At 43.8% G+C, this 72,089-nt stretch overlaps 1 protein-coding gene across 1 annotated transcript; it reads left to right on the top strand.

Annotated features, from left to right (window-relative positions):
• The first annotated feature begins 18,664 nt into the window (after nt 1–18,664).
• Nucleotides 18,665–40,307, top strand: COPS8 (COP9 signalosome subunit 8). The gene is made up of 8 exons (XM_048869751.2): nt 18,665–18,807; nt 22,084–22,154; nt 24,261–24,309; nt 26,892–27,024; nt 31,932–32,039; nt 33,646–33,708; nt 36,527–36,568; nt 38,634–40,307. The coding sequence occupies exons 1-8, from the start codon at nt 18,730–18,732 to the stop codon at nt 38,711–38,713; spliced, it is 624 nt and encodes a 207-aa protein (XP_048725708.1). The 5' UTR covers nt 18,665–18,729; the 3' UTR covers nt 38,714–40,307.
• Nucleotides 40,308–72,089: the final 31,782 nt, after the last annotated feature.

Below are 72,089 nucleotides of genomic sequence, written 5' to 3'. Positions count from 1 at the left end.
TCATCATAGAAGCGGCATGTTTGGGGCTCTGACCCAGAGCGGCTGTTCGCCTCTCTGGTTTTCTGGTAGGCTTGCCTCAGCTCCTTCAGTTTCACGCGGCACTGCTTCGGGTCCCTGTTATGGCCTCTGTCCTTCATGCCCTGGGAGATTTTCAGAAAGGTTTTGGCATTTCGAAAACTGGAACGGAGTTCTGATAGCACGGATTCCTCTCCCCAAACAGCGATCAGATCCCGTACCTCCCGTTCAGTCCATGCTGGAGCTCTTTTGCGATTCTGGGACTCCATCATGGTCACCTCTGCTGATGAGCTCTGCATGGTCACCTGCAGCTTGCCACGCTGGCCAAACAGGAAATGAGATTCAAAAGTTCGCGGTTCTTTTCCCGTCTACCTGGCCAGTGCATCTGAGTTGAGAGCGCTGTCCAGAGCGGTCAGAATGGAGCACTCTGGGATAGCTCCCGGAGGCCAATACCATCGAATTGTGTCCACAGTACCCCAAATTCGAGCCGGCAACGTCGATTTAAGCGCTAATCCACTTGTCAGGGGTGGAGTAAGGAAATCGATTTTAAGAGCCCTTTAAGTCGAAATAAAGGGCTTCATTGTGTGGACGGGTGCAGGTTTAAATCGATTTAACGCTGCTAAATTCGATCTAAAGTCCTAGTGTAGACCAGGGCTTAGGAGCCTATATACCTGCCTTGGGATCACCTGGGTGGGTCCTCACCTGTGGATTGGCTGAATCCTAGTTGAATGGCATGGAGCCTTTTATGAGACCTACAGGGAATTGCCTCTGATGCCTCATCACACTCTCTGGCTCTGTGAGAGCTCATCAGGTTTAAGCAGGCTCAGGCTCATAGGTAACTCAGGCAGGCTCAGCAGTATCCCAGGTCTTCTGACTCTCCCCACAGCACCCAATCCACTGGACCACACTGCCCCTCCTGACTGGCAAAGAGAGGTCAGAATCAAATCTGGTGTCAGTGGCTCTGACTCTGTGGAATTACCTTCTTACCTCAGGTCTGAGTCTGGTCAAAGATCTTCCATGCTACAACTTCCACTTCAGCATTCCTGCCTCTTTTACTCCTCCTTCTCCTTCTACTGACTAAAACCAAGCCAGTTAACTGCAACCTGCCTTGGTGGATTATCACGGTGGTGGAACCCTTCACACAGATTCACTCCTTGGCTCCTAGAAGCCACTACTGTGATGTGTCTTTCACAAGGTTATCCAGAATTCTGGATGGAAATAATGGTCTATGCCCAGCACTCTGCCAAATCCAGGCCTGACAGCAGACTTCAGATAAATAGAGGGCATATTTAGACAAAACGAGCTAGCAGTTCTGATCTCTGCTATTCAAGATGGCATATGAGGAGGCACGAACATCTACACAGAAATGCCTGATAAGGGTGTGTGATTGGATATACAAACCCCACACTGGGCAATATGAGCTAATGTGGGCTCAGGTGGCTCTGCCCCACCACACCTGTGAGAAGCGTGAGGATTGGAGGGAGAGGAACTTAAGAAGGAGATCCCCAGTTCAGTTAATGGTAGCGCAGGGAGGAAAGCAGGCTTTCAGTGCTTGGCTGCTGCTCCTGACTCCTTCCTGAGGAAAGGGAGTACCGGATACTGATGGACCTCAAGCAGGAACCATTCTCCTCTATTACCTGTGAACTCAGATTATTTGTGTTAATTCCCCTTGTCTCCATCCATTGACGACTCTGGAAATGGAGAGACTGTAAGGCAACCTAGCTCGAGGACCAAATCACAAGGAGAGGCAGAATATTCTTACAATAATATGATCTCCTGTACTTCAAATGCATTCGTAATAGAGCTGTTCAAAAGTGTTCAGTCAAGCATTTTTTAATTAGAACAAGCTTTGTCAAAACTGAGAGGGGCGGGGTGAAATCCTGGTGAAATTCTACTTGTTGAAAATGTTTGGGGTTTTATTGAAAAAAAATCCAAACCAAAGTTCTCATTTGTGGATTTTGTTTATTTTTTTAAAAAATGGAATTTTTTCAAAGAAATCCTTCCATGAAAAAATGTTCATGTTTGCAAAACATAACCTCCCAACCACCTCTAATTTCAAAGTCTACCTTGTGCGTTTCTATAGTGCGGCTACATAATGACAGACAAGATACCTGAGCACATGCCTAAACCTTTAAGCAGACGAGTCACCTATTTGTAGTCAATTGAACAACTCACATGCTTAATATAAGGCTCATAGTTAAGTACGTTGCTGCACCCAGGGCCTAACTCTTGTTGATTTGGATACTGAGGGTCTGACTAATGAACTTAAGCTCTTTGTATAACATCACAATAGTACTGGCAAAGGAAATCCATTACATTCCACAGCTTACTTCAAACCCTTGGGAAAGGATAGGCAGGAAGATAGTTGTTTTTCTTTGTTTTGCTTGTACTGCATTCATGTTAGAGTCACATCGTTTCTTTTTCTGTTGTATACAACCAATAAAAAAAAATTGGCATTTGTCCACTTTGATTGCAGTGGCTTATGTGAAACAAGCTTTGATGCAGTGGAAGGAAATCATGTATTTTTACCTTTGATGCAGGACAGACACAACTAATATAAAACAGGATACCCAGGAGATATGACAGGGTGTGGGGAGCCTTAACCTTGGCTTAAAAGCAACAGTCTGTTTAATTTTTATGTTAAGTTAACTTCCCCACTATTATCATTGAACTAAATCATTTTTTCCTCTGTATTGATTTTAGTTCCCTTTAGAAAGAGATGAAAGTGAAAAACTTCTTGTAATCAACTTTCCAGAAAATAAATTCAAATCCTGGACAGTGCACTAAAACAGAACACCTCCCCACCCCCTTGGCAATCTTTCCCAAGAACAATGATTTGATATGACTTTGAAAACAAAGAACGGGATGTCTTATTTGTTCACTATTGCAGTGGTAGATTCCATTTCTATTGTTATAGTAAAATATAATACACACATGGCATAACTGAGTTTGCAAGATTCTCATATGGTGACTGCCCTAACGGAAGTCAGCACTTAATATGAATAGAATAAATGCCACATAAAATATGTCATCTGCAAGTGTTTCGCAAGCATTATGGACCAAAGGTATAATCCTGGCTCCATTCAAGTCAATGGGAATTTTGCTGTTGATTTTGGATTTTGGGGCCTATTTTCATGAGCTCAGCGCCATAGAGAGCACTGCATTTTCCAAAGCGCTCAGCAGAGAATGTGCTCGGCTCTTTGAAAGTCTGGCTACTAATCTTGGTGCCTAAATGGGAACTGAGCTTTTTAGAGAATCTAACCCTAAAAGTTGCAGGGAGCCACTAAAACAGTTGGTATTAAAGAATCTACATTTGCCAACAGATACCACAGTGTTACCTGAGACTGTTTCCTCAAGGTCCATACCAGGAGGGGATGCCTCATGGAAGGCTTGTTGTGGGTCCAGGAATCCACACTGGGTAAGTCCTGGGCAGCTGTTTGGCCTGGGAAGAGAGGCCTGCTAAATTCCTCCCTAAACACAACCCCCCAAGTTACATCATCTTTTTGCAGCTCTCTGTATGTGGTTGAGGAAGCAGAGAGCCTGCTAGGAAAGGACATAAAGGCACAAGCCTCAACACAGGTGCCCTGGTGTCCCTCAGAGTTCTCTCAGGACAGCCAAACATTTTGTAAGCCAATCCCACAATCTGCTCTGCAGGGAAGCAAATCCCACCCTTCTGATGGGACGGTTGGAAAGAGCGCTTCACAAAGAAACTCTCACAGGTGTCTCCTCCCTTGAGCCCTTTCTCCTGCTTTTTCCAATGTGGGGGAGGCTGCGATATGGCCTACAGTTATGTGACATTTTATCAAATCTGGCCTTGTGTCAGGTGGAATTTGTAACCCTTCCCGGCCATACTATCCTTCAGTCTCAATGGCATTAAGGGGTAACTCATAAGGATCAGCTAGAAACTGACTTATTTTGCCACCTTCTGTCCCCCCGCTACAGCATGGGCAGGAAGGGGTTAAGCCCTAAGGATGCATTGTGCCTCTGGGCCCAGGGAACCTGACTGCAGGGGCTTCAGCAAACCCGGCCAGAGAGGTGGCTCAGCAGGGAGGGGGGATGAAGCAGCCCCACACTCCCTAGGGGCAGGACCCAGGGCAGGGAGGAGAGTGCTAAGACCCTGCCTGGGGGGCTGCTGTGGAGCCTGCAGGTTTGGGGCATGAACAGGCTGGAAATCACTTCCCCACCACCACTGCAGAGCTTAGCTGAGGGGTGGAGAGGCTTCCCCATGCCAGCACTGTGTGGGGCTTTGGCCCACGCAGGGCTCGGCTCCTCCTGGCCAGCACCCTGGGCCAGAGGGCCTTGGGCTTTCCCAGGGTGCTGGCGGGGGAAGGAAGGCATCTCTGTAGCCTTTGTCTATGACTTGGAGGCCAGGTCACATCACCTCAGTCCTTTCTCCCCTCGGCAGGGATAGGTCAGCCATCTTTCCCATGCTACCATCCCTCCCATCATGAGGGAAGAGGCAGCTTATATGCTGCTCTTTCCCAGAACTTATCCTGGTTGGCTAAGAGAGAAGGGACCCTAGTCTCATCCTACAATACAAGGTTCCTGATCCCAGGCCCTTAAAGAAAGAGTAGCCTGTTTTTTTTTCCAGACACCCACTAGCATTCTGGAAGCATTCCTGCCACCCAGCACTGCTTTTGCCATTCCTTAAGCCCTCATCTACTCTACAGTTCCTGGAATGGAGTAACCTAGTCTCCCTGACTTCCCCTTCTGGTCATAGGGGGCCAATATAACTCTTACATTCAGGATGTACACTTGATAAAGAAAGGACATATTCTTCATCCCACGTAAAAGCCAACAGTTAAAAGTGGGGAAGGATCTAAACAAGTGCCCCGAATAGAGACATCCCCAAACTTGGGGGAAATTTGCCTCTGGATGCTGCTCCAAACATAGGCTGGGGGGAAAAAAACAAAATAAACTGATCCGATCACCCCTTAAACTTTGCACCTTGGGCTAAAACTGAAAAAGAGCCTGATCCAAAACACATAGAAGTCAATGGAAAGACATCCATAGACTCCTAGAATCATTGGATCAAGCCAAAAGCTAGCAAATGAATATGAGTCAGAAGTGATGCATGACACATAAGGACAAAAAGGAAAGGCCATTGGACTCATTAAACTGAATGACGCTGAGACTCTGGCAAGGTAACTGCTCAACTACGTATTCCTAACCAGTGCCAGGTATCCCATCCATCCCAGGATGTACTGTCCTTTCTGGAATACAGCTGGATGTGGGATACATTTAAATTGTTTGTACAACAAACGTCAGTCCCCATTATTTTTTTATTTTCTAAGCTGACAAAAATAATCACACCAACATTTAATACGATAGTACATTATGGGTCAAATCCTCAGCTGGTGACTTCAATGAATTACATCAATTTGCACCAGCTGAAGCTCTGGCCCTTTATCGACATCCAAAATACAAGCTCTCAAAAGCACTGTCACAAACACATAGGCCAGATGCTCAGCTGGTCTGACTCAGAGCTCCACTGAAGTCAATGGCGTTGTCTTGGCATACAGAAGTGGAACATCTGGCCCCTTACTGACCTATGGTATTACTTTATAGAATGCACAGTTCCTGAAACTTTTTTGCATTTTCATTTGGTTAGAATGCAGTTTTCCTTAATAAGCTCATTTATCAGCTCATCGTTCCACAACATTCAGACCAATCCAGTCCGGCAGTCCCTATTTGGGCAAAATGCCTCATTCACTGCATAGATCATAACAGAGCTGGTGAAAAAATTAAATTTATTTTTTTTAAATAAACTTCCAACTAGCTGTATTTCAGAATGAAAAAGGATTGCAAGATTAGGATCTCTTGTTTCTGGTTTCCATTTGTGCAGCATCATTTGTCTGTTCACTGAATTTAGCCTTTAGCAACAAAAGACAGACTGGGGCTATTGGGCCAAACCCCTGTAACTTTATTAACATCAGTGGAGTTATGCCAAATTACACCAGAGGAGGATCTGGCCCATTGTCATTCTATTAGCCATGATTATGGGACACTCTCCACCCCGCCCTTATGTGCCCTAGGAACCTCCCAGGCTCACTTCAACAAACAACCAGTGAGGCCACTGCATGATTGAGGTGCTAAGGGAGCACTCATGGAAGAGAAGGACATTGCAGAGAAGCTAAATGCATTCTTTGCATTGGTCTGTAGTGCAAAGGATGTGAGGGAGATTCCCACACCTGAGCCATTCTTTTTAGGTGACAGATCTGAGGAACTGTCCCAGAATGAGGTGTCAACAGAACAAGTTGATAAATTAAACAGTACAAATACCAGACGGTATTCACCCAAGAGTTCTGAAGGAACTCAAATATGAAATTGCAGAAATATTAACAGTGGTATGTAACCTATTGCTAAAATCTGCCTTTGTACCAGATGACTGGAGGACAGCTAATGTAATGCGGACCTTTAAAAAAAGGTTCCAGAGGCAATCTGGGCAATTACAGGCTGGTAAGCCTAACTTCACTATCAGGCAAACTGGTTGAAATACAGTAAAGAACAGAATTATCAGACACATAGATGAACATAATATATTGGAAAAGAGTCAACGCAGTTTATGTAAATGGAAATAATGCCTCACCAATATATTAGTATTCTTTGAGGGTGTCAATCAGCATGTGGACAAGGGGGATCCAGTTGATATAGTGTAGTTGGACTTCCAGAAAGCCTTTGACGAGGTCCTATGCCAAAGGCTCTTAAGCAAAATAAACCGTCATGGGATCAGAGAGAAGGTCCTGTCATGGATCAGTAACTGGTTAAAAGATAGGATACAAATAGGAATAAATGGTCAGTTTTCACAGTGGAGAGAAATATATAGCAGGGTCTCCAAGTATCTGTACTGGGACCTGTGCTGTTCAAGATATTGATAAACGATTTGGAAAAGGGGTAAATGGTGAAAAGCCAAACCTTGCAGATAATACAAAATTATTCAGGATAGATATGACCAAAGTTGACTGCAAAGAGTTACAAAGAGCTCTCAGCAAACTGGATTTCTGGGCAACAAAATGGCAGAGGAAATTCAATGTTGATAAAGTAATGCACATTGGAAAACAAAATGCCAACTATACAAACAAAGTGATGGGATCTAAATTAGCCCTTATGACTCAGGAAAAAAATCTTGGAGTCATCATGGATAGTTCTCCAAAAATATCCACTTAATATATAGTGGCATTCAAAAAAGCTAACGGAATATTAGGAACCATTAGGAAAGGGTTAGGTAATAAGACAGAAAATATCATAACACAAGTATATAAATCCATGACACACCCTTGTATACTGTGTGCCATTCTTGTTGCCCCATCTCAAAATAGATATATTTGAATTGGAAACAGTACAGAGTAGGGCAATGATTACGGGTATGGAACAGTTACACACAAGGAGAGATTCAAAAGACTGGGGCTGTTCAGCTGAGAAAAGAGACTGCTCAAGGGGATATGATCTCGGTCTATAAAATCAGGAATGATATGGTGAAAGAGAATGGGGAAGTGTTATTTACCCCTTCACATAACACAAGAACCAGGGGTCATCCAATGAAATTAAAGGCATCAGGTTTAAAACAAACATAAGGAACTACTTCTTCACACAACACACAGTTGTTGCCAGAGGATGTTGCCAGGGGAACTCATTGCCAGGGGATGTTGTGAAGGCCAGAAGTGTAACTGGGTTCATAAAAGAATTAGATAAGTTCATGGAGGATAGTTCCGTCAATGGCTATTAGCCAAGATGGTCAGGGACACAACGCCATGCTCTGGGTGTCCCTAAACCTCTGACTTCCAGTAGCTGGGACTGGATGATGGGATGGATCACTTGAAAATTGCTCCATTCTGTTCATTCCCTCTGAAGCATCTGGTACTGGCCACTGTTGGCAAACAGGACACGGGGTTAGATGGACCGTTGGTCTTACCCAATATGATGAGTGGGAACTTTATGTGATTTATCTACATTCCCATCACCAGCACCAACACAGTCCCATGCAGCAGTATTATATACAGGGCTTCTCTTCCTTTAGCCCTTTCCCACAGGGCTGGGGACAAACAGAGATAAGCACAAACTGGGCTCAACTAGCTCCGAGTTCCCCATTGGTGCTTCCTTTCTGTCCTCCTTATACCCTTCAGCTGATGGACCAATTGGCTCATACCTCAATTAGCTTGAACATTCCCACTCAGCCTTCTCCAGGAGAGCTGATTGATTCCTAAGGGCACATCTGCACTGGAACAAAAGGCCCGTCGGCCAGCTGGGAGCTAGGGCTGCAGAGCTAAAAATTGCTGTGCAGACATTCAGGCACCGACTGGAGCCTGGGATCTGAGACCCACCCCCCCCCCCCCCCCCCCAGGGTCCCAGCACTTGGAGTCAAGCCTGAGCCCACGAGACCAAGGCAGCTGACCTGGGCCAGCTGTGGGTGTTTAATTGCTATGTGGACGTACCCTAAGTGACCAGAAAGCTGGTTCACCTGCCAGCTCCCAGCATTGTCCCGCTCCCCCAAACTAAATATTTTGGATCCTTTGTAATATCATTATTTTAATGTCTCATTCTAACAGAACATGGTTTTATCTACCACCAAGAGCCACAGTCCCTACCCAAAGGCTGAATAAAATCATACTGGAAACAGTGTGGAAATAGTTGTTGATTAAGACAGGGAGGTAGCAATGGCCTTTAGTGCAGATTTCAATGAACTCTGCAAATTTCCATCCTAAAGGAATATAGAATCATAGAAATGTAGGGCTAGAAGAGACCTCAAGAAGTCATCAAGTCCAACCCTCTGTGCAGAGACAGGACATATAGACCATCCCTGCCAATCAGTTCTCAAAAGCCTCCAATTCCGCAACTGCCTTAATAGTTAGTAAGTCTTTCCTAATATCTTACCTATATTTCCCTTGCTGCAGATTAAGCCCATTACTTTTAGTCCTACTAGTCCACTACCTTGAGTGGACATGGGAAACAATTGATCCCTGTCCTCTTTATAACAGCCCTTCACATATTTAAAGGTCTTTATCAGGTCCCCCTTTGGTCTTCTTTTCTCAAGTCCAAACATGCCCAGTTTTTAATACCTTTCCTCATAGGTCAGGTTTTCTAAACCCTTTTCTCATTTTTGTTGCTGTGCTTGGACTCTCTTCAATTTGTCCACGTCTTTTCTAAAGTGTGGCACCCAGAACTGGACACAGTGCTCCATCGGAGGCCCTGCCAGTGCCAAATAGAGCAGGACAGTTACCTCCCGTGTCTTATAGATCACATTCCTGTTAATACAGCCTTTTTTGAAACTGCATCCCATTGTTGATTCATTATCCATTTGTGACCCACTATCACCCCCAGAGCCTTTTCAGCAGTGCTACCGCCTCGCCGGCTAGTTCCCATTTTGTAGTTGTGCATTTGATGGTTCCTTCTGAAGCATAGTAATTTGCACTTGTCTTCATTGAATTTCATCTTGTTATTTCAGACCAATTCTCCAATCTGTCCAGGTCACTTTGAATTCTAATCCTGTCCTCCAAAGTGCTAGTGACCCCTCCCAGTTTGGTGACATCTGCAAATTTGGTCAGCGCACTGTCCATTCCATTATCTAAGTCGTTAATGAAAATATTGAATAGTACTGGACCCAGAACCTGCCCCTGCAGGACTCCACTAGATACACCCTCCAGTTTGACAGCAAACCATTGCTAACTACTCCTTGAGTTTTGTCTTTCAACCAGTTGTGTACCCACCCACCTTATAGTAGTTTCATTTAGACCACGCTTCCCTAGTTTTCTTACGAGACGGTTATGTGCGATTGTGTCAAAAGCCTTACTACAATCAAGATATACGATGAGACTACTCCAAATCATATGGACTTCCAACTTCCATTCGCTTTTCCATAGTTCCAACATTTTATATCCTTTTTTATTCCTATATTTTCTGGCTCTATCTAGCAGGAATGAGTGCCCATACCACCTGACTCTAATAAGGTCAGTGACCTTCATGAGCTGTGGGGTGGCACAAGCTAGTTTAGGTTCCATGGGGGAAGTGCCACATTAGACATTCATTGACTCCCTTTTGCTGAGTTTTCTAGCTCAGGTACCAGATAGGAATGACATTTGTGAGACTGAGATGTCCTATCAGTCCTCGATGTCCTACAGGGGAGCAGATTTTTCTCCAGCTGACTGACTGACAGTCAGCCAGGAAAGAAATTTGAAGGAGGTATCGCCCAAAGCAGGCTCTCTTTGGCTGAGAGTTCCATTCTGGTGCTGTGATTACTTCCTTAGCCCTTGATGCAAACGGTATTGCAAGAGTGCCACCAGTATGGAAAAATCTTCCTCAGAAATGAGTGGTAAGGGACTGTCAACCCTCTCAATAAAAACATGATCATAGCCAGAGCAGTTCATCCATCTCCTCACTGGGTGTAACATAGGGTGTTCCCACTGCCCTAAGTTTGCTATGCCCCCACGGGCTGCAAGTCATGAGTGAAGAGACATGCAATCCCAACAGCCAGGAGTTGCACAAAGGCAGGGAAGCAGTGAGATCATTTGCTTAAACTCCCTTCCCCTGACCAGTTCAGTTTGGGAACTCCCTGCTATGGAACTGCGGTATGCTTGTTTAGTTTTGGTTTATGTGGTTTGCTGATCTTTCCCCTGGGTAGGTGGTTATGTTGCAGAGCCAGCATCAATGGCCTTCTGAGCTATTGCATTGCTGATTTGTTAATATTATTGCACACTTTGTTCCATAATCAGTTTCTAAGTTCTATTTTAAAGCTGGATTCCATAACTGACATAATCAGGTGGACATTTAATTACCAATATGATCAATATCATCTAATTCCATATAGGTTGGAGATGGGCCTAGACCAAAACCCCAGGCCCAAAGGCTCCTAGTCTTTGAAGTTTAGATCCATAGTTACCAGGTTGCCTCTTCTATCTGTAAGCAGTGTCAGGATGAGCTTCACCCTGATATCTGGTGGTGAGGTGTGGCAAGTTGTGGAAAAGAACTTCAGGGGCCAATCACATTTGCATAGGCACACCCACCCCGCCTAGAATGAGGCCATAGCTGCCCAAATGGTCACTTTGGCTGCTGTGGGATCCCCAGTGTCTCTGTTATTGGGGCAGAAAGAATAAGTTGTTATTACCCTGATTATGGGAACTGTGCTTGGAACTGTACTTGGCCTTTTGTTATGATGGAGGGACTCACCATCAACTAAGTGGCACTCGCTAGGCAAGGGTCATGGGTTCCAAAACTCTGTGAATTGAAAGAGGCTAGGGACAAGTATTAATACTTGGTGGCATGGGCCCCTTGGTGAGGGCCTTCCATGCTAATTGCACTTCCTCCTCTCTCCACTGTGGAATATCAGAGCTAATTTTGATTTCGTTAGAAGTCTAGTTACAGGCTGCTGAGCTCACTTCGGGCTAACAGTGCACCAGCACTGAGGCTCCCCCTACTACAAACTGAATTCACCAAAGAGCTGAACTGACTAAGAGCTGAAATCACTGAGCATTGTGTTAAGTAGTGGGGGAGCCTGAAGATATATTGTGGAGCAGTTTGCGGGACGGCTGGAGTGCCTTGTGGACAGGCTGGTGGAGCAGTTTGTAGGACGGCGGGAGCTGCTGGTGGGACAGTTCGTGGGATGGCAGGAGCTGCTTGTGGGCCGCGGAGCTGAGCTGAGCGAAGGAGTTCGTGGGGCGGCTGGCGGAGTGGAGCGAAGGCCTATGGAGCTGTGGGGCGGTCAGCTTCAGATCATGTAAGGTGCCTCTTACCCCCATCCCATCTCCACCCAGGTTGGGAGGTAAAGCTCCGCAGATAAACTTTCGAACTCTGGGGCTGCCCTGACCAGGGACAGAGACTTTTGGGTCATTGGACTTTTGGGACTTTGGGTGATTTGGGGTTGCTGGACTCAAGAACCAAAGGGAAAGGGGCATGCCCCAATTTGCTTGGGGTGGGTTTTTTTGCTCATGGGTTGTGTTATGAATCCTGTTGGTGGTGTTTCCCCAACATAATGCCACATTGTTTCTCTCTGTTATTAAAAGGCTTTTTGCTACACTCAGACTATGTGCTTGTGAGAGGGGAAGTATTGCCTCTTGGAGGCGCCCAGCGGGGGTGGTATATATTTGTCCCAGGTCACTGGGTGGGGGCTCGAGCCGGTTTGCATTGTGTTATTGGAATGGATCCCCTAGATACTGAACCCGGCCCTTGTTGCTGCCAACTCTGACGGGCAGAAGGGTTACATATCTGTAAAATAAGCAGAACCCAAATCCTAGAACCAAACACACCTAAACTCTGGGGAGGTTCAGATCTAGACCCAAACGAGGCAGCTCAGGACCATTATTAACAGAGAGGATTGGTAGCTTTCCAGTGAGTTAGACAGGGCCTTTTTCTCATTATTTGGAATGACCAGAGCCAGTATTCAGCCAATGCCTTGGAAATGAACCCATCCAAAGACAGATCCCTACTTTCCAGGGTACTCTGAAAAAAGGACAATGCATGAGAGAGAGAGAGAGACAGAGAACCTCTTTCTTCAAGCATTGCAGGGGCAATACAAATTTAATATTAGGTTCCAATAAGGACACAAAGTAGCCCTTGGGCTTGATTCTCCTTTCACAGTAGTGTAGAGGAGGACCAACTCAAGCGAGTTATGCTCGTGTAAATCTGGCATACATCAGATGAGAATCAGATCCCTTATTTTTTTAAATCTACTTTGTAAAATTCTCTTGCAACCACTACCCTCTTGTGGTGAGTTTTCATCACTGCTCCAAGTTAATTTTGTCCACTTTCTTATTTTAAAGTGAATAACAGAGATAAATACAGCATAAATACATGCTACAGACACCCAGGAACTCGTTCTGACCTTTATTGTTCCAATTGAGAAAGGAATTACTGGTATTTTATTGATTTTTTAAAAGGATATATGGTCCCCTTCTCTTTGTATGAACAGGTGCCCAGTATGAGAAGGTATTCCCCCTAACCTCCACGACTTAATTCACAGCTGGTATAAGAAGGCAGAATTCTTACCCCATTTGGTGATACGTGCTGTTCAGAACCCAGGGCCTGATCCAAACCCCACAGAAGTCAATGAAAAGACTCTCTTTGACTTCAGTGGGCTTTGGGTCAGGCTCATAAGGCATTGTGGTTTGATATGTCTCCCAAAAGAACCAGCTCTGGGGAAACACACTAGTCAGCAGAGTTAATACGGTGCTGTAAGGAAACCATGTGGATGTGAATGCACTGGAGGACTGTTAGCTACATGTGCAAAGCATGCTATGAGAAATCTTGTGGACATCTCTGTTGACTGATTTTGGAGATTCAACAGTAGCAGCTGGTAAGCCTCCCTGCCTATATTAACACTGTGTACAGAGCAGAGCACACTGTCTGCATTTGGCTAATAGTCAACTAACACCAAACTCCACTTGAAGTCAGTGAGCAGTATGGGTGCTCAAGCTCAGCCCCTCCAAAACTCAGGGCCATAATGGAAGATCACTTGTGCAACCAGTGTGTTGAGTGAATCCTTCCCAATCTGGGAAAGATCATCTTTATGGACAAATGAGTCATGCAGAGCCCAAGGCAGAATGGGTGACACTTGTTCACAATGCTTTGCGTCAATATTTATAGAAGTGCCCATCTATTTTGGGTGTCCCCCATCAGACATCCTCAGCCCAAGAGCTGAGCACCTGCTGTTCCAATTGACTGCAACTGGAGTGGGGGGTGCTGCAGTACCTCTGAAACCAAGCTCCAAAGTATCTGAAGCTGGGCACGCAAAACCAGTGGACAGTTTGAAAATGTGGGTCTCATTCCCTCCATTCATTTTATGCAGTGAGAATTTTAAAGACTAGCAACATGACGACTCCCCAACGGGTGCTGCTCATAATTCCCCCAAGTCTCTCCATCACTCGACACAGCAAACTCTCTAGCAAACTTTATTGCTCCATAATATAATACATGAATCAACATTTATGGTGAAAAGTGATCATGTTCTGCACTTCTCTGACTTCCACAATTACAGTGGGTTTAGAGATGTGTATGACAAGTGGTGAGTTTAAATGAGCAGATATAGCTGCTGTACAGTAGATCTCCTCATACAGTGACATGCACTTGGGTAAATGAGAAACCTTGCATGCAGTAGACTCATATATTTCAATTCTGTATCCAGAAAGAGGATTTCACAGATGAGCAAAAATATCATCACCCAATAATGTGGTGTGCATAATTCCACCATGGTCTGTGGCCTTCCCTAAGCAATTGGGTCCATTTAAACCACATGGCAGCAATCAAGGGGCATGGTCATATAGCATTATGGATCAACTGTCTCATATTGACTAGTTTATCAACCACCCTGACATTCAAAAACGTTACCCCTGGTATATAAATGTATTGTGGAGAGTCAGTCTATTCTAACACAGTTACGGAGAAACTGCCTCATATGGCTACCCTAGCTGCTCTTTAATAATACTTGGTCAGACCACACCCTCCCACGGTGGGTGGAGGGGTAAAGAGGAAGAAGTTGCCATGAAGTGTTCATTGCGGAGATTTAGCACTGATCATTCTGCTGGAGGGATGGTAGGGGTGTGGCCAGCTGGACATCAGTTAGGGAGGGATAACTCAGTGGTTTGAGCATTGGCCTGCTAAACCCAGGGTTGTCAGTTCAATCCTTGAGGGGGCCATTTAGGGTTCTGGGGCAGAAATTGGGGATTGGTTCTGCTTTGAGCTGCGGATTGGACTAGATGACCTCCTGAGGTCCCCTGTGATTCTAGGCCAAACTTTTCCATGTGAGGACATTAGGCATCTAGTGGTTCTAAAACTCCAAGCACCACACTGGTGATTAGGCTCCAACAAAGCCATGGTGGTAGGGTCCCTGCAGCCAGCGGATACCCTGAGGACCACCTTAACACAGAATCCCCCTGAGGAGGGCAGCTATGGAAATGTAATACAGTTTATAGCTGCAGGTGGCCTATTTATTCCTCTGCTGGACCAACCGCTGCCTATCTCATCCAGACACACAGATCTCATCTAATTTGCGCTGATATAAAAGGCGCTGTGTTGATTTACACCAACAGAGAATTCATAATCTATCCTGGTGAAATAATAGCATATTGTCAGAGTCCCTGCTTCAGTAAATTCAGGAAAGCATTTAAGCACATGAAATCAATGGGATCCAAGCATATGCTTATATGCTTTCCAGAATCAGGGCGAGAAGGAACAGTTTAGGAGTCATGAGGCAGAAAGTAAGCCTCTGATCCACGCTGCACTGACGTTAACAGAAAGATTCCCACTGACTTAAACGGGAATGAGATCAGGCTCTAGATAAGCTGACCTGACAAACTGGTGCATTACTGGAAATTTAACAAGAGATACAAGAAGAACTTGTGTCCATATGTTTGAATTTCAAAGCAGCTTCTGTAGGGGTGGCACTAAGTGCACTGAGCTGAAGAAAACAAAGAGAAAGCCAGATCAATATGGATGCTGGGGATGCAGAGCATGAAGGCAAGGTCAGCATTTATTTAGGAATACTGTGGAGTGGTACACAAGCCGGGACAGATGGTAATACACAGAGCACAGCGCCACCACCTGAAGGAAAGATGAGAAGGAGAAGCCAGTCAATTAAAATTCTAAGCAGAAATCCCAGTGTAGGTTCTAATTTTCTCACTAAGCAAATGCAGCAACTGATGGGTAGAAATTCAAATAACCCTCCAATGCAGACAGCTCTCCTAAAGAAAATTGCCCCCTCGACTGTTCTTCATTCCTAATATTGCATAGAGACTACTGATGTAAAAGTATTATGCATAATATATTAAAGACACGGACAAAGCAGCAGCCATAAATCACCTCTCTCCAGTGTTTTATATTCTATTACTGTTCTTTAAACAGCACTACAGTGCTGCATGGTGCTTTGACACAGGACGTTGAGGGGAGGGATAGCTCAGTGGTTTGAGCATTGGCCTGCTAAACTCAGGGTTATAAATTCAATCCTTGAGAGGGCCATTTAGGGATCTGGGGCAAAAATTAGGGATTGGTCCTACTTTGAGCAGGGGGTTGTACTAGATGACCTCCTGAGGTCCCTTCCAACCCTGATATTCTAGGTGTAACCCCTGCAAAAGTTACAGTCATAAGCTCCAATCTTGCAAACATGCCTATGTCTTGGTAGGATCAGGATCTAAGGACCCAGGGCCATACCATGTGGAAACTGATGAGAATTCAGAACACAGTACCTCTCAGTATCAAGCCCAAAGTTAGTGACTTTGGTGAGGCCTCATCTGGAGTACTGTGTCCAGTTTTGGGCCCCACACTACAAGAAGGATGTGGATAAATTGGAGAGAGTCCAGCAAAGGGCAACCAAAATGATTAGGGGTCTGGAACACATGACTTATAGGAGAGGCTGAGGGAACTGGGATTGTTTAGTCTGCAGAAGAGAAGAATGAGGGGGGATTTGATAGCTGCTTTCAACTACTTGAGAGGTGGTTCCAGAGAGGATGGTTCTAGACTATTCTCAGTGGTAGAAGAGGACAGGACAAGGAGTAATGGTCTGAAGTTGCAGTGGGGGAGGTTTAGGTTGGATATTAGGAAAAACTTTTTCACTAGGAGGGTGGTGAAACACTGGAATGCGTTACCTAGGGAGGTGGTAGAATCTCCTTCCTTAGAAGTTTTTAAGGTCAGGCTTGACAAAGCCGTGGCTGGGATGATTTAATTGGGGATTGGTCCTGCTTTGAGCAGGGGGTTGGACTAGATGACCTCCTGAGGTCCCTTCCAACCCTGATATTCTATGATTCTATGACTTGGGTGCATTGTATTTTATATTTGTTTCCTTGGCAATGGATCAGGAGAGAAGTGAACAGTAGTTGAAAGAAGCAAGACATTAGGAAGGACAGGAAGGAGGTGAGCAAGTAAGCCTGGCACAATGGAGCTGTGAATATACTCCCAGCAGACGGTGGTAGTATGAAACACAGTGGAATATGGTTCCTAGCATCTTATGACCCATCTTCTCCTATCCAGAAATCTGATCCAGGCAGGTTCCTGTGCAGGATGGAGCCCCAGTGACTTCATTAGGACTATGTACGGTGTAAGGTCTATCTGTGTGAGGCAGACTGTGGAGTTAGCACAAGCCCTTAATACAAGGGAGTGTAAAGATAAAGCTTTCAGTCTCTCGAGATGTCGTAATGTCACTCATTCTTGTTGCTGAAAGAGTCCCAGGGTAGACAAGACATGAATTTCCAACATGATTACAAACAAGACGGCGTGTGGGGGTGGGAGGAACCCTTAACAAAATGCAGGCCTTTTCTTTATAAATCATAAAGGAACAAATCAGAATAAAAATATACATGCTGTGGTGGAATTAGCCGATAGAGCTATGGGGTGATAGGGACTCTAGGGTGGAGTGGGAGGCATTTAGTGAGAGGATCTCGACTTTGCATATTGAGTTTTTCAGTATAGAAAAATGGAGATCTGGGTGCTAGAGACTTTAGTGATAAATATGTTTGTGAAATGCTGGGATTGTCTAAGTATAGCATTGTATCCTTCCACCAAAACATCCCTTCTGCCCCTCCCCCACAGTACCCCCACCACCCGGCCTCCCCCAATCCCTTCAACATCCCCTCCCCCCATGGCAACCCCCCAATATCCCCCTCCTGCAACATCCTCCTCCCCCCACAGCAACCCCCAATATCCCCCCGCAACATCCCCTTCCCCCCACAGCAACCACCCAATATTCCCCCACAGCAACCCCCAATATCCCCCTCCTGCAACATCCCTTTCCCCCCACAGCAACCCCAATATCCCCCTCCCCCACAGCAACCCCCCAATATCCCCCTCCTGCAACATCTCCCTCCCCCCACAGCAACCCCCCAATATCCCCCTCCTGCAACATCCCCCTCCCCCCACAGCAACCCCCCAATATCCCCCTCCCCCACAGCAACCCCCAATAAGCCCCCACAGCAACCCCCAATATCCCCCTCCTGCAACATCCCCCTCCCCCCACAGCAACCCCCCAATATCCCCCTCCCCCACAGCAACCCCCAAAATCCCCCCGCAACATCCCCCTCCCCCACAGCAACCCCCAATATCCCCCCGCAACATCCCCTTCCCCCCACAGCAACCACCCAATATTCCCCCACAGCAACCCCCAATATCCCCCTCCTGCAACATCCCTTTCCCCCCACAGCAACCTCAATATCCCCCTCCCCCACAGCAACCCCCCAATATCCCCCTCCTGCAACATCCCTTTCCCCCCACAGCAACCCCAATATCCCCCTCCCCCACAGCAACCCCCCAATATCCCCCTCCTGCAACATCTCCCTCCCCCCACAGCAACCCCCCAATATCCCCCTCCTGCAACATCCCCCTCCCCCCACAGCAACCCCCCAATATCCCCCTCCTGCAACATCCCCCTCCCCCCACAGCAACCCCCCAATATCCCCCTCCCCCACAGCAACCCCCAATATCCCCCCGCAACATCCCCCTCCCCCACAGCAACCCCCAATATCCCCCTCCTGCAACATCCGCCTCCCCCACAGCAACCCCCAATAATACACCTCTCCCACACAGCAACGTCCCCAAACACCTCCCACCGCGCCCCGCCCAGCAGTCCCCCGAGTCCTCCAGTGCATACGAGACGGGCGAGACAGAGCGGCTACAGCTCCGGCCCGCGGCAGCGGGCGGAAGTGCGTAGCCCGCCGAGCCGGACCCGGAAGTGGTGGGTGGCGCGCGCGGAGGGGCCGCTGCGGGCACCGAGCGGAGCGGGGCGGCTCGGGGCCGGGGGGGAAGATGCCAGTGGCGGTGATGGCGGACACCTCCTTCAGCTTCAAGAAGCTGCTGGAGCAGTGCGAGACCCAGGAGCTGGAGGTAGCGGGGCGGGCGCCGGGGCTCGCCGCACGCGGGCAGGGGCAGGGGCGCCGCGAGAGACCGGTGGCCGCAGGGGCGGGCAGAGGGCGCGGCGGGGTGACGGTGACCAGTGGCCGCCTGCAGAGGTCGGCGCTGCTGCTGCGGCTGCTGGTGAACCCCCCCCCCCCCGCCGCCCCCGCGGCTCAGCCCGGGGGCCACCGCCTCCCGGGGAGCCGCTCAGCCCGCTTCTGCCCGCGCTGGGACTCGGGGGAGCGGGGGCTGCCGCCGGCCCGCTGAGGGACCTCGCGCGACTCGCGTTCCCTCCCTGCCGTTCCCTCCTGGTGCCCCCCGTCTCGCCTCTTTAGTGTGGACCTTTTCAGCGGAGTGCCCCAAGGGTCGGTCCTGGGGCCGGTTTTGTTCAATATCTTCATAAATGATCTGGAGGATGGTGTGGATTGCACTCTCAGCAAATTTGCGGATGATACTAAACTGGGAGGAGTGGTAGATACGCTGGAGGGGAGGGATAGGATACAGAAGGACCTAGACAAATTGGAGGATTGGGCCAAAAGAAATCTGATGAGGTTCAGTAAGGATAAGTGCAGGGTCCTGCACTTAGGACGGAAGAACCCAATGCACAGCTACAGACTAGGGGCCGAATGGCTAGGCAGCAGTTCTGCGGAAAAGGACCTAGGGGTGACAGTGGACGAGAAGCTGGATATGAGTCAGCAGTGTGCCCTTGTTGCCAAGAAGGCCAATGGCATTTTGGGATGTATAAGTAGGGGCATAGCGAGCAGATCGAGGGACGTGATCGTCCCCCTCTATTCGACATTGGTGAGGCCTCATCTGGAGTACTGTGTCCAGTTTTGGGCCCCACACTTCAAGAAGGATGTGGATAAATTGGAGAGAGTCCAGCGAAGGGCAACAAAAATGATGAGGGGTCTGGAACACATGAGTTATGAGGAGAGGCTGAGGGAGCTGGGATTGTTTAGCCTGCAGAAGAGAAGAATGAGGGGGGATTTGATAGCTGCTTTCAACTACCTGAAAGGGGGTTCCAAAGAGGATGGCTTTAGACTGTTCTCAATGGTATCAGATGACAGAACGAGGAGTAATGGTCTCAAGTTGCAGTGGGGGAGGTTTAGATTGGATATTAGGAAAAACTTTTTCACTAAGAGGGTGGTGAAACACTGGAATGCGTTACCTAGGGAGGTGGTAGAATCTCCTTCCTTAGAGGTTTTTAAGGTCAGGCTTGACAAAGCCCTGGCTGGGATGATTTAACTGGGAATTGGTCCTGCTTTGAGCAGGGGGTTGGACTAGATGACCTTCTGGGGTCCCTTCCAACCCTGATATTCTATGATTCTATGATTCAGAGCCCCGACTGTCCCTGGCTACGCGCGCGTGTGTGTGCGCACCCACGTTGGTGCCCCATCATCCTCGGCACTATCTCAGCTGGGCCTTCTCTCCATTACCATAATCCTGCGAACAATAGTAGTTCCTCCCAGGGTTTAATACCTGGGCCCTTAGAGGAGAAATCTTCTGTAGCTTTCTGCTAGAAAGCCTCTAATAAACTTGAAGCTTTCTCCTAAACTGGCTGCTTAGAAGAAGGAATATTCTTTTCTTTTTCCTCACATCCCAGAGCCCACTGGCTACAGCAAAGTGGTCTCCACTAATATACCCCCCCCCCGCCTGTTTTTTGGGGTCCTACTCAGTACCTGTTTTTTGCTTGTCTGCAACCATGTGAGTATCTTGTCAGTTTCACTTCTGCACAGTAACCTTCTGAATAGCAGCAGTGGAGGCTGGAGAAGGCTGGCCAACTTAGTTCTACTGCACCTTGAGAAAGCTCTGTGGCATCTCCTCCAAGGTCCCTGATGTTGGGAGCAGGGAGTTGCTGGAGCTTAGTGAGCTCTTGGGAGCTGTTACAAGCCAGCATAAATTTTAGAGGAACCTCAAGGCAGCTGTAAGTTATCCTAGCATCAGATCTAGGGACATACCACTTTCCTCCTGCACTTTGAGCAGAACACTGCAACTAGTTCTCAGTCTCAGTGTATTTCAGTAGATGAGTTTGTTAAAGCCCTTTAACCAAATCAAGTAGCTGTGCAACTATCTGCGTACATGTGCTTGCTGCATTGTCCTTATATGCACAGCACAACTGAAAGTCTAACAGAATTTTCATGTGTAATGAGTTCTATATTTTCAAATTTGTAACTTAGTTTTAAAACCTTTTTCTTTTTTTCAAACTCAGCAGAGTGTATGCTGCTTATATAGTACGTGTCAAGTTTGAAGTTGCAAAGCTTGACTGGTGTGGAGTCAGTAAATAAGGAAGTGTTATTTTCTCTTCATAACACAAGAAGTGGGGTCACCAAATGAAATTAATAGGCAGCAGGTTTAAAACAAATAAAAGGAAGTATTTGTCACACAATGCACAGACAGCCTCTGGAACTCCTTACCAGAGGATGTTGTGAAGGCCAAGACTGTAACAAGGTTCAAAAAAGAACTAGATAAATTCATGGAGGATAAGTCCATCAATGGCTATTAGCCAGGATGGGTAGGCATGGTGTCCCGAGCCTCTGTTTGTCAGAAGCTTGGAATGGGTGACAGGCGATGGATCACTGGATGTTTACCTGTTCTGTTCATTCCCTCTGAGGCACCTGGCATTGGCCACTGTTGGAAGATAGGCTACTGGGCTAGATGGACCTTTGGTCTGATTCAGTATGGCTGTTTTTATGTTCTTGTTCTCAGCTGGTAATCGGGGGGGGGGGGGGGGGGGGGAATGTACATTCATCTCCAAAATGGCCAAAGGAATTTTGCTTAGCCTTTGTTTAAAAAGAAACAAAACTTTCATGCAGAGACCAAGTATAGTAAGGTTCTGCCTAGAAACTAAAGGACTTGGAATGTCATGAATGAACACCTGGAGATGGGGCTTGGGTGGGAACTGTCTGGATCCTGAAGTATAGTGGCTGCTGCTAATGTCAGTGTTCTAATTGATGCTCATGTAACGAAAGACCTTATTGTAATATACCCATGCTGGGGAACAGGATTAAGGTTTCTGACTTGTTGGAATTAAAATGTTGACCTTAATATTGATGTAATCTTTTATATAATTTATAACAAAGCCAAACTGGCTGTGAACAGATGTGCGCACTCTCTGATGTGGAAACTAGCTAATCTTATGTGAAATGTTAAATTATGGATTCTCTCCTGTTGGAATCAGAGATATTTAGTAAAAAAATTACTTCAATTTCCCTTCTTAACTGTTTAAGATGTATAATCCAATTAAGTGACTTGGATTTGTTTTTTAAGGCCCCTGGAGGAATTGCAACACCCCCAGTTTATGGTCAGCTTCTAGCGCTATACCTGCTGCACAATGACATGTAAGTAGCTGTTACTGTCACCCTAAAAATTTAAAATACGTACAGGAATTCAGTATCATAATTAGAACTTGACCTAAACTTGACAGAACTGTTTAAAAACTGTTGTGTGTTAATTATCCAGTGCACTGGGCACAAGTATTTGAAAACAGCAGCAAATGTACAGATAAACTAATGATCTTATGATTCTCTTCTTCCTTTCCAGCTTGTCAAGAATAATAAATGCTATTTCCCTGTAAAGTTTTTTTTTCTTCTCTCACCTGCCCCTTCTTGAAAGCCTGGGAAAACAGATGGGTCTTACAGTGTTCAGCTTACTCAGCTCTGGTGGCTCATGGCTGGTAGCTTTCCAGAGTCAGTGGCCACGTCTCTGCTGAAATGTCTTGTCTTCATATTCTTTGCAATTAAACCAGAGGGCTTATCTTCTCAAGTACCATAGCCATGGTTTCATGCAAGGAGAGTGTCAGTTTTTCAAGCAGACATTATCCAATCCAGTTACTTTGCCAGCTGGTGCAGATCAGGAAGCACAGCTTGTAATTTACCTCCTTCTGGGAGAGACTGTATTCAGCACTAGCTGAAGCTTCCAAATAGTCTTCCAGCGTAGCCCAATGTAGTGTGAATACTGTGATCTGTTCTGGAGATGACGGTGGGAAACTGGCACGGTCCACGTAATGAAGAAAAGGTCTCAACCTTCTAGACCAGCGCTACTCAAAGTGGTGGTCCGTGGACTGGTGCCGGTCCACGAGCCATCAGCTGCCAGTCCGTGCACACACTGGGAAAAAAAAATTGCCGGTCCCCCACATCGGATAGCTTGAGAAGCACTGTTCTAGACAACCATGGATGGAAAAAACATTTTTGGCCACTATTGGCTACCTAAATATTAGAGGCCATTGAAGCAAATGAGATTCCCCCACAGACTGCAAAGCTGTATTGCAACTGGTAGACAATCATAGAAGCTGAAAACCTCTAACTAGTTCTTCTGATTGGGCATCAAAACAATCATCAGTTACTTTTAATCTTGTCTGTAATGCCAACCAGCTCTCCCTAATTCAAGTCTCAATCTGGTAAACACCGGGTAAATTGCTTAATCGTAGTCTGAAATTTAAAAGACCATATTGAGATTGGACCTATTGAGATTGGTTACATTTCAATCATATTTAACACTTTCTTACTGCTGCTGTAAAATCCTGTAAGCTTTTTCAAATGAGCCACAATATAGATAAAATCCATAAGTCTTTGCTTCTCAGCCTTACAGTATGTGCATATGCTGTGTCACTATATTGATATGCATTGTTCTTGAGGGTGTATAAGAACTATCAGGAATAATTCTGCTTTCAGGCTTCTGAAAGCATGGGTCACATATGCAGTTTTTAGCGTTTTAAGAAGTCAGTATCTACCCATGGATACCACAGAGTGATAACAGAAATTGCAATATTTCTCTTTACTTACAATGGAAGGTCAGAGAAATATCCAGCCATTGTGTTTACTGTGTGGCTAAATGGTGATATTGGTATTTTGGCTGCTCATAGGAGAGGAGGGATCGGCACAAACTTTCCGGTTAATGGGCTTGTCAGTTTTAAGTGGGCACTCTAAAGATAAGGAACAACCTTTCCCTATATTACTAAATAGCATCTTGGATTATTTAGGCTGAGCATTTTACCTCTTATTTACTTCTTGCTACTTGCATTTCACTAGGCTGAATAATGAACATAGACTTCAGTTTCTCTTTGGTGTTATCACGTGCTGCTGTTTGTGTTCACAATATTGCAGGGGAATGTTTTCATTAAACTTCAATGTCACGACGTTCTGAACACAGGCTTGCAATATGTCCTCTTATTGCATCTATTTCAAAATTACTTGCATAGTTGAATTTTTGTATCTCCCTTGATATAAAGCCATTTTACTGCAGATTTTTAAGCATTAAGATGACGTGTATAGCATAAATCAGTGTGTGATGCTATTAAATGCTTGATTTGTTCACCCCATTAAGTGTAGCACTTACATCAGAAGACATCTTTAATATCACTGTCTTTTCGTAGGTTTCTAGCAGTAATTATCTGATGAATATAATTGTTAAAAATATTTTTAACTGATCTTTATTTTGTTTATTAGGAATAATGCACGATATCTTTGGAAAAGAATTCCTCCTGCTATTAAATCTGTAAGTACTCCCTTCAGTACAGTTTAAGACTGGAGATGGTACTGTGCTCTATTCTACATGTTTAGAGATAAGGGTTTTTCCAATATGTGGCATTTAAAATAAATCTTCACTTTTAGTCGGAGCTATGTGGTTGATGACTGGTCCAGGTTCAAAGTTTTGAGCTCTTCAACCCCTTTGCCAGCAGATGGCACTGACCAGGCATGCCAGCCTGTTCCCTTTACTGATAGGTATCATCTGCATCTGTCTGCTCCTGCAAAATGCTCTCTTATTCTGTCTCTTTTGCTACCAAAATAATGAGCCTTTCAGGCCACCTCCTCAAAATACATTGGAGTTCAGCAAATCAGCAATAGTTGTTGCTGGAAACCTAGTTCCTCACGACAAAAATGGCCATCAGCAGAAAGAAGGCAAAGGACCCATTCTGAGTACTTCCAGATACCCAAAATCAGGCAGATACATCCTGCAGTTGATTCACAACCTCAGCCAACTTTTCAAAAGGTCAAAATGGTGTCTGGGAACACTTCTGTCACTGTTGGAAAGAGGAGGCTGATAACGTCACTGGATCTTATTTATAGTTATATTTACATGTGAATGTATCCCCTTATTGGCATGAATTTCAGAAGGTTCTGTCTGACTCTCCACCTGGGCTTTAGGAGACACTACAGTGTTCAGTGTAAATTACTATTCTCCCTATGATACACTGGAATGCAGTAGAATCCTAAAAGACGCATCTCAGAAGAAAGCTTTTTTTCTTCCTCCTTGCACCTCTTGGTATAATGGATAGAGGACTGAAAATAAAAGAGCCAGCAGGTATAGCAGGAACCAGACTCCACATTTTGCGTCTCATAGCTACAGTGATGTCTAACTACCAGAAACAATAGAATGCTTCCATATGAGGCACTCTCCAAGATATCTGAGATATGTGGCCACAAGCCAGACTAATCCATCATTCCAAAGTATGATTTAATGAATTCCAGTGGCTGGGTTTCCAGATTACAAGTGAATACTGAAAGCTTTGTGTTGAACTACTGAATCCATAACAAGAACAGGAGGACTTGTGGCACCCTAGAGACTAACAAATTTATTAGAGCATAAGCTTTCGTGGGCGACAGCCAACTTCCTCGGAGGCATAGAATGGAACATACAGTAAGATATATATATATATATATATATATATATATATATATATACACACACACACAGAGAAGGTGTTCACCACCTTCTGTGTGTGTGTGTGTGTGTGTATATATATATATATCTTCTTACTATATGTTCCATTCTATGCCTCCGATGAAGTGGGCTGTAGCCATGAAAGCTTATGCTCTAATAAATTTGTTAGTCTCTAGGGTGCCACAAGCACTCCTGTTCTTTTTGCGGATACAGACTAACACGGCTGCCACACTGAATCCATAGTGTAGGTTTACTGTAATGCCCTGCTTGAATTAGAACCACCTTTTGAGAAGTCAGGTCTCTAATACCAAAAGTGCTTGCCTGTTTGTAGGATTTTTCTTTAGGATTTGGGTTTCTAAAGAGACAGTTGGGGACAGAAAGCTTTACATGAGGAAGTAGCACTGCAGTCCTCTGCCAAGAAGTCCTTGAGGTCTGAGACTGGGTAATAAATCCTTAGATACCTCTGAAAACCAATTTCCTAGTAGTGAAGGAAAGGTCAGTCAGGCTCAGCCATTTGATAATAAAAGTCAACTAGTGGTCTCAGTAATATTGCTGGGTCAAACCTTTTTTTGTATCACACTTGCGACATAACTTGCCACACTTAGTAACTCCTCATTAACAGTAATTGTCACAGCAGCTTTTGCATCCTCTGACAAAACTCATAGGAGGTGATTTCCATGATCCTCATGCCCTTTTGTGGTTTGAAACAGAATTGACCTGTCCAACAGGAATGAGAATCAGATTCACCTTTCATGCTGGAGGTCTTTCCTCTTCTTATCACCCAGACTGCTGCCTATTTCTATTCTAATATGTAATTATTAGTGACATGTTGCTCTGGAGACTAGTTAGCAAGATCCACTTTCTTGGCTACGTAGAAGAATCTCTATTAATTGCTTCTTGTATTTATACAGCTGGTTTCTAACTTGTCCACCTGATTGCTTTCTGTCTATATTTGTTAGCATATTTATCTGTTTGTACCCTTAATCATCCAAAATTAGTCCACTTTTAAAAAGTGTGGTATAATTGTGATGTGTGTGTTTCTTGCTCCCTTCTGCACCACATTTTTTGGATGGTGACGGGGGTGTAGAAAGATGGAATAAGCAAATAACACACTTTACTGTGTGGTGCTTGTCTTTTGAAGCGTTACCTGCTTTGTCAGTGTAAAAAAAAAATTGGAATTGTTTGAACTGGATCATCACTCTTATACCGGTATCAGTGACATATGTGGTACCATACTGTCTGACTCTTAATATCAGGATTATTGTGGTATTTCATTCTAATTGTTGTTGTGATGCCTACTTATTCAGAGAGGGAAAAAATATACTTCCAGCAAAATGCAATTAGTAGTGGAGTGGTCATGGCAGAGAATAATACATATGTTCTGTTTTGATTGCTTGGTTGCTTTGTCACTGTAGGCAAATTCTGAACTTGGTGGAATTTGGTCAGTAGGACAAAGAATTTGGCAGAGAGACTTTCCAGGAATCTACACAACAATCGGCGCACATCAGTGGTCTGAGACTATTCAGCCAATCATGGAAGCACTTAGAGGTACAAAAATACTTGTTAATTTTTTAAACACAGATTAAGGGCAGAGAAGTTTAATTTGAATTTGTTTTGTTGGCCATATTGGACTATATGCTACCATTAACCCTTGCTCAAGACTCACTGTGCAGTTCTAGGAGGTTGTATTTTGGCTTGGATTTTTAGTGTATGCTAACTTGCTGTCAGAACAATTTTGCTTAGATTGTGTATTCCTTGGCGCAAGGACATTCAGCCAGGCACTTTGACAGTTCTTGATAAATAGAAATATGCTTTCTGGAGTAACTGAGCAAATACCCAGGTGTTTTTGTTTTTGTTTAAATAGAGCAGTAAATATTGAAAAATCTGAATTTTGAAGAAATTTCTTTACCCATATAAGTTATTTATGAAACCAATATGTTTTGTACTCTCAAAATATTCTATCAATCTGTTTATACTACTGATTTAAAATTTCATTCGAAAACAAAATTAGGCCCTGATCCTGCAGTGTGTGCTGTGCAAGTAAAACCTTTGCTCATGTAGAACTCATTGCAGTGCTGGGCCAAATTGTGTTTACAAATGAAATATTAATTAGTACTGTAAACAGATGAATAAAATATTTTGAGTGTACAAAAGCTACTGGTTTCATAAATAACTCACTTGTGGAAAGAAATGTCTTCAAAATGTTCAAGATTCAATAAGTCTGTGGGCTTCATTGTTTTGGGAATATACTATTCTTGACAGGTTTCAGAGTAGCAGCCGTGTTAGTCTGTATTCCCAAAAAGAAAAGGAGTACTTGTGGCACCTTAGAGACCTGCATGAAAAACCCCCAAGCTTATTTTTACCGGCTTAGGTTAAAACTTCCCCAAGGTACAAACTATTTTACCTTTTGCCCCTGGATTTATTGCTGCCACTACCAAGTGTCTAACAAATATATAACGGAAAGAGCCCTCTTGGAGACGTTTTTCCCCCCAAAATCCTCCCAAACCCTACATCCCCTTTCCTGGGGAAGGCTTGATAAAAATCCTCACCAATTTGCATAGGTGAACACAGACCCAAACCCTTGGATCTTAAGAACAATGAAAAAGTAATCCGGTTCTTAGAAGAAGAATTTTAATAGAAGAAAAAGTAAATGAATCACCTCTGTAAAATCAGGATGGTAAATACCTTACAGGGTAATTAGATTCAAAACATAGAGACTCCCTCTAGGAAAAACCTTAGGTTGCAAAAAGACACAAAAACAGGAATATACATTCCATTCAGCACAACTTATTTTATCAGCCATTTAAACAAAACAGAATCTAACGCATATCTAACTAGATTGCTTATTAGCCCTTTACAGGAGTTCTGACCTGCATTCCTGCTCTGGTCCCGGCAAAAGCAACACATAGACAGAGAGAACCCTTTGTTTCCAGGCAAATAGACAGAAAACCCCTCTAGTTGCTCTCAGGTTAAAAAAAAAAAAAACCTTCTTCAGGTCTATGAAGACCAGTGAATTTCCCTGCAGGAGGTTAACTACCCTGCCTTTAGGTAGAGAAAACTCCCGCTCACAAAAGACAATTCCCTTTTGTCTCTGCTCTGGCCCCCAAGCAGACACAAAAAAACCTCTTAACTGCTTTCAGCTTAAAACCTGCTTTCCAGCAGCCCAAGGGAAAAAAAATTTCCTTTTAAAATCTGTGCTTCTGTTTCAGAAAAACTCAAAATTTGTTAGTCTCCAAGGTGCCACAAGTACTCCTTTTCTTATTACTTCTTGAATATCCCTCTCACTCGGGGGTGGCCAAAGGAGCCAGAATTTACCTAAAAAGAAAAGGAGTACTTGTGGCACCTTAGAGACTAACCAATTTATTTGAGCATAAGCTTTCGTGAGCTACAGCTCACTTCATCAGATGCATGCTGTGGAAACTGCAGAGGACATTATATACACAGAGACCATGAAACAATACCTCCTCCCACCCCACTGTCCTGCTGGTAATAGCTTATCTAAAGTGACCACTCTCCTTACAATGTGTATGAAAATCAAGGTGGGCCATTTCCAGGACAAACCCAGGTTTTCTCCCCCCCCCATCCCCCCCCCAAAAAAAACCCACACACAAACTCACTCTCCTGCTGGTAATAGCTCATCCAAAGTGACCACTCTCCCTACAATGTGCATGATAATCAAGGTGGGCCATTTCCAGCACAAACCCAGGTTTTCTCACCTTCCCCCCCCCCCCCCCCCAAAAAAAAAAAAACAAACCCCACACACAAACTCACTCTCCTGCTGGTAATAGCTCATCCAAAGTGACCACTCTCCTTACAATGTGCATGATAATCAAGGTGGGCCATTTTCAGCACAAATACAGGTCCCCCCCCTTCCCCCCCCCCCCCACAAACTCGCTCTCCTGCTGGTTATAGCTCATCCAAACTGACCACTCTCCTTACAATGTGTATGATTATCAAGGTGGGCCATTTCCAGCATAAATCCAAGTTTAACCAGAACGTCTGGGGGGGGGGGGTAGGAAAAAACAAGGGGAAATAGGCTACCTTGCATAATGACTTAGACACTCCCAGTATCTATTTAAGCCTGAATTAATAGTATCCAATTTGCAAATGAATTCCAATTCAGCAGTTTCTCACTGGAGTCTGGATTTGAAGTTTTTTTGTTGTAAGATAGCGACCTTCATGTCTGTAATTGCGTGACCAGAGAGATTGAAGTGTTCTCCGACTGGTTTATGAATGTTATAACTGGTTAAACTTGGATTTATGCTGGAAATGGCCCACCTTGATAATCATACACATTGTAAGGAGAGTGGTCAGTTTGGATGAGCTGTTACCAGCAGGAGAGTGAGTTTGTGTGTGTATGGGGATGGGGGGGTGAGAAAACCTGGATTTGTGCTGGAAATGGCCCACCTTGATTTTCATACACATTGTAAGGAGAGTGGTCACTTTGGATAAGCTATTACCAGCAGGACAGTGGGATGGGAGGAGGTATTGTTTCATGGTCTCTGTGTATATAATGTCTTCTGCAGTTTCCACAGTATGCATCCGATGAAGTGAGCTGTAGCTCACGAAAGCTTATGCTCAAATAAATTGGTTAGTCTCTAAGGTGCCACAAGTACTCCTTTTCTTTTTGCGAATACAGACTAACACGGCTGTTACTCTGAAACCAGAATTTACCTAGGTACATTGCCAAAGAGCCACAGTAATATGTCAGCAGCCCCCCATCAGCTCCTCTGCACCTGCCAGCAGCCCTGCTGATCAGCACCTCTCCCTCCTTCCCCATGCCTCCTGCGGCATGCAGGAGGCTCTGGGGGGAGGGGGAGGAGCGAGGGTATAGTAGGCTCAGGGACGGGGGCAGGAAGGAGTGGGGGGGCCTTGGGGGAAGGGGTGAAGTAGGGGCAGGGCCTGTGGCAGAGTCAGGGGTTGAGCAGTGAGCGCGTGCACACACACACCCCCAGGCACACTGGAAAGTTGTCGGCTGTAGCTCCAGCCCTGGAGTTGGTGCCTATGCAAGGAGCCGCACATTGACTTCTGAAGAGTCGCATGTGGATCTGGAGCCACAGGTTGGCCACCCGTGATCTAACTGAATAATTGAAATTTATACAGAGGGTATCACAACCACATTGTGTTGAAGGGATATTTCCAACTTGTTAAGAATAAAAATCAACCTTGAAGATTGTCCCATAGCCTTCAGAGATCTTAACTGACGGATTTCAAATATGAAGCTCCAATATAAAACCTTTACAGGAACACATCAGTTTCAACATTAGATTTAAATGATTTCTTCTAATAAACACCGTGATGTACCATAAATAGAATGATGGGCCTCTTTTGCTTTCACATTATAGTCTAGTTTTAATTGCATATCTGGAATGCTGATGATCAAGCTTCTGATATGACACACCTTTCAAAATAAGTCCCTCTTATTGGATTCCACAAGCTTGACAATGTCCCTTTAAAATTAGTCTTGCAGCTAGCAGGATTCTAAGGAATCTTACTTGGAGTTTGCCTAACGTAAGCAGTTATGGGCAAAGATTCTACTTTTTCTTTTTTGAAAATTAAAGACACTTAGTGCAGATGTTTCTGATTGGTAACATCTTGTTTAACACTAATGTACTAATAGCTTTTCACTGCAAGAGGGCACTAGAGTCTGTGAAAATATTTTTTTGCCGGCTATTTCACTATCCCCTCTCAAAACATGAATTCCAGTTCATTCTTTGGGCTAATAAGGAAACAATTTGATGTAGTGTTACTTTGGAGCCATATTGGGATTAAAGCATCATTTAAGACATGAATCTGTCATTTATTTAAACATTTATTATTTATTTTTAATTATTGAATAATTATATTTAAACTGAAATTAGTAATTGACTTTTTAGAATTTTGCAGAAATAAAATTGTATAGCTAATTAGCTATGAACATTTCAGTTTTACTTACAGTAAAATTGGAAGCATTTTAGCACTTTCTGGAGTTACACCAAAATGTTTTAAAATACTAAGATTTTCAGAACATGTTATCCAGATCCTGTCATTCTGAATGAGCCTAGTCCTGGGTTCAAGAGCAAAGTGACTAGACTGTACCTCATGCCCTTTGTGCTTAAATGTTAACTGTTAAGGCACAGGGTTGGGAGTTAGGTGATCTAGGTTCTGTTCCTAGCTCTACCACAGACTTGGGCAAGTTCTTTTAATCTCTTTGCCTCAATGTCTCTATCTGTAAGTCATGCTACTTACTGCTTGCCTCAGGTGTGTTGAAGCTCCACTAATATTTACAAAGCCTCTTTTAAGCTTGCACTCAATGGAACATACTGTGTAAATATAAACTATTAGTATTAAGCACAAGATTTGCAGAAGTGTGGCTCTCCACTGTTATGTGAGGAGACACAAAGCATTTTCAGACTTGCTGTGTGTTTTGAAGACTGAGACAATTGTATCTTTTAAAAATGTGTTCCCCTTAATAGATGCAACTAGGAGACGAGCTTTTGGACTGGTTTCTCAGGCATATACCTCAATAATTGCAGATGATTTTGCAGCCTTTGTTGGACTTCCTGTAGAAGAAGCTGTGAAAGGTAAACTTACTGTTTTACTTTCTAGATTATCTTTGAACAGACAATTTTGTTTTGAGGCTGAGACCAGAATTAAATTGACCAACTAAAGAATCCCATTATAAAATAAAAGGGGTTTAAGAACACTTTCCCTTCCTTACACCAAGTCAAGAAAAGGCCAGAGGGCCCTCTGTATTTAGAAAATTCATCATTGTAGGCCTAACAGATTTTGGTGAAAATGTTTCAAATAAATTGAAGGAAAACTGGAGATAAAGTTGACCTTTATGAAATTTTAATAATGGATTCTTGTACGTTCCTGATTTTTAATGGAGCGCTGTTCGACAGCTTGGGTCTGAAGTCTTGTCTGTAAAAGAAAACCTTTACAAAACCTAAGTAATAGGGTTTCCATTAATGTAAATCTGTTCTTGGAATTTAAATATTTCAAAGCAGTGTTACAATGTGAATATTGCCAACAACTGCTTGTACCAGAGAATCGGAAAGTGATACTGGTTAGAAACCATAGTGACATTTCCTAGTCTGTATTTCACTCATCTTGTCAGATTAAAATAAAGTAAAATTAAAACATAAACGTATACATTAAATAACATTTCAAAAAAAATTCCATTTTAATAATCTAGGAATATCTGTAACATGTGAAGTACATCGTGTGGAGTAGGTTTCACCCTGCTCAGTTCTCTGCTCAATGAGGTCCCACTTCTGCCGCTGCTGCTCTTGTAACTCCTTTTAAGGCAAAGGGATGGGGAGTAGAGGGGTACAGCAAAATAAAGTGGGGGGAGGATCCAAAAATATACGTAAGGTTGAGATTATTATGAAAGCAGATGATTACTGAGAAGGGAAACAGTAAAAGCAAATTGCTTAATTTTTAGGATGGGAAATGTATTTGAGTTCTCCAATTACCACCATTTACTAGGTTAGGATCCACAATAAACCTTCCTCCTTTGAAATAGCGGAGGAATTCCATTTTTCATAAGAGTGTGAGAAGCCCACGCTGCAGGACAAGAAATGAAAGTAAAGCTTTGCATCAGGCCTGACTGAATAAGTCTCAGGATACTATCACTTCTACAAAGGTCATGCATTTGTACAACTAAATGTCTCCAGCAGTGCATCTTGTCATAAGCTCTTTTGAGAAATAAATCTTTAAAAAGTTGGATTGCAGAGTAAAAGTGTATTCAAACATTTTCCAGTAAGTGGGAACTTTGGATTATTTGATACTGGAGTCAAACACACAGGATATCATTTCTCCCTCACCCCTTTCCCTTCAACCTGCCTACCTGTTTCCCTTTAGCTGATCACCGCCTAAATAAACCTAGCGTCTTCCCCTCCCCCCCCACCAACCTCCCCAAAAAGTGGATCTAACATGACACTTGCTGTCATCACTTTGTTCACTTTGCTTATGTGTTCCTACCCTTTCGCTCACACTGTCTCTGTATTGTCTGTTTAGATTGTAAGCTCTTCAGGGGAGGGACTATGTCTGTGTTGTGTTTATACAGCGCCTAGCAAATGGGGTGCTGGTCCATGGCTGAGGCTCATAGGTGCTATGGTAATACATATAATAAATTGTAATAATTGTAATTGTTTCGTTTTATGAATTTTTAAAATGCATTTTCAGGTGTGTTAGAACAAGGATGGCAAGCAGACTCAACAACTCGTATGGTAATGCCTAAAAAGCCAGGTAGGTGGAGCTATTATTCCATGATGCATTTTGGATCTGGCTTGATATTTCTAGTATTGTATCCTTTAGTGTAATTAAAATTATGCCTAATATAATTTGAGTTTGTTTTGTATAGCAAGGGCATCTTGACACAGGAGATTAGGGGAGCGGCTTCACAGAGCTTACTTTTTGCCAATGACATTATGCTGTTCCGTAAAGATAAATACTAACTGGAAAGAGACCTAGGGCTGCATTGTAAGAAAATGGTATACAGATCAGCCAACAAAAGATGGAACACGTGCAGTACTTAATTGAGAGGGACAACAAGAAGCCAGTAAAATTAGTTAGTATGTGCGACAGTTGAAGTACCTCGGTTCAATGTTGAGCCATTCAGAGAATGTGACTTGAATAGTGTTTGGTATAAATGAAGAGAGTTGATGGGAATTCTCTGCAATAAGAGTATGCCAAGTAAACTACAGAGCAAAGTGTGTAAGATCATGATTAGGCCAGCCACGGTGTATGGGTCGGAATTCTGGCCAATAAGGGCGAGAGAACTACTTCTGCTTCATGCTGCTGAAATGAGAATGATCAGGGGAACACTTGTGTAAGACCAGAGCTGGTACATTACGTAATGAAATGGTACAAGCTGGAAGGCAGAAAGTCTCCATTATGGAAAAACTGAGGGAGTATCGACTTAGATGGCCGAGTCCTGTGGGATGATGTGGGTTACATTGGACAGGGAGGGCAAGAGCTAGTAATTGTGGGACAAAGATGACAAGGAAGACCTGGAAAAGGATGGTTCGAAATGCTGAAGGAGGACATGAAAGTTGGTATCAGCTTGGAATATGCTCAAATAAATTGGTTAGTCTCTAAGGTGCCACAAGTACTCCTTTTCTTTTTGCGAATACAGACTAACGGCTGCTACTCTGAAACCCTTCCTTCCTTGGGTGCAGCCCCCAGGCAGGGTACAATGCTGAGAGCACAGGATGAGGTACTGTGCAGCTCTAGTATCCAAGTTTTAGCTACTGCTCTGCACATAGCCTCCCCACCCAGCCTGCAGCATCTCCCCTCCTGTGCGGTCCAGGTGCACAGGCAGGTTTGCAGGGCTGCAGCCCCAGAAGGAAGCACTGGGATGTACTGAGCACAGGCTGCAGGAACGTTTGCAGGGCTGTAGCCAGGAAAGACCCATCCCAGCATCTCCCTTCCTGGCTGCAGCCTAGCAAACCTGCCTGCAACTGGGGTCTCTCTTCCAAAAAATATTGTGAATAAATGGCATGCCATTGCTAATATCCAAATCCCATTAACATTAAACTCAATGGGACGGGACTGGTTCCTGACAAAATGTTGCTGTTAACCAAAAGTTAATACTTACTTCATTTTACACAAAGTAGATTCTATGTTCAGTGTGGACAGTGCTGGGTGTAAAAAAGAAAGCAAACACTTTGTGCAGATCCTTCAAATGTGTAAGGAGGCAGACAGTGGTACGGTGTAGTTCAGCATGATCATGTATTTATGTGTCTGTGTTTTGAGACAAGATTATACACTCCACTACTTTTTTTAAATCGTAATTGTGATACGGTATTGAAAAGATAAAGCAAGTTTTTGCAAACAGCACACTGGGAAATGCTTGTCTTTAACAAAAGTAATGCTAATTAATTTCTATTTATGTAAAAACTTGAGTAAAATTTTGCAAAGAGCAGAGAGTGCTGTTCTAAACTTCTTAAATACTAGTTTTAAACAGCACCGTAAAAACAAGGAAGAGAGGTGATTAGATCTGCCAGAATATATCTTGCTCCTAAAATGTACTGTTACATTTAACGAGCTAGGAAAAAGTCCTACTGTCTTGGGCTCCTGAACAATTAAAATCCTGCTCACCCGAACAAAAAATAATGATTTAATGTGTTCCAGACAAGGTGGTGAAATTCACTTACAGTCCTGGGTGTATTGACTGACCTGAGGTTTGAACACACACCACTTGACTCAGCTGAACAGGCGTATCCTCCATTTTTTCCCCCTGTGATATGATGATGTTTACAGCAAAACAGTTTGCAACCCACACTGTGCTAACTAGTGCATATAACTAAAAGTGCTGCGTGGGGCTGAACTTCCATTGTGAGACAAATGAAATCAGCAGGAGGCCAGTCGTCATTTTCAGTCTGTCATTCACTATGCTTAGGAGTTTAAATGGACCGATATTATACTATACAATAAAAATTTCCATGAAAGAAAATAGTAATAGGTTTGTTTCTAAGGGCTTGTCTTCACTACGGGGGTAAGCTGACCTGAGTTACGCTACTCCAACTACGTGAATAACAGCTGGAATCGACGTAGCTAAGGTCGACTTATCCCGGTGTCTTCACTGTGCTGCTTCGACAGGAGACGCTCTCTGGTCGACTTCCCTTACTCTTCTCAGAGAGCTGGAGTACCAGGTTGACCGGAGCGTGCTCTGCCATCAATTTAGCAGGTCCCGCTTCCTGCTGCATCGATCTCACCATAGTGAAGACCAGCCCTATGGATTATAGAGTTTGACAATTTTGGCTTAGTGCATTAGAACTTTGCATAATGACAGGTTTCAGAGTAGCAGCCGTGTTAGTCTGTATTCGCAAAAAGAAAAGGAGTACTTGTGGCACCTTAGAGACTAACAAATTTATTTGAGCATAAGCTTTCATGAGCTACAGCGCACTTCATCACATCCGATGAAGTGAGCTGTAGCTCACGAAAGCTTATGCTCAAATTTGTTAGTCTCTAAGGTGCCACAAGTACTCCTTTTCTTTTTACATTAGAACTGTATTTTTAGCAGAATGGGTCCCTTAACATTTCCATTGCATTTTTCCTTTAGGGGCACTGGAAGCTTCCTTTAACAGATTTATTCCTTTACCAGGTATTTGCTCATTTTGATTTATTTTAAAAAGTGTAATATAGATAAATACACAATTTGCCTTTATGAAACTCTTATGTGCCCTTTACATACGTAAACAAAACAAGTAGCTAACTCAGAATCACCTTCCCAGCAATGTCAAATGAAACACACAACCTCCAGCAAATCACTCACTGACCAGGCAAAATTAACCCCCTCCTCAGCTTTTCTCTCCCACAGACGTCTGAGTGAGGGTGAGCACTGTAGCATGCCCAGGAACCAGTAAAACCCAGGTTAGTTTAGACCAAGTAGAGAACTGGTTCCAGAATAGAAACACCCTCGGAGAACTGCCAGTCCCCTCTCTTAAATTGAGAAGGATCCAGCTCAAGCATCTCAGTTGTGATTGTCATAAGGAGAGTTACCTCTCAAGTAGGCAAGTCCCAAGTGTTTAAATGGCTTTATAGCCTCTGTATGATGCAAAGAATGTATTATCTTAAACTTTCCTTTAGACAAAAAATTTGAAGTGACTCTTCCAGCTTCTTCCTCCTCATTTTATTTTTTTTAATTAAACTGAAGGCTTCATAATGGATTAAACTGTACAATTTTCATTGGTGATGCTGGCACCTAAAACTCTGTTCTCCATATGATACAACTGAGTATATTCAGAATACATCTGATTTGATGGTTTGATACATGTATTATAGATTCCAAGTGAACTTACATTTAGTGGAGGTTTGTCTTTCCAAGCCAGTGTGAAGTCTCTCATTTAAAAAAACATGCTTTCAAAAAGCAATAGCCTTCTGTTTTCCCCCATCTGGAAGTGGGGTGCTTTGCATATTTGGGGTTGAGGATTCATTTTTTTATACAAAGGCTAGGTGAATATCTCCCCAGTGTACTTTCCCTCAGAGAAGACCTTACAGGAGGAATCACTTCTATATAACACATTGTTTCTCTGCCTTCCCTTTCCTCAGTTTTGACTCCTTGTGTTGTTTTCCTTTCTTCGCACTATTTTTCATTTCTCCTCCTAATTATCTCTTGCCTCTATTCTTGACGGTCCCTTCAGTTTATTCTCATTCTACTCTCCTTTTCTCTTACCCCTAAATTTCATTCTCTGTTTCTCTTAATTTTTCCTTCCATTTTCAGTTATCCTCCTCTCTAACCTGCACTTCACCCTTACCACTAGATAACTCCACATTCTTGTAGAGTTGGTACATGTACTATGGCTGCCTTCTCTTGCCAGCCATCCAGTGCTTTTTCCACCCTGCCTTGATTAGGTATGTCTCACTTTACCTTAGAGACAAAGCTCAGCAGACATGCTCATTATTGCTGCTTCTAGAGCAGAGGTGGCCAAACCCAGCTCACAAACCGGAGGCGGCACTTTACAGTTTGTGGCTCACAGAGCCCCGCCTCCCTTACTCCCTTCTCCACCTACCAGACTGGGATTGGGGGTTGCTCAGGGCTTCTGCCCTGCATCAGGGTGGTGGGGCCTAGGGGCTTCTGCCCTATGGGAAGACGGGTCTCAAGCCTTCAGCTGAAGTCCCAGCTGGTGCACCCTGGAGGGCTGAAGCCCCACGCCCTAGCTGGCACGCCTGGCTCTCGAACTTCTGAAGATTATTGTATGTGGCTGAGAGGGTTAGTAAGTTTGGCCACCCCTGTTCTAGAGGAAGGCAGAATGCAAGCAGACCTATAGGAACTTTACTGTAGGTGAAGATGCTGCAGGAGTCATTTCCAGAGTTCGCAAACAGACATGATGTGCTGGAAACTTGGCAATCCTTCAGTGTATGCCAATAGCTCTTGAGGAATGAAGAGGTCTAGAAGTAGTGATAGATGTATCCTAGCTATTCGTAACTTTTGTTGCAGTTGTGGTGTGTTATGGGCCAAATAAGCAATTCCTTCTCCACAACACAACAAAGAATATATGAGGAGATCGCGAGTAGGAGTGTGAGTCACTCTCGGGCTGATGAGGAAACAATCTGAGGAATTTAGTATGCATTTTTCTTTAATGTCAAGGTTGCTGGGATGGGTGATGTTGGGCTTTGGTTTGCCTCCTTAATTTTATTAATGCTGTGTGTGTTTGTGTTCTTTATAGAACCTGCTACAGTTCCACCAATTCCTAATGAACAACAGTTGGCCAGATTGACTGACTATGTGGCTTTTCTTGAAAATTAATGACCCCAATCCTGTGTTCAAGACAGAACCCGGAAATTCTGTGTACTGGCAGTTCTACTATCTAAAACTTACTTTTTATCCTGTTTGTTGAATGTTGCAGCCTCCCACTACTGGAATATGTTGATAAAATATATATAGTATATATTTTGTTCCTATATGTGTTTTGCCAAAGCAAAGTTAGTAGTTGAAATAGTCCTTAACTCCAATAATATTTATCCATTAGGTACACAACAGTATTACATGTTAAGTTTTATTCTCTTATGACTCTCAGTGGGAAAAGACATATCTCTCCAACTGTACTGATATAGTCTATTGCAAAGCAGCAAGCAGAAGGAAAGAAGAGTTTCCATCAGCAAAGGAGATAAACGTAATCATTAAGTCCTTTGTACTTGTGGCTTTGATGCTTCCATTGCTGGCAGTGGAATACTTACCAGGAAAATCAGTCACAAATGGATTAAGTATAAAGAGGGAAAAGTTATTCTACCTGCATCTGTAAAGGGGAAGCCTTGCAAAGTACAATAAATATTTGGTTGTGAACTATAAGTTACATTAAGTTACAGTAACTATTACTGTACTTTCCTGCAAGATTCCTTCCATTTATGGTGAGATTTTTATAACTGGTTACTCTTGTATCCATCATTGCTTACCTATTTTTGAGTTGTCTTATTTCCCCTAGGGTTAGTTTTGAGTGCTCTATGAAAGCTATTTGTAGGCTGGTGTACTTATTTTTTTTTTTTTTTTTTACCGCAGACTGATATTTTTAATATACCTGGGGCACCTAGAGAATACATTTCAGAAAGTTGCTGTGGGAGTTGGGGGAGGCAAATGTTCACTTCACTTGCTCTGAAAAAGCATTTGGTTTTGGAAGGCTTAACTTTTAAAAGCAGCCACTCTTGGGGCACTCAGACCAATATTTTGCCCTGTAACTTGTTAGAAAGTTATGCCGTGATTCTCAATACTACTCTAAAGCCTGGATCTACTTGTGTCATAGGCTGGTGATGGCTTCACCGGAAGGAGTTTTTTGCCTGCCTTTTTACCTTTCTGGACTGCTCTTTTCATTGGAAAAGAATTTAAAAATTAGATGCCTTTGAATAAAAGAAATCTATGGAGGATGGGCTGGAGTATGCTGCACCATCAGTTCGAGTAGCATACGTCCTGTACTGCTGTATGAATCCTTGAATTCAAAATGAACTTCAGAATTGGAAAGGAAACAACTTACATTCCCTTGCCTGATCCTAATGTTTAAAAAAATGGAATCGGGGCACATAGTGGTGCTTTAAAGGGCAGTGCATGCCTTTACCTTCCTCTCTCCTTTCATTTGGTTTCAACATATTCAGTGGCTTGTCACTTGAAGATGGCAGGTTCCTGTTATCTGTAGTGACATTCTCCCAGTGTGTGCTACCTACTGTACATTCTTTTGTTTTGGGTCCGAGGGAAAGAGGTTCTAAATTGTGCGCTGTTGCTTTTAGACCCCCTTTTACATGTAACCATTTACGTTCAAAAGATTATTTATTTGAAGCCCTTCCAAGTCTTGGATCTCTATAAATATTGATGCAAATATAATTTCAGTGATATTAAAACATGTTTACACTAAGCTTGTGTACCTGATTTCATTTCCTTCAAAGAGTAAATGTTCAAATCTGATGGCTAGCTGATCAGTTTGAATGGTAAAGCTGTATGAAGGTTAATATTGTACATTATGCTTATGCGGTTATTTAATGAAGATTTATACATAGCATAAAGTGTCCTATGCATATTCCCACTCGTGGGATGCTCTGACTGGTGAAGTCTTGAATGGTAGAATTCTAGATAGCAGTAGCTGTTGGAGCACTCACTCATCTCCTTTGCCCCACCCTTCAGTGAACATCGAGTGTTTCAGGCAATGGTATAAACGGGGTGTGGTTCTCCAGCTATCTCAGTTCTGTCTAACCACGACCAGCTAAGCTGTGTGGAGCTCAGGAATCCTTCCAGATCCATGATTAGCTGGATAATTTAGATCTTAGTTAAGTGTTAGCTTTATTAGGGGTAGTAATATAGTTAATTGGGTGGAACTGAAGAAGAAACACGTTTTCAAAAGATGTTTCCAATGCTCTTGGATCCAGGTGAGCCAATTCCAAAAAACGAGGCTTGAGGCACCGGTGAAACAAGAAGGTACTGTGGCACCGGAGGCTGGTAGCAGTGTGGCACTGCAGAAGATAGTAGTCAAGGCACAGGTTCATAGATTGGATCCAGCCTCTGTTCGGCCAGAGAGGATCAATTTACAGTAAAGGAACAAGAATATGATGTACCACAACAGACTCGGATATGTATTTCTCCAGTAAGCAGAGATCATGTAGAGGAATTTAGAATTTCTCCTCTTTTGCTATCACCTAAAATGCCTTTTGGTTCTTCAGAGAAAATATTTTCTCCAATTTCCCTTCTTCAGCCAAGGGTATTACTGTCTCCAGTTATGTCTGTACTAAGAATAACCTGAGAGTGGAGGAAGAGTATGGATCATGGAAAGGATCTGTAGAGGATGTATTAGAGACAAAGATACCTATATACCTTGAATCCATCTGGGCAAAGATATATACCATCAGATCTGACTATGGGTTTCTGGCCTGACTAGCAAATACCACCTTGGATTTGATGGTAACAATGACTTTCTCCAGCACCTTCCTAAGAATTTGCTATGTATGGGACTATTTCTCCACTTAGCTTCAAAGAGGAGGTATAATTACTGGACCTGAAGGGTACTGATCCAATAGAATCATAGAATATCAGGGTTGGAAGGGACCCCAGAAGGTCATCTAGTCCAACCCCCTGCTCGAAGCAGGACCAATTCCCAGTTAAATCATCCCAGCCAGGGCTTTGTCAAGCCTGACCTTAAAAACCTCTAAGGAAGGAGATTCTACCACCTCCCTAGGTAACGCATTCCAGTGTTTCACCACCCTCTTAGTGAAAAAGTTTTTCCCTAATATCCAATCTAAACCTCCCCCACTGCAACTTGAGACCATTACTCCTCGTTCTGTCATCTGCTACCATTGAGAACAGTCTAGAGCCATCCTCTTTGGAACCCCCTTTCAGGTAGTTGAAAGCAGCTATCAAATCCCCCCTCATTCTTCTCTTCTGCAGGCTAAACAATCCCAGCTCCCTCAGCCTCTCCTCGTAAGTCATGTGTTCTAGACCCCTAATCATTTTTGTTGCCCTTCGCTGGACTCTCTCCAATTTATCCACATCCTTCTTGTAGTGTGGGGCCCAAAACTGGACACAGTACTCCAGATGAGGCCTCACCAATGTCGAATAGAGGGGAACGATCACATCCCTCAATCTGCTCGCTATGCCCCTACTTATACATCCCAAAATGCCATTGGCCTTCTTGGCAACAAGGGCACACTGCTGACTCATAACCAGCTTCTCGTCCACTGTCACCCCTAGGTCCTTTTCCGCAGAACTGCTGCCTAGCCATTCGGTCCCTAGTCTGTAGCGGTGCATTGGATTCTTCCATCCTAAGTGCAGGACCCTGCACTTATCCTTATTGAACCTCATCAGATTTCTTTTTTCAGATTTTCAATAAAACCTATAAGCCTTGCTGTGTCTCCTACATCAGGGAGAGAATTATCAGAAGAGGAGGAATTAATGGAGTGGTGAGTCAGATCCAGACTCTGGAAGAATGACATCCCCAGATGAGAATGTAAGGGGCAAGTGAGCCTCACGCTTCAGACAATACAGTGGCATTCATGAGTTAGTGGATCATATGGTGAAGAAATTGGATATTCCCTCTATTTCAGTTGAGGAATTATCTCATTCCATTTTTATATATTGGGAGCAGCCACTAGACAAAGGATTACTCTTCCCTTATTGGAAGGGTTGTTCCAACTAGCAAAGGCAGTCTGGAACAATCAAAGAAGGCTGACAAATTGTACCAGTTTTCTTGGAAAGATTTCACCATGTTTCACACCCACTCATGTCCCAGTTCATTGGTTGTAGAAGCAACTTTACAAAGATCAAAGGTGCTCAGTTGCACTCCACTCCCCCTGATGTAGAAGGGAAAAGACTAGATGTCATTGGTAGGAAAATGTTTTCTACCACCACTTTAGCCATGCATGTTTCAAATTGAGGTTGTCACAGCAAGGTAACAGTATTGTATCTGGGGGGAAATATTGTTCATCAGTATCTGAGGAACATAAGAAATTAGCAAATGCTCTGCTCTTGGAATGGTAGCATGTTGCTAAATATCAATTCAGATGCTTCAGCCATCGTTTTAAGAAGACATACATGGATCAGACCAGCAGGCCTACCTCTAAGAAGATGAGGATTGAAGGGGAAGGTCCATTTAGTGTACAGACAGATGGAGCACTAAAAAGATGAAAAATCTGAGATCTACAGCTAGATCTCTGGTCTTTATGAATAAGAGATCGTTCACAGCTCCAAACTTTAGATACCAAAGATAGTATGTTGTCTTGTACATTGATTCCTTAATAATGCCAAAGAAGGAATTATTCTCCGCCTCAAATATCATGTCTCTCAATATTAATATCAGAAGAAGTAGTCTTACAAGCCCATAATAATGGAAAGAATCACTTTTGTCATATGTGATTCCTACAAGGTCTCAGATTTGACATAAGGATTTGGAGTTATAAAACAGCCCAGTTGGACATGGTTCACCCAGAGTTTGGGTACTGTTTGTCTCAGTTTACCACAAATGGCAGTTAACATCACACAGGTGGATCCTGCATGTTATTGTATGTGGCTAGGCAATTCAGTTCAAGACTTTCCCTTTCCCTTTCCCTTCCCCTCCACTCTCCGCCCCCCCCCAAAAAAAAAAAAAAAAGAAAATCCACCTCTTTCATCCCTGGCCAGGGGTTGGCCTCAGATATTTATGAAGAGTAGAGATTCAGGCTGTAGGGGAGTTAGGTTTGGTAGAGGTAGTATCATTAGATCAGGGAGGAAAAGGTTTTTAGTCATTTTCTAATTTCAAAGAAGGATGGGGGGCCTTAAATCCAAAATAAGGCAAAGAAAATTAAGCACCTCTAGAAAGAGAACATGCTGGAATTTCTAACTTCTATAATCCATTCTCTCCCTCTCAGGATTGGTTTGTAGCTCTAGATTTAAAAGATTAATATTTCCATATATTTAGACCTTGTCACTCGAAATACCTGAAGCTTATGGTGGCAGAGGTTCATTTTCATTGTAAGGTTCTCCCTTTTGGCTTGTCTGCAGTAGCCAAGGTGTTTTTAAAAAGTCAATCTGTAGTAGCAGTGTTCCTCAGAAGGCAGGGGATGTTTATTTATCCATTTTCAATGATTGGCTAATAAAAGCATCATCCAGGGAAGATGTCTGTCTGCATGGAAAACAAATGTTTCCTCTTTGCCAGTCTGGGATTACAAATAAATTGGGAGAAGTCACGTTTAATCCCGTTTCAAAGGAACTTGTTTATTGGGGCAATGCTAGATTCAACTGTGGCAAAAGCTTTCCTTCCCAAAGAGATTTATAAAGATAAAAATATTTATAATTATCCTTTTTTCACTCTCCACAATAACTGATTTTTGTTTTTCTACTGTTCCTGAGTCTGTTGGTGTCAGCTATATCAGTGATGCTATATGTTCATCTTCAGATTAGAAATCTTCAACTCTGGTTAGCAATAAATTAGGACCAGGTTTAGAAAACATGTATCACGAACTAGTAATTCCACAGCAGGTGTTAGCATTATTAATATGTTGGGCAAATGTTCAAAACGTAATGAAGGGTATGCCTTTCCATTACCATTCTCCATCGGTAATACTTACCTCGGACACATCTACGCTGGCATTGGGGGAGGGGGATATGTACAATAGGCTGTTAAATCTCTGATCACTAAAAGAAAAGGATTTTCACATTAAAGTGTTAGAGCTGAGACCAATCACTTTAGCTTTAAAGTCATTTCTACCTCTGGTCAAACACAAGGTAGATCAGGTGGTTACAGACACTAGGGCAGTGTTATATTATCTGAACAAGCAAGGGGGGCTTATTCCTTACAGTTGTGTGGAGGCAAAGACTTTTGGAACTGATGAATAGATCGAGATGTTCATCTAATAGCAATCCATGTAACGGGGGAGTGAAACATGTTTGCAGACTATTGGAGCAGGTCAGATGCACAAGTGGCCTTTGAAGGATAAAACAGAAAAATATGTTTGGGGGACTCTGACAATAGACCCCTTTGTATCCAGCAGGAAGAGGAAGTGTTAGAAATTTTGCTTGAGAGCAGGCAGAAATGCGGAATCAATATTGGATGCCTTCCTAGCACATGGGGCTCACAACTTAATGTTTCAACCTCAGCCTGGACCAGTCCACACAAGACATCCACTTCCTGGACACTATGGTGCTAATAAGCGATGGTCACATAAACATGACCCTATACCGGAAACCTACTGATGGCTATGCTTACGTACATGCCTCCAGCTTTCATCCAGACCACACCACACAATCCATTGTCTACAGCCAAGCTCTAAGATACAACCGCATTCACTCCAACCCCTCAGACAGAGACAAGCACCTACAAGATCTCTATCAAGCATTCCTAAAACTACAGTACCCACCTGTTGAAGTGAAAAAACAGATTGACAAAGCCAGAAGAGTACCCAGAAGTTACCTACCACAGGACAGGCCCAACAAAGAAAATAACGCCACTAGCCATCACCGTCAGCCCCCAACTAAAACCTCTCCAATGCATCATCAAGGATCTACAACCTATCCTGAAGGACGACCCATCACTCTCACAGATCTTGGGAGACAGGCCAGTCCTTGCTTACAGACAGCCCCCCAACCTGAAGCAAATACTCACCAGCAACCACACACCACACAACAGAACCACTAACCCAGGAACCTATCCTTGCAACAAAGCCCGTTGCCAACTGTGTCCACATATCTATTCAGGGGACACCATCACAGGGCCTAATCACATCAGCCACACTATCAGAGGCTCGTTCACCTGCACATCTACCAATGTGAAATATGCCATCATGTGCCAGCAATGCCCCTCTGCCATGTACATTGGCCAAACTGGACAGTCTCTATGCAAAAGAATAAATGGACACAAATCAGACGTCAAGAATTATAACATTCAAAAACCAGTCGGAGAACACTTCAATCTCTTTGGTCACTCGAATACAGACCTAAAAGTGGCAATTCTTCAACAAAAAAATTTGAAAACCAGACTCCAACGAGAGACTGCTGAATTGGAATTAATTTGCAAACTGGATACAATTAACTTAGGCTTGAATATAAACTGGGAGTGGATGTGTCATTACACATAGTAAAAACTATTTCCCCATGTTTTTTCTCCCCCCTCCCCCCCCCACTGTTCCTCCGACGTTCTTGTCACCTGCTGGAAATGGCCCACCTTGATTGTCACTACAAAAGGTTTTCTCCCCCCCCCCTCCGCCCCGCTCCGGTAATAGCTCACCTTCCCTGATCACTCTGGTTACAGTGTGTATGGTAACACCCATTGGTTCATGTTCTCTGTGTATATAAAATCTCCCCACTGTATTTTCCACTGAATGCATCCAATGAAGTGAGCTGTAGCTCACGAAAGCTCGTGCTCAAATAAATTTGTTAGTCTCTAAAGTGCCACAAGTCCTCCTTTTCTTTTTGGGGATACAGACTAACACAGCTGCTACTCTGAAACTTAATGTTTGATTTCTCTCAGTTTCCTCTCACACAGAAAGTGATAAATATGATAAGACAGACAAAGCCAAAGACATTGTAATGGTGCCAGCATGTCCCAGACAATGAGGGTATCCAGACTTAATTCACCTGTTTTCCCCTTTTTATAGATAGGCACTATATTTGCCTTCTTCCAGTCTTCTGGGTTCTCTCCTGTCCTCTATGGGTTCTCAAAGATAAGCATTAATGGCTCAGAGATCTCTTCAGTCAGCTCCTTATGAATTCTAGGATGTATTTCATCGGCCCTTGAAGACATCTAACTTGTCAAAGCAATTCTTCACCTGTTCTTACCCCATTTACACAGATGTTTGCTATGTTAGTCAACTGAACACTTGTCAGGGTTCCTTCCCCACTCTGAACTCTAGGGTACAGATGTGGGGACCCGCATGAAAGACCCCCTAAGCTTATTCTTACCAGCTTAGGTTAAAAACTTCCCCAAGGTAAAAACTTTGCCTTGTCCTTGAACAGTATGCTGCCACCACCAAGCGTTGTAAACAAAGAACAGGGAAAGAGACCACTTGGAGACGTCTTCCCCCCCAAAAATATCCCCCCAAGCCCTACACACCCCCTTTCCTGGGGAGGCTTGAGAATAATATCCTAACCAATCGGTTACAAAATCATCAAAGACCCAAACCCCTGGATCTTGGAACAATGGAAAAATCAGTCAGGTTCTTAAAAGAAGAGAGGTAAAAATCATCTCTGTAAAATCAGGATGGAAAATACTTTACAGGGTATTCAGATTCAAAACACAGAGGATCCCCCCTCTGGGCAAAACCTTAAAGTTACAGAAAACAGAAATAAACCTCCCTCTTAACACAGGGAAAATTCACATAAAACAAAAGATAAACTAATCTGCCTTGCCTGGCTTACCGATACTGGTTGCAATATTGGAGACTTGGATTAGGATGGGTTGGAGAAGATGGATTTCTGTCTGGCCTCTCTCAGTCCCAAGAGAGAACCACCAGGTAAACAAAGAGCACAAAACAAAAGCCTTCCTTCTCCCAAGATTTGAAAGTATCTTATCCCCTTATTGGTCCTTTGGGTCAGGTGCCAGCCAGGTTAGCCGAGCTTCTTAACCCTTCGCAGGTAACAGGATGTTGCCTCTGGTCGGGAAGGATTTTATAGCACTGTATACAGAAAGGTGGTTACCCTTCCCTTTATATTTATGACAACACTGCTAACGTTTTTGGTAAAAATTGAAACAAAAAAAGGCATTGACTATTTCTGCCCTTGCTGTATTTTCTGTTATTTTCTTTGTCTCCTCATTGACTCTCCTCTGTCCTTGGTCTTCCTCTTACTTCCAATGTATTTGTAAAATGTTACCCTTTATTTCCCTAACTAATTTAATCTCATTTTGTGCCTTGGCCTTTCTAGTTTTGCCTCTACATGTTTGTGTAGATTTTTTAAATATTCTTCATTCATAATTGACCTAGTTTTCACTTCTTGCATGATTCTTTTTAGAATTTTAGGTCATTGAAGATCTCCTGGTTAAGCCAGGCTGGTCTCTTACCATACTTCCTATCTTTCCTACACATTTGGGATAGTTCGCTCTTGTGCCCTTAAAAATGGGTCTTTAAAAACTGCAAACTCTCCTGAACTCCTTTTTCTCTTAGGCCTGATCTACACTACACAGTTAGGTCAATGCAAGGCAGCTTACATGGACCTAGATGTGGATGTACCTTCATTCACCTTCACAAAGAACTCCATATCGGGACCTCCCTAAACTCCACACCCCCTCCCCCCAAAAAATTCCACATGGCATCAAGGATGGGTGCAATATCCCGTACCACTCCACCTGGGGGGATATTAAAGACAATCACAGCTTCACATACACTAAAATTTCATACAGACAATGACTTGTTTATACTGCTCTATATACTATCCACTGAAATGTAAGTACAATATCTATTTTTCAATTGATTTATAAATATGGTGAAAATGAGAGTCAGCAATTTTTCAGTAATAGTGTGCTGTGACTTTTTTTTTTACATCTGATTTTGTAAGCAAGTAGTTTTTGAGTGAGGTGAAACTTGGGATATGCAAGACAAATCAGCCTCCTGAAAGTAGTCTGGAATGGTTGAGAACCACTGGTCTACAGTAGACCTCTACCATGACATCACCCTTGTTTTTTATCCTGTTTATCCTTACCCAGAGATTTTCAACGGGTCTGCCTCTCACTTCTATCTCTACCTTAGTGCAACTGTTAATCTCTAAGGTGCCACAAGTACTCCTTTTCTTTTTAGTGCAATTGTGTACATCTTTGATATACCAGGCAACACTTCCACCCTTTTTTCCCTGCCTATCCTTCCTGAGCCAGCTGTACCCTTCTATATCAATATTCCAGTCGTGTATTATCTCATCAGGTCTCTGCGATGCTATTATGTTGTAAGTATGACTGTTCACTAGTATTTCTAGTTTTAGTAAATTTTTTACAAGGCACACCGAGAACATAATGAGTTTGAAGATGTGTGTGGGAAAAATCCTCTTGCTACATATGGTGATTAGACATCTTTATGTGATATGCATATCTTTTTCTTGTGGCACACTGAACAGATGCTGCTTGCGACAGTGAAGATCAGACTTGATTGGGAATAGCCATCTCTCGTTCTTCAGTGGTATTACATTGAGGAAAGGAAGAACATAGGCATCCATTGGCGTGATTTGTAACTTGCTTGACTGTAATTGGGCGGGAAGCCTCTCAGAAAAAGTGAGGTGGTATAGGAGGTGTTGCTTATTCACTGGGTCATGTGAGACCTTCCTGTTACAATAGTAAACCAGTGCACCATAAAATGCACTTTGCTCCTGGAGTCGAGAATGGGGTCCTTTGCTTCTATACACAGCCCATTAAAGATAATGAAAAGACTCCCACTTGCTTCAACAGGCTTTGGACAGAACTGGTTATACACAGGGTAACTCCACTGTCTTCACAGGGTCCTGGTCCCACAGCGGCGGGGGGCCATGTGAGCTTGTTGCAGACCTGCTGCTCAAGGATGGGAACCCCCTGGAACTCCAGCCTCCCAAATCATTCAGGCTGCACTTTCTGCTCGACTATGTGCAAGCTGAGGGGGAATTGGTGGCCTCTGCTGCAGGTGATGGGCATTTCAGGTACTGAAAGCCATGGCCTAGAGGAGGGAAGCACTTAACTGCAGAGTCTGCGGCTGCCTACAGCCAGCACTGAGGATTTAGAGTCCCTAGTTTCGCCATTGCAAGGTTCAAGCATGCTCAGCCTTGGAATTACCACCCCTCCCTTGACTAGTAGCTGCAGCTACCTAAGGCTGGCCTCTGGCAATTGGCTCCATGACTATAGCCAAAGAAGCTGCAGGTGGCTCTGTGACTACTGGGGGCCATTAAGCTAGAGCAGATAAAGAAATTTGAATTAACCTGAAGGAACAGAGGTCACCAGTAGGAAAAGAATGTCAAGGGAAGCAGGGAAAGAGGAAGCAGGTCAGGCATGCAATGGGAGAGTAGCCCCAGCCTGTTGGGGAGCATGTCCAAAGTAGAAAGGAAACAAACATGGGGAAAGGTGGTGGTGATCAGGTAGTAGACTAGCATGTAGTTGGGAGCAGAGGGAGAAAGGCTGGTGTCTTCAGATTCCCAAGGGCTAAGTCCTCACTTTGGGGAAATGGTGTTTGCAAGTGGCTTGCTCAAATGGCAGGATGGTTGCTGAGGGAGGGATTTGTCAGAACTGATCCGGTATCTGCTGGCTTTGGAACTCTGAGCTGAGACTAGGACCACATACAGTGACCGGTGACACAGGGTGGTACTGGAGACATGGCTATAGAAGGGCTGAATGAGGAAAGAGAGAAATCTGTGGGGAGTTTCCATGATCACGATGAAAGTTCTACTCACTGTGGACATTGGTAAACCCACATGGGTGTACAGCTCAATGAGAAGAACTGGGGGCTGAGGGAGCTGCGTATGGCAATGCCTATTGTCACGCAGAGGTGTGTGATCAAAACGAAAAACGTCTCAGATTCAGCACCAAGGATACTATGGCTCCAATGGCCCTGCCGCACCAGGCCCACACTCGGAGCCCGCAATGACTACACAGGGGTCCGCCAATATGTTTGGCACCAGGGCCCAGAAAAGGTTAATCCGTCCCTGGTCATAGTATTGCCACCCTCGCTTCTGCGCTGCCTCAGAGCTGGGTGGCTGGTGTTAAAGTTTGACTCAGACTCACAATTTATCAGACCACTCTGTTTTATTAGCAAAGCTGCTCTGCTAATACATTTAGAAGTGAGCCCCCTGAGTGGGGCTTGTGTTTTTTAATTTATACAGTTTTTTGGAGAACAAGTTACAGAGAAGTTACAGACAAAAGAAGAAAAAGATTTTAGTCACCACCCTTCAAGATCCCTGAGACCAGTCACGTATCTTCAATTATCTGCCACCCTTAACAATCTCCTTTAACAGCTTCCAGTTAACTAATTGCCCTTCACACCTTCCATTCTGATGCCTGCTTCTTAGACATGCTGGCTCTATCTTAATTGCTTCTCCATTCAAAAGCTAACTGACTCTAGGTGTGCTCCCTCAGATACTTTGTAACATGTTTTGGCATGCCCTCTCATATACAATGTATCCAGCATGTCCCCTTATACAATGTTATACTTCCACACTGGAGAGCAGCGGCTGTTGGCCGGGCGCCCAGCCTGCCAGCAGCAGCGCAGAAGTACGGGTGGCGATACCGTACCAGGCCGTCCTTACTTCTCCGCTGCTGCTGCTGGCTCTGCCAGACAGATCCCAGCCCTGAAGGCAGCAGCCCACCAGCAGCAGCGCAGAAGTATGGGTGGCGATACTGCAACCTCCCTACAATAACCTTGTGACCCCCCCAAAAACTACGTTTTGGGTCGGGACCCCTACGCTGACAACACTGCGAAATTTCAGATTTAAATAACTGAAATCATGACATTTAGAATTTTAATAAAAATCCTATGACCGTGAAATTGACCAAAATGGACTGTGAATTTGGTAGGGCCCTAGCTATAGAAGTGCAAAGTGCTTTGCAGGCACTAACATGCTAATTCTTGCAACACGCCTGTGATATAAGGAAGCGTTGTGCCTATTTTACAGATGAGGAAAATGGAAGCACACAGGGTAGGCTAGACCCAAGGACATACAGGAAGGCTGTGGCCAAGGCAAAAATAGAATCCAGTTCCCTTAACCATGAGACTATCCTTCTACTTCCTAGTTAGGAATAAGGTTAGCAGTTATTTAAATACTGTTTTGTGAGTATTAGAGAGAGAAGGTGGGTGGGGTCATATCTTTTATTGGACCAACTTCTGTTGGTGAGAGAGACAAGTTTTCAAGCTACACAGAGCTCTTCTTCGGGTGTGTGTATGTCGTAAGCAACAAAGATCTTCAGGCAATCATCTATTAAATGTATTTTATGTGATGTCCAGATGGTTGGCCATGACCAATCACATTTAACATGACATAGAGAAATAATATCCACACATATTGTCACTGAATTAATATTGCTAATAAGAAATTGGAAAAGCTCCATTTTACAGAATCATTTGGGTTTAATTGGGGAATTTCAATAGCTCCTCTAGTCTATCCCTCTTGTATTATGGCAGCATTGACTTCATGATAACTAAGCCATCCATCTTTTCTGGGTGGATGTCATGTCTAGACTATCCAATCTCTTCAGGGTAGATTCGATAGCCATCTCTGAAGGTATGAGATAATCACCAAGGCTGGCTTAAAGGAAACAAAAATCAAGTATATCCCATATTTTAGATGACCTTTTTAAAGTCAGAATGAACTATCCAATATACTGAAGTCTTTTTCTGTCGGCTAACTATTTCATTCTTCTGTCTTCAAGAGATTTTGGTGAGGTAATATTTTAGCTCTCCTTGGTTCAGAAGATGGAGACTCTGGGCAAGAAAAACCAAAAGTTTGGCAGCATAACAGGCTGATCCCGAGGGGCTGAATAATGAAGAGAAAACACATGTTGGCTAGTTACTGTTGAATGGGAGCACTAGCCTATTATTCACTTGAAATGAACAGCAGATTGGTTTCTGTTCACATACTGCACTTTACATTTGTCTCCAGTGCTCACGTTAGTCAGACACAGCTTTATGTTTCCCTCGTCAAAACAAAACTCTGCCATGGTGAAAACCGTAGGCAGATTCATTCTTTCCTAAAGCAGAATCTGCTGCCACTTAAATGCCTCCCTAGACAGGCTCTTGATGCGCTTAACCCTGTGCTTTCAGCTCTGCTCTGAGAAAAGGAAATAGAACATTTGCTAATTTTATTTGCTGTTTAATTGCAGTGGGAAATGCGGGGGTTGGAGTTCTTCCAAACAAAGCATTTTCTCTGCAGACTTCAGAGCTGGAGCTCTGAAGTGGGAGGCTCTTTGGATTAAGAAACCACTAAGAATTTGGTTGGGAACAGAGAGATACTTGCAGGATTTGAAAAAAAAAAAATCCATTGGAGGTTGTTTTCCATTTCTTTCTCCACATCCCACATGCAATTAAACGTACAGTTTTTCTGCATAGTACAGACCATGTTACAAGCTATAGGTTAATACTGGTCATTTAACTGCAGCTCAAACCTGCTTTGTTAAAGTGTTGTCTTCAATTGGTGGGTCTGAGTCCATGACAGGAGCTGGCTCCTACAGCTTGAAGAGAAACGAGTCAGTAGGAAGTAAGCAGCTCCCAACGAAGATACATACCTTTCCAATAACTGCCAAAGATCATGCAAATCTCGGATTGGACTATTCAGTCACATGAGACATTGCAAACCCTCTACATCATAGGCTGCAATTCCCAACACCACTCATAGACGAAAGGATGCCAATTATAATTATTTATATTAAAAATTATTTGTCTTCAATTTGTGGAACTAGAAAAGATGGGTGGGTACAGGCAAAGCTCTTCCTGTAGAGCTCTGCTTACACTAGGGCTTGACTTGGCCCAGCGTGTCTAACGGTATAAATCCTGCCATTAAGGGATGTTTTACTGTCTCAGCTGCAAAAGAGAGAGACAAGTTTTAATGTACAAATCTGGATCTAAACTTCTCCAGTGGTCACAGTGTTTTGATCTATGACTTTGGTCAGGTTCATCTCTTAAACTCTGTGCATAATATAGGGGAACTTGACCTGATTAGCAGATATTTGTCTAATTCTGGAACAGCAAGGACCACAGATCAGAACTGAATACCATGGTTCCTGCCAATGAAAGCTTCCCAAGCAGTGCTCACCAGCAGCATGAATTATATCACCAGTACTATAATTGGTCTCTTCCATTCGTGAGTATTGGAAAAACTCCCTTTAGAATAGAGGAATTTTAAAGTGGACTAATTTCTATGTTATATACAATTAAAAGGAAGCCCTAAATCACAGATTAGCTTTCATCAAATGATTGCTAATGGTGACAAAGCAGGCCCAGGTCCTGCACTATATGTGTGTCTAAAAGAGGCTTTGTGTTTTTGGAATCACATTCAACCACCCTCAACTTCCTCCGTGAGCTTTACCACAGCTGAATGTGTCAAAGGCTAGCCAAAGATGAGAGAAGACCCCATGCCTAGGTGAGTAGCAGGACAGAAGAAAGTTTCTTCAGAAACAAAATATTTGTACACTGGGAGCTCCTCTAAGGTGAAGGTGAAGATTTGCCAGTCAGCAGAAAACAGCCCGCAATCCATGAACCCATTGTGGGACCATGATCATGAAGAGCAGACTACCTATGTAAAGGTGCGTTGGAGCTGCATGCCGTAAGGTAGGGAAGAGCGGGGAAAGGATTGTGATTTGTTGGTGAGAAGATCTGCCAACAGATGGTTGGAGAAAGGACGCACCAATATTGTTATGGAAAGGCATCAACAGTAATGATCACTCCCAAACTTACCCAACTAACTGCCAAAACTTACTGGGAAGAATAGTAAGGACCCCACACTTTATTTTCAGCAGGGGCAGCCCCACAAAACCTACAGCTTTTAGCCATTGCATCAGTCCACAATAATACTCTTGAGCTTTCTACAGACCAGCATTCAGGTCCCGCTTTAGTGCCACACTGACATATTCCAATATTTTCTGAATATTCCATATTCTGAATATTTAAATACAGTGTATCTGAAATGGAAACCTTTTCATATATTATTACAGTAAACAACTTAGACGCTTCCTCCAGAGAATAGCTTTTGAAAGTAAAAATAGAAATTCATTTCATTTGTTTTTGTTACAATTCAATATATTTCATGGTCTGACTGTGTCAGAAGGAATGGAAACAGTAAGCACAAGCAGATGTTCTGCTGAGTTGCCTAAAACTGCCTAAATATAGAGGTAATAGTACACTGATCCCTTTGACACCATCCATCTCAAATCCTAGAGGGTGTTAGCACCTCTCAGTACTATTAGTTCATCTCTGACTCATGATGAGCCAAATGTTTCTGTAGGCTGGATTAGGTATATTAAGAAATGGGGCATGATAAGGCTTCTGGAACTGTTTAGAACTTCAGTACAGCAGATTTTCAGAGCTTCTTTGAAATGTATATTGGGTACACATCAGGTCTACCATTGGTTGCAGAATTCTTTGTGTGCAGGAGTATGTACCCCCTATCACTAGGCAGTGTACAAATCAAGGGATTTGTAACTGCTCTAATATCCGTTCACAGCAGATTGAAATGTAAGAACTATGAGCTGCTTCCAGAATTTGAGAGCTTGCTGGTTAGCTATGACAAACTAAATCTACTGTACTTATTTTAGGTTTCTCAAGCTAACTTTATTGTTAGAACCATAGGTGCTGACTTCCCCTCTTTCCCCTGGGTACTTGATTCCCCCCTCTGCCCCGGCCCTGCCCCCACTCCACCCCTTCCATGAGGCCCCCATTCCAACCCTTTCCCCAAAGTCCCCATTCCAACTCCGCCCCCTCCCTGCCCCTATTCCAACTCCTTCCCCAAATCCCAGCCCCGGCACCGCCTCTTCCCCGCCTCCTCCGCTGAGTGTGTCATGTTCCCGCTCCTCCCCACCTCCCGGAGCATGCTAATGCTGCCAAACACCTGTTTGGCGGCAGCCGGGCAGGAACCGCTGGGAGGTAGGTGGAGGAGTGGGGACGTGGCATGCCCAAGGGGGGAGGAGGGGATGTGGTGTGGGAAGGTGGGAGCTTGGCTGCCAGTGGGTTCAGAGCACCCACTAATTTTTCCCCATGGGTGCCTATGGTTAGAACCCTCTGTTCAATACACTTCTGAATGTTGTTATAAGTAGGCATTTGGATTAGAGATGACCAGGTCTCAAAGCCTGAACACCCTGATGGCTTGGGGCAATTTGCGATCTGTGCCCGAACCTTCACTAAATAATGAAGTTTAAAAACTCCACACACACCATCTTGGAGCTGAACAGTCCCTGTACTTTTGGATCTGGATCTGAACACTGGCTTGGGCCCACATTTAGCATGGCTCTTTTTAGATGAATGGACTTTGAACGCCTTATTACCACCAATTCCAATGAATTAATTAACAAGAACCATATATGGCTACTTTACAAAATGTTACATTCAGAAGCAAAAATGCTGCTCTTGGCTTCAAATTGATGCCAGCTGTGATGGATAAGGTACTGCATGGGGAGGCAGGAGGCTTTGTTTCCATTCCCAGCTGTGCCACTGAGGTATTGTGTGTGCCTTGAGCAATCATTTCACCTCTGTGTTTCTATGTCCCTTCCCATCCTTTGCCTTCTCCGTTTAGACAGTAATCTGTTTTGAGCAGGGACTCTTCTCTCTCTCTCTCTTTTCACAGTGCCAAGTATAATGGGGGCCTGATCTCCGTTTGGGCCTCGGCACCACTGTAATTCAAATAATAAATAATTACAGTGCACAGAGCTTGGGGTAAGCCAGCAGATGTAAGAGTCTCTTTACATAACCATAATGACCAACCCAATGTCCTGATCCTGAGAGCTGCTGGGCACCCACTCCTCTGATTGAAGACTGGGAATCATAGGTGCTCTGCACTTTTCAGGACTAGGCCCCAACTGGTTAAGGTCTTTTTAAAAACAAATCCTATTCTTTTATAAGGAATGAGCCTGGGCAGATTTGGCACAAGCTGCTCAGTATGTGTTGGCACATTTTGCCCTTGGATCAGGGAGACAGCGAGATAAATTCTTTTGAGTCATTAACTTTTATGACCAATTGTTGGTTTCGGAATGTGTTGAGTAAGCGGGGTGGGGATGGGGGGGGATTTTTATCCTAATTCCCATCTCTAAGATGATGGATCAGAGCTAGATTCTGCCATCCTTTCATTGTGTAATTCCTTACTCTGCAGATAGCCCCATTTATATCACAGTGTAAGGGACTGTGCAGTGTGCAGAAAGGTGGCAGACTTTGGCCCTATGCATTCAGTATTATTGATCAGCCCTCTGGATTCAGAAGAATTGCAGCAAAGACTTGCTGTTTTTATGGCAACAGAAAATACCATAATGGAAGATACCATACATTTAAGTCAAGGTAGGAGGTTGGGAAGAGGCAGGGATAAAAAAAAATGTGTCTATAATTTACCACCAGCTTATTTTAAATGTTATGTTAGTGAGACAAGTTGGCTGAGGTAATATCTTTTACTGGACCAACTTCTGTTTGGGAGAGACAGAAGCTTTCAAGCTTACACAGAGCTCTTCTTCAGGTCTTGGAAATGTACTCACAGCTAAATACAAGGTGGAACAGATTGTTTAGCATGTGTAGTTAGCACATATTTCAAGGGCCCATTTAAGGTGAAGTGGCCCATTAACACCCCTCCAGTCATACCTGTGACTGGAATAACAGCGGGGGAAAGAGGCCTGCTATCTTGCTATTTACTTGTATTAGAGTTGTCCCTGGAGGTTGAGCTCAGTCTAAAAAGACAAGACAAAGGCCTTGTCTACACTGCCACTTTCAGAGCGGAAATTTCTCACCCAGGGGTGTGAAAAAACACCACCTGAGCAATGCAAGTTTCAGCACTGTAAAGTAGAAGTGCAGACAGTGCACCAACGCTGGGAGCTACTCCCCTCGTGGGGGTGGGTTTTTTACAGTGCTGGGAGAGCTTTCTCCCAGCGCTGGTGCCGTGACTACGCATCCACGTTAAAGGGCTGCCGCTTTAACAGGACTCCCAAGATGGACTTGGCTGAAACTCACTGATTTCTGTAATAGCAAGCTCTGTTCTACGCTGTGTTGCTGTTGACTAATAAACCTTCTGTTTTACCAGCTGGCTGAGAGTCATGTCTGACTGCGGAGTTGGGGTGCAGGGCCCTCTGGCTTCCCCAGGAGCCCCGCCCGGGCAGACTCGCTGCGGGAAGTGCACAATGTGGAAGGGGATGCTGAATGCTCTGAGGTCAGACCCAGGAAGGTCAAAGCTGTGTAAGCTTCTTGCCTTGGAGACAATATGCTCAGAGAGAGGAGGCTCCCCCAGAGTCCTGACTGGCTTCATAAGGAGTAGATCCAGAGCATTGCCCCGGGGACTCCGTGAAAACTGGGCGTTAGTAGTGGAGACACACCCAAAGTGTAGTAGGGGAAGCAGCTACGGAGAGGTGAAGTGACTTGTCCCCAGTCACACAGCAGGCCAGGGGCAGCATTAGGAATAGAACCCAAGTCTCGTGGCACCCAGTCTAGGGCCCAGCCACTAAACCATGGTGTGTCCCAGGTTCAAAATCTCTGAAACCATTGCATCAATTTGGATGATCTTTAATGCAGCAGTGGGTCATCAAAATAAACGATGGGCCTGGTCCTCCATTGCCTGGCACTTTCTGTTGTCATTCACATTAAACAAAGTAAGTGTAAAACAGAAGCAGATCTGAACGGGAGCATTTTACACTCACATTGCACAGGCATAAATGACTAAACACTGGCCACAGCAGTGGGGAATTGGCTCCATTCTTTTTCACTTGTAGAGTTCCCAGATTGAAAATGACACTGCACACAGCATACATCACCCAGCCTAATTGCATCATGCCTTTAAACACAGATCTAGCTCAGCTGACTCAGCCTTTAACATGAGCTTTGACGGTCTTTATTGTGTTTGGAAAAAATATCTTCCACTGATCAGCTTGGTCTTTTAGTACTTACATGTTAAGCACTGGTTTACAATTACATTGTGACTTATGCATGTAAGTAGTACGTAATTACACGGATTTACAAAAATTGGAGCAATCTACCTATCCAGATACACGATGAGTTACTGATGCGGTTAACAAAAATCTGTTGTAAATAAGGAGAAAAGGTAGCAGGGGTTGTGAGTTTGTACATATTAGGGGTATTATTGGCAGGGCAGGTAATGACGTCTAGAAGTAAGATTGCCTGGCACTTCCCATTATAAAGACCCTGCCTTCAGTTGCTTAGAATTGTGCCAAACTTAAAACCATTTCTCCATGCCAGGCTGATTTTATTTATTTATTTAAATTTGTGGGCAGGCAGGGGAAAAGTTCAACTAAAATTGTTCAGCTATTTCTGAGAATGATAGTAGGGAAAAATATAGTGTCTTGCTCTGGTTTTATGTCTATATAGATGAGGGATCGGCAACCTTTGGCACGCGGCCCATCAGGGAAATCCGTTGGTGGGCAGGGACGGTTTGTTTACCTGCAGTGGCCTCAGGTTCGGCCTATCGCGGCTCCCACTGGCCAATGGGGGTTCACCGCTCCAGGCCAACGAGGGCTGCGGGAAGCGGCGCGGACTGAGGGACGTGCTGGCCGCCACTTCCCACAATCCCCATTGGCCTAGAACGGTGAACCACCGCCAGTGGGAGCCGCTATTGGCCGAACCTGCAGACGCTGCAGGTAAACAAACCGTCCCAGCCCACCAGTGGATTTCCCTGACGGGCCGCGTGCCAAAGGTTGCCGTTCCCTGATACAGATATAAAACCACTTGTTTTTCTGAAGCTCCAGCACCTCCATGCTATGGAGCAGGAACAGGGCAGAGACATAGCAAAGCATCAGGGCTGTGCATTTTGCCATCCCTGTGAACATTTGTCCAAGTTATAAGCCTCTGAAAAAATCTCAGGGTGGGATAGCTCAGTGGTTTGAGCATTGGCCTGCTAAACCCAGGGTTGTGAGTTCAATCCTTGAGGGGTCCATTTAGGGATCGGGGCAAAAATTGGGGATTGGTCCTGCTTTGAGCAGGGGGTTGGACTAGATGACCTCCTGAGGTCCCTTCCAACCCTGATATTCTATGTGCTCAGTGGATACTTGTTATTTTGACAGGTAAATTCTCTGGACTCTCCATCTGTACTGAACGTGCCCCAGGCTAGGGCTGCAAGAGCTGCAATCAGTCCTGTTGGAGGCTGTCCCTGCTCTCAATCCCACTTTCCCCTGTGCCCTTAATGCTCCCTCTGCAGGTGCCCAGGCACCATGGAGAAGGAGGACACAGACTGGAGAGGGGTGAGAAGAAGGGAAGGGGGACAGGGAGAGGAGGGAGGGGGTCGGGAGTAGACTTTGAGAAGGGTGGGTGCATACGTAGAGGTCACAGATGCAGGAGCCAAGGACAGAGGGTGGGAATAGCAACAGATGAAGGACAGGGCAGATCCAATAGGATAACAGTTATGAAAGGGATGGGGGAAATGGACAGGAGTTGGGGAGGGTTGGAATGGGAGCACAAAGGGACAGGGACAACACCTGGAACTGAACCCAGGATTCTGGAATCTCAGCAAATGTCTGGCAGGTATCTAGACAAGGTGGGTGAGGTAATATCTTTTATTGGACCAACTTCTGTTGGGGAGAGAGACGAGCTTTCGAGCTTACACAGCGCTCTCCTTCAGGTGACCTGAAGAGCACTGTTTAAGCTAAAATGCTTGCTTGTCTCTCTTACCAACAGAAGTTAGTTCAATAAAAGATATTACCTCACCCACCTTCTCTTTCTAATATCCTGAGACGAATATAGCTACCAGAACACTGCACATAGCAAATAGCTGTGATACCCACTGACAAAATGAAACCCATTCCATTTCAAGAGGTAGGTCCTCATAAAAGATAACTGCCTTCTATGGCTACCAGTTAATCCACGGTTACAAGTGGCAGTGAACAGTGATGTGGATCTAAAGAGACCAGCCTTGCTGATGACCAATATGGCAGCTCAATCCTGATTTTTTTCAGTTTGCTTGTTCAAATACTTAGTGCTCTGAACATCTGCAATTCTATATTATGCTCAATACTTTGAAAAACTCAGGCATTTCATATTGGGTGCCCAAATTTAGTGGACATGTTCTGACAATCTTTGCCTTAACGTCTCTGCCTCAGTTCTCCAGGTGTAAAATGGGAATGGGGTAAGCCACTAAGAGACTATGATGAAAAGCCTTGGAGGAAATTAATAATTCTGACTTCAGTGCAGGGATGGGATTGTCTGCAATGAATAATCCATGGGGCCACATCTTGAATAATGAGAATGAAAAGAAACCTCACATAGCCACCCATTCAGTGAGCACCTTCCCTCCTGCGCACTGAATGAGGCAGGGGACCCATTAAAAAAATTGGATGTGATCATGGAATTAAAGATGGTCACATAATGCCTACACACAAGGCGGGAAATTAATGTTGCACAGGCAGTCTTAAGTCTGGTATTTCCTAATGTTGAAGTGCTTGACTTTGTAACCTTCTCTTCATGTAGTTTTTTTGGGGTGTTATTGGGTATATAGGACTGGCCCAGCACCCACTGAAGGGAATGGGAGTCTTTCCGTTTACTTTGATGGGCTCTGAATCTGGCCCGTGTCATATATATCAGTTTCCCAAACTTTTCAGAGCTGAGCCCCCCTTCAGGAAAATAAAATCAGTCATGTCCCTGCTAGCTAGCTGATATGGAAGGCCTGCACGTGATAATATATACATCTTCCATCAAGTTCACAGAGAATCAGCTATCAGGTTAGCTGCTTTATTCACAAGGGCCACTGCAATTTTCAGGATAGATGTTACAGAGCAGGAGTTCAGGCAACACATAAGAAACTGTGAACTTCCAATGTCACCCAATGCCCTGTAGTAAAGTATTTGTACAATGACAGATTTGAGGGTTTCCTTTGTTTACTAACCAGAGGAGAATAGTTTACTGAGAGTTTGAAAACCAAGAGACCATTGCTGCACCTTTTGGGAGATTAAAAGATGAAAATTAGTTCAAAACATTTTCAGACTTGAAAGGCAAAATTCCCGTCTCAGGTCCACAAGGTGCAGCTCATTTCTGGCATTTTGCTCTCCTTTCTATATGTTCATGGCTCTCTTGCTAATATGAGGGAAAGAAGAATGCAGTTATCAAAGTCCTGGGCTACCAGAGGCTCAGAGAAGAGAATTTCACTATGTAAATTCAGCCAATATTTTTAACGATGGGGAAAGCACTTTAATTTATGAGGGGAGATCCCTCATAATTTATGATAATTTATGAGGGGAGATCCCTGTTTAGCAATGGTTTGGATACATTAGAATAGTGGCTCTTAACCTTTCCAGACTACTGTACCCCTTTCAGGAGTCTGACTTGTCTTGAGTACCCTCAAGTTTCACCTTGTGATGTTATACCCCATATTCTTTATGGAAATATGCTTATGATATGGATATGGTATAACTGAGATATATTTTATGCAAGATGGGTGTTGTAAGGTATCATTGGAAAGGTTATAATTTATTGAATGTGATTGTCCAATTTGTATGCTTGTATCATTTCTGTATCTAAAGTTAGGAATATTGACTATGTATCAATTACAGCTGGGTGGGTACTTAGGAAATTCCCACCAGACAATAGGCCATTCATCAGCCTTGATGGGCCATTAAGAAGAAACAATAAGACTTCGAAGATACTAATCTCTCTCCTTCCTGAGCGGCATCCTGGGATGTTGCTGAGATTCTACTAGGTTATGTGGTTATATCACCTGTTATGAAACACCTTCTTGGACTTCTAGTAATTTTTCACTAAAAGGAGGGGGAGATCAAGACTGGGAAACAAAAGATTCCCACCATATGTAAATCTTATTTAAGGCTGGGGAGTAAGTTAATCTGGGTTCATTCTCCACTGACTCCCCACCCAGGATGACTGCTGGAAACACCTAAGGAACAAAGACAAAGGGAAAGGGGGAGGAGTACTGAACCCAGGCTGGAAAAGGGATCTGGTCTGTGAATAAGATATCTGAAGATTTAAGCTGAAAGCGGGGGAGTTAACCTTCAAAAATTTCTGCAACCTGCCCAAAAATCAACAGTTAGGGCAGGAAATTACTTTACTTCTTGAAACCAGTCTCTTTAAGATCTTAGGCTTAGTATGTGTGTTTTGTTTTATTTGCTTAGTAATCTGCTTTGTTCTGTTTGCTATCCCTTATAATCACTTAAAATTGATCTTTTATAGTTAATAAACTTATTTCTTGTCTATAACATAACCCAGTTCTTGCCCCTCCACCCCATATGAATTGCACAAAACTGTGCATATCTCTCTCCACATTGAGGGAGAGGGAGAATTTTTATGAGCTTGCGCTGCAGACTTTTCTATATAGCACAAGACAATATTATCTTGGGTTTACCCCTCCACAGGGGGTGTGCATGTGAGTGCTGGGAGAATCCTCTCACACAGCTCTGACTGCAGGCTGTGTCTGCAGCTGCGTATAGTCTTGCCTGGGTGTGTGCTGGAGAAGGGCTTGAGAGCCTGGCCCCGCAACCCAGTGCAAGAGAAACCCAGGCTGGCAGGGCCAGAGGGCTAAGTGGGACCCCAGCACATGAGGTGGCATCCCAAACTTGGGAGTGGGGGGGGTCCAACCCATCACACACCTCACTCAAAAACTACTTGCTTACAAAATCAGACATAAAAATACAAAAGTGTCACAGAACATTATTGCTGAAAAATTGCTTACTTTCACATTTTTATCATAAATCAATTGGAATATAAATATTGTACTTACATTTCAGTGTATAGTTTCTAAAGCAGTATAAACAAATCATTGTCTGTAGAAAATTTTAGTTTGTACTGACTTCACTAGTGCTTTTTATGTAGCCTGTTGTAAAACTAGGTAAATATCTAGATGAGTTTATGTACCCCCTTGAAGACCTCTGCACATCCCTGGTTGAGAACCACTGCACTGGAGAACATATGTCTGAACCCCTTCAGTCTAGAACAGTGGTGGGCAACCTGCAGCTTGTGGGCCGCATGTGGCCCATCAGGTAATCTGACTGTGGGCCGCGAGACACGTTGCTGATGTTGACCGTCCGCAGGCACCGCCCCCCTGCAGCTCCCAGTGGCTGTGGTTCTCTGTTCCTGGTCAATGGGAGCTGTGGGAAGCAGCAGCTGGCATGTCCCTGCAGTCCCTTCACCTTCAGGCTCTGCTTCCAACAGCTCCCATTGGCCAGGTACAGAGAACCGTGGCCACTGGGAGCTGCAGGGGGCGGTGCCTGCTGATGGTCAACGTCAGCAACGTGTCTCGTGGCCCACAATCTGATTACCCTAATGGGCCGGATGTGGCCCGCGGGCTCCAGGTTGCCCACCACTGGTCTAGAATCTCTTCAGTCTAGAGATTTCCAGCCCAATTTCATGGAAACAGGCTTTATTGTGAAGCTTTCTGTTTCTAGTCAGATTGGAAATAGTGCTAGAATAGCCTTTTTTTACAACCTCTTGGTACTGCTGTTTCTGGTGGCAAGCCAAGAGGAAGCATGGTCTCTGTACTGGGACTCAGGAGCTCTGGGTTTGTTTCCCAGCTGTGACACCCACTGCTTGTGGAAATGTCACTAAATCATTCTATGCCTCAATTCTCCCTCTGTGCAATGAGAATTATAATGCTTCCTTTCTCTCATCCTTTGTAGGATTTTTCTACTTTAGATCATGAGCAGTTTGGGGCAGGGACGGTCTTATTTTGTATATGTACAGTGCATAACACAATGGGGCCACAACTGGGGTTGGTGCCTCTAGGTACTCTTGTAGTAATTATAATGATAATTAATAATACTAAATACAGAGGCCTATGGAAATAGGAGGAAAAAATGTCAAACATTCCAAAGGTTCCAGTCAATTCTTACATTGTCTGAAGTGACTCATCTAACCATGTGTGCGCATAGCTGTTGATTTTGCAATATTTTGTAAAATTATTTTTAAAAATGTACCCGAGGGCCCTTTTTTAACCGCTAACCACCTGTGGGGTTTATCTAGGCAATGTCTTTCAGGTCTTTGGCTGCCTGCCTAGTCCCAGCTGGTGCAAAGAGCTTAATAGAGCACAGCTGGGCCATTAGATAATTAACCATGATGATGTTTCTTTGGCTACTAGGGGTATGTGCACCTTTGAGAACAGGAAAAGGAAGGGATTTAAATGAGTGAGAATGGGTAGGATGGCTTCTTGGTGACTGTTGGCTGGAAGACTAAAACCAGGGAGGGGAAGGAAGGAAGGAAGGAAGGATGGACATAGTGGTTGGGACTAGGATTTCCAGTAGCCAGTAATCCCAGGCTCCCTGAAGGGCTGCGTGTGGTAGGAGAACACTGGGTCTGATCTTTCTCCCGTTGAACTCAATAAAAAAATTGCCTTCAACTTCAGTGTAAACGGCATGTCTTACCAGCCTTGCACGTTCCAGGAAAACTTCGAGGGCCACCAGCAATATCAGCAATGAGAGTGAAAATTTAAGATTTGCTGTAATGCTGGGGAGAAGAATTCTTGGTGGGTGACTGATGATGGTATGGGAAAGTTGCTAGTCATGGCCATATACGTCTCCTAATGGAGAATTATATTCCAGCAAATGCTGGTGGTGTCTGGGATTTTTAGCATCTAGGTTATATACTGGGGTAAATTAAATAAAGGTTAAGTAGTTGAGTTATTTGCGCCACCTTATAAAACAGGGGAATTACTGGCCGGCTATAGGAAGGATTTTTTTTAAAAAACGGAGCCATTCCAAATATTCATGTTTCTTCAGGGACCTTGAGCTTTCAGAGGGTCTGTTGCTCTATTATCCAGGTGATTTCATGTGTATTTGTTGCCTGTAGGGGAAGATAGACCACCAGCCCTTGAAAGAAAGACAGCTGACTAGGTGTTAATTCACCTAGGGCCAGAAGTGCAGTAAGACTTTTTTTGCAGTCGACAGGAATAGGTAGCACTACAGTATTATGATATAGGAGTCTATTAGTTTGAGGACAGTTTCAGTGTTATGATTGAGTAAGCAGTGTGGATAGTCTTATTTAATAGTAAGACAGTAGTGCCTAGAAGTCTTAACTGGCAACCATAGTGCTAGGCACTGTCCAGACATAATGTAAAAGATAGTCCCTGCCCCAAAGAGGAGACATTCAGCAGCCCATATGGGAGTTAGGTGCCCAGTTTCTGTTGACTTTGATCTCCTACTCCACCTTCAGCAGCTTTGATAGTCCCAGTCTTAGTCTGAAGGTCAGAAGGTGGGTCACATCAACAGGCCAGTGGGAAGTGAGGCCAAGACAACAATAAAATGAGCATGTGTACTCAGTTCACTGGTGCATCAACTAATCCCTAGCACTACTCACATCTTGCCAACTGCCTACTCATTACTTCTGTTGCTGGAAGTCTATGGCCTGGTGGAGGAACATTTGTATCACAGTCTCAGAACAGGTGATGGGCCTGGCCTGAAAACCGTTCTAATATATGCGGGCAGCTGTGGATCTCCAGGGCACAAGAAAGCCCCCTCTATACCAATCAGTGAATGGGATAGAAACAGCCATAGTAATTGTGTGTTACTCTGCAATTCCCCTATGATGAGGGAGTCTTCCACTGGCCAGCTATATTGTCCCAAAGCAGTGGCAGCTTGAGGGCAAAATCTGTGTGAAATATTTTGGTTGCAGTTCATGGGGATTTGTGCACAGTTTGCCAGCTTCACTGTGGGTGACTTTTCACCCCTTGATTTTCATTCAGATTTTTCAGGTTGGAACAAATCCAAAATCTCAAAGCCAAACTGCCAAAACAGCCGAATTTTGCCTGGGTTCAGATTAAAACCACGCAGAGCAACTGACTTTCCTATAGTTTCCACCCAAAAAGCCATAACTCAGCCCAGGTGTGGAGACAGGCTTGCAAAACTCAGCAAACCTGGCCTGAATGTGTTATGAAACTGGCTACCAGATGTGCTTTGGCTTTTGTTGTGGCAGATTCAGAGCGCCCCAGCTCTTGGTTGCACTGAAGTAAAACATGGTCAAATAGCACTTGACAACATTCCTTCAAATTACTCATGCAGATTCCATGACAATTAGCCAAGGTGGGGAGAGAACTGAGCTCAGCTCAAACGGCCTTCCATGGACCAATGTAGCTGCAACTAAATCTACAGCCCACCTGAGAAGTGAGTGGTGTGTGGTATTACCCACATTCTGAACACATTCTCCAGGCTGAAACACTCGTTGACTTTGTCAGGAGAAGAATGTATTATTTCCTCCTAGACAAAAGCCTAGCGGCGAAGTGGCCAACCACCTGCCACTCTCTCCTTGACGGATCGCTCCCAGATGACTTCATGGACTCAGCGCATTGGCACTAGCATATATACCAAATGAATGTTGCGTTGTGCAGGGTGCCGCAATCCTGCACCCTTCTGAAATGAGCAGCCCTTTGCAGAGTGTTCCCGCCCTGCTTGCTCTAGGTTACAGCACACAGGCTGAAATGCAAAGCACTATGAACAGTGTTCACTTGTCTGCATTATTGTTTCCAGGGAGCTGAAGGCTCTCTTACTTGAAGCAACATCCCTTATAAACAGCATTACAGGGAACATTTATGAACATGTAAACAGAAACTGGGGGGAGAGGGATGGGAAGCACCAGTTGATTATTTTAAGCTATAAAGAGATGAGGCATGTGTGAAATGAGGGGTGATCTGATGGTGCAGAACATTATGGCTTGCAGCCTATTTGAAGCCAGTTTCCTTTGGTGAGGAGGGAGAGTTGGAGCCAGGGTTCCGCATCCGTTGCTCACCAGCTGTAGAGAATTATTACATCAGAGCATCAGAGCTGCCACACTGAGTCAGACCAATGGCACATCTAGTCCAGTGTCCTGTCTCCAACAGAGGCCAGCACCACAGCTTCAGGGAATGCACAGAACAGGGCAGCTGGAGTGAGCCACACCTGTCTTCCCCTCCCAGCTTCTGGCAGTCAGAGGTTTAGGGTTGCCCCGAGCATGAGGTTGCATCCTTGACCATCTTGGCTAATAGCCATTGATGGACCTATCCTCTATCCACTTATTCAGTTCTATTTTGAACCCAGTTATACTTTTGGCCACCACAACATCCCATGGCAGTGAGTTCCACAGGTTAACTGTGCATTGTGTGGAAAAAACCCTTCCTCTTGTTTATGTTAAACTTGCTGCCTATTAATTTCAGCTGGTGATTTTTGTATTGTGGGAATGTGCAAATAAAACTTTTCTGTTAACTTTTCCCACACCATTCATGATTTTATAGCCCTCTGTCATATCCCACCCCCTTAACTGTCTCTTTTCTAAGATGAACAGCCCTAATCTTCTTTAGTCTCTCCTCATATGGAGGCCGTTCCATATTCTTGATTACACTTGTTGCCTTTCTCTGAACCTTCTCCAGTTCCACTATATTCTTGATGTGATAAGAAAGAGATGAATATTATAAGTGCACCTGTCTAGGTGTCCTTTGGGAAATCATGGAGGTGAAGGGATCAACAGAAAGAAATATCAATGCCGAACATTGTTGGGGTCTGTTGAGGGGCACCTGGAACCTTGAATTTAAGTGTCTTAACCTAAATATATTAAATGTATTTTAGATAAAGGTAAGAGGTGAATTGATCAGTCTGTAAGTACCTACATGAGGAGAAGATTAGATATTAGATGGCTCTTTAATCTTGGGGACAAAGGCTAAGCAATATCCAGTGGCTGGAAGCTGCAGCTAGACAAATTCAGACTAGAAATCAGGTGCAATTTGTTTTTTACAGTTAGGGTAATTAACCACTGGAACAACTTGCCCACGAATATGGTGGATTCCCCATCACAAGTTATGGGCTGGATGCAGGATTTCTTGAGCAACATTCCATGTCTTCTGTTATGCAAGAAGGCAGATTAGGAGACAGATCCTCAGCTGGTGTAAATTGTTACAGCTCTATTGAAGTTAATGGAACTATGACAGGTTACACCAAGTGAGGATTGATCCCTCTGACCTTAAAAGCTAGGAATAAGTTGGTGTGGGTATATTCAGTCGAAGTTCTTGGTGATGGGTAAGTAACATTCTGCTTGTGCAAATATCATTCTTGTACAAAGATGCGGCAATTAGTGTACTTTTTTACCTTTGTGTTACCATGGTCATAAGCAGTTATTGTCACAGACAATAGTACTGTTTAGTAGATCAGGTCTGAAATTAAACTTTTTCACCTGCAGGCACTTTCATTCTTGAAGATTTTACACCTGAACTATTACATGTGCTAGCTTGGACAGGTAATTCTGCCTCCTTAGCAGGCAATTCTATACTGGACCTCCATCCAGCCATTTGTGGGTATGGGCTGTTCATAACAACCCTGCCTCTGATCCTGCCATTCATAGAATCATAGAATATTAGGGTTGGAAGAGACCTCAGGGGGTCATCTAGTCCAATCCCCTGCTCAAAGCAGGACCAACACCAACTAAAACTTACATCGAGTAGTACCTAGTTTGCGAGCAGTCCACTCAAAGCCATGTAGTGAGGTACCTCTGTAGGGGGGCCTAAAGCTTTGTTTATGCTAAGACCCCTTTACACTGCCAGAGTAGTGTAAAGGGCCTTAGTGTAAATGTGAATCAAGCCCAGGGTGAGTAAGGGAGCAAAATCTGGTCTTAAATGAGAAATGAAAACTTATGTGCAGTGCGGAAGAAGTTTGAATAGTAAAGCAGGGTCATTTACATGGCAGCACTGCAGAGAGCTGGATTCCACAGGCTTTGCTTGCACTCTGCCAGTGAGACAGCTATGATGCATTTGGGACCTTCGAGGCAGCTGCTCTGTTCTTTCATTACAAATTTTTCTATCTTTCAAATTTCAGCACAATCAGCCTTCATTTGCTCAGGAGCTACACCTTTCTCCTTAGATAATATCCTCGGATCCATGAGAATTTGTGATGTACTTAAAATTCTTTACAGCGATAATATGTCTGACATTTGTTTACCACAGGAAATTTGAAGGTTTTAAGTTATCGGATTCTGGCCGCTGACCTAGTTTTCCCTTCCGTTTTGAGTGATCCCATGGTATTTGCTTGGAAACCCTTTAGTCTCAATCTGCTACATTAATTAATTCATTTGTATCTGATTTTTATTACTTGATTTTTAGTCATCCATTAGAACATTTTCCAAAGCTAAGAATAGTTCCCCACTCTGCAATATATTGTGTGTGTGTGTGGGGGGGGGTGGAATTAAGAAAGCGGGCCCGTTTTCTCAACATCTCACACGTACCAGAGAAAAAGGGTCAATGCTCGGCTTGCTGTGAAATACCAGGAAAGAATTTCCAGCCACCCTGCTCAATAACAGCAAAGGGATGGATTAAAAAAAAAAAGCGATAACTGAAAGCCAATAAGATCTCTCAGCTGAGCTAATGTCTGGGTGAGGAGGCAGATTTTTGCTGCTTCAGATTAGTGTTTGTTAAATGATTTGGCCTCTGAGGCAAGTAGAAAGCTGAGAGAGAACAATGTGTTTCTGTGGTTTTCTAGCACTGTCTAGTCTTGGGAGTAATGGATTTTAAAAAATTGTTTTCCAGTCAGGTTGTTTGTCTCCTAAGGGCCTGGTCCAATTCCACTGAAGTCAGTGACAAGACTCCCATCGACTTCAATGTGAGCTGGAGTAGGCCCATAACATTATAAAATGGGCACTTGGATCAGGATATAAAACTTAAAAATGTGGAGGAGTTGAATGTAATTAAATAACCCATAAAACCAAGGGCCATGTGGCCTCCAGCATGTCAGGCCTGGGGAGAATAATGGAGCTGTAACTCAGCTGTGATAAAACTGAACAGCTGTATTAACTTCAGTTGCCATCTATGGATCTAACCCCAAAGGAGTGAGGAGATTGGTGACGCCACGATAGTTTCAAATCTACATGCAAACGAAGGCTTTTTTTTAATATGAACATATTAATATAGTGCTACATTTTTAATACACTGTAAGCAACGGCACTGGGATTTTTGCCTACAAACTGACAGGATAAGTGGTATCTGAATGGCTCTGAGAGGTGCCAGAACATAAGAATGGTAGCCTGGATGAGGAAGCAGGGAAGCTAATGGATAGGTCTCAGAAAAAGTCAACAAAATGATTAGGGGTATGGAACAGCTTCCATACGAGGAGAGATTAATAAGACTGGGACTTTTCAGTTTGGAAAAGAGAGGACTAAGGGGGATATGATTGAGGTCTATAAAATCATGACAGGTGTAAAGAAAATAAATAAGGAAGTGTTATTTACTCCTGCTCATAACACAAGAACCGGGGGTCACCAAATGAAATTAATAGGCAGCAGGTTTCAAACAAACAAAAGGAAGTATTTTTTAACACAACACGCAGCCAACCTGTGAAAGTCCTTGCCAGAGGATGTTGCGAAGGCCAAGACTATAACAGGGTTCAAAAAAGAAATAGATAAGTTCCTGGAGGACAGGTCCAACAATGGCTATTAGTCAGGATGGGCAGGAATGGTGTCCCTAGCCTCTGTTTGCCAGAAGCTGGGAATGGGTGACGGGATGGATCACTTGATGATGACCTGTTCTGTTCGTACCCTCTGGGGCACCTGGCATTGGCCACCGTCAGAAGACAGGATACTGGGCTAGATGGACCTTTGGTCTGACCCAGTATGGCCGTTTTTATGTTCTTACGTTGGTTAGAGCTGATCAGGAATTTTTTATTCACCAGGGGAAATTTTAATGAAAACAAATATTTTTTGATCAAATGTTCAGGTTTTTGTTAAATATTGACTATTTTTGTTTTTGATAAATACCTAAAAATGTTTAATTAAAAACTGAAAAATTTCTATGAAAACTTCCATTTTCACACAAAGGTGTTTTCCATCACCAAAAAAAAAAAAAAAAGGTTGGAGAATATTGTCAGTTGACTCTAGGCTTGATCCCAAGGAAGATTACTTGCACTGAGTAGTTAAAAATGTCTGTCAAGATAGATTGACTGTCCTACTAGCCCCAGTCAGCTCCAGGAACAGGAAAGCTTTTGGATGTCCTATAGGAGATATTTGGTAAAACACATTTGTTAAGGAATGCATTGCATTTGCCCCTCAGCCACGTTCAGGGGGCTCCAGGTCGCTGCGCCACTCCAGGAGGAGCTCTCAAGAGGAATTATGACTCTCACTCAAAGTGGGGAAGGGAGTATGCTGCATCAGCCTTGCACCAGTCAGAGCATGCTTTCCCTTGTGCCCAGACATAGATCTATCCCTAATCCCCGCCCACTTTCTCCTCACTACCTCCATCAGCATCACATATGTGACTCTTGTTCCTCTCTTGACTCCCAGGTTCAAGATTTGGGTAGGTCCTGCTCAGCCATGCTGGTGGATGGGTCGGTGGGGGACTTACTCCCCTGTGTGGCCACATGGGACTCGCAGTCCAGCCCTAAGGAAATAATTACTCTTGTTAGTAGCTCTGAAGACTGAAAATATAGCAGAACCCAAAGGTCACAGTAGATATTGGGACCCCATTATACTGGACACTGTACAAACATAGATAAGAGACAGTCACTGTCCCTGTGGTCTGGTGATCGAAAAGACAGTAAACAAATGAAAGGTTAGAATTGGGGCTATTGCATAAAAGCCAATGAATATGGTCACATATGGTGACCAGCATTATTAGTTAAATGTTTTGTTGTTTATTAAAAACATGTAAAAGTAACTGCTTTCAGTTATTATATCAATAG

The sequence above is a fragment of the Caretta caretta genome, chromosome 11, assembly GCF_965140235.1.
Source record: "Caretta caretta isolate rCarCar2 chromosome 11, rCarCar1.hap1, whole genome shotgun sequence".
Lineage (NCBI taxonomy): Eukaryota > Metazoa > Chordata > Testudines > Cheloniidae > Caretta > Caretta caretta.
This window is presented reverse-complemented; position numbering and strand designations above follow the sequence as displayed.

Coding starts and splice junctions, on each gene's coding strand:
- COPS8 (XM_048869751.2), top strand. CDS start 18,730: ATGCCAGTGGCGGTGATGGCGGACACCTCCTTCAGCTTCAAGAAGCTG. Junction 24,310..26,891: donor TTCCTCCTGCTATTAAATCT/GTAAGTACTCCC, acceptor TTGTCACTGTAG/GCAAATTCTGAACTTGGTGG. Junction 33,709..36,526: donor GGTAATGCCTAAAAAGCCAG/GTAGGTGGAGCT, acceptor TTTTTCCTTTAG/GGGCACTGGAAGCTTCCTTT.